The sequence below is a fragment of the Chamaea fasciata genome, unplaced genomic scaffold, assembly GCF_029207755.1.
Source record: "Chamaea fasciata isolate MVZ Bird 193981 ecotype frontalis unplaced genomic scaffold, bChaFas1.0.hap1 SCAF_12, whole genome shotgun sequence".
Lineage (NCBI taxonomy): Eukaryota > Metazoa > Chordata > Aves > Passeriformes > Sylviidae > Chamaea > Chamaea fasciata.
The window spans coordinates 3,785,445-3,857,533 of record NW_027094097.1 but is presented as its reverse complement, the minus strand read 5'-3'; the positions used below and the strand labels follow the sequence as shown (position 1 = coordinate 3,857,533).

Here is a 72,089-nt window from a genome sequence, read left to right as displayed (position 1 = left end):
AACTTCCCTATCAGAAAATCGCATCATTTCCCACAAAAACCTTGCTCTTATTGTTTCTGTGTTTTTCATAATTTATAAAGATTTTCCAGAAAGAGCCAGAGGAAATTTATAGTTTCTTTCATTTTAGGAATTCACTTAATTCAGTACTCCTATTAACAAATTATTTAATTTTTCTTCCTACTTGTACTAATATCATTCTTTCTTCTGGCTTAAAATTTGTTTTTGTCTTCTTTTTCTGATGCCAATGACCCCATGGGAAAACCTAAAAATCCTCAGTGATTATGTTTATGTAGTTCTGTGAAACATTCCCCACACAAAACAACTGAAAAAAAAAATCCCCTGGCTCAACTCCATGAATTCAGGTATCAAAGCATTAAAATTGACTGGTCACTTACGAGAATGTGTTCATTTCAGCCACCCCTTCAGAGTCCACTCCAACAAATAGATTTTGACCACAGTTAAACTGATACACTTCTGAACAACAATATATTTTTTTTCATTTCAAGGTTTAGAAGTGCAAAAAATATATATGAAGGCATTATGAGCATTTTATGTTCAGAAACTAATTACACCAGAGCTAGACTCTGAGTGGGGTTGTATAGTTGCACAAAGGGACCTCTGGAAAGCACTTGGTATCTTTGCACTAACACTCCCACTCCTGCTGCAAGGGAGGCCCAGCTAGTGAGGAGTCTCTTCTGGCCAGGAGACACTTCACAGAAGGAGGGATTTGACGTGAAGCAGTTGAAGGTTTTACAACCAACCCCAGTTCCAAACACAAAGAAAATGCTAAAACTGGGACTTTTAACTTGTGGCAAAGGTCAGTCTGGCCTGTTCACCCTTTTAAATTATTTATTCAGCCACATTACAGAGCATCAGAACAATTCACAATGTGTAACGCATTTAAGAGGCATTTAGAGGCTTTAATTGATGGCTTCAGAGAGGCACACAACTGCTGTTGGCTTTGACTCTGAACTAGGTGACAAACCTGTGGGGTTTTACCCTGTTTCCATCACTATTAGTTCCAAATCTAGTCTGAAGACCCCAGAACTGACACAGGGTTCATCCACAAAGATTCTGCTGAGGGACATGACACAACCTGCCCACATGGATATTGAGTATTATCAATTTAAGTGAAACCCAGTTAAAATTTTTATTTCTTTTTGCTTTTCTTCTGTTAAAGTTAATCAAGAGTGTGTTGAGAGGCAGCACATTCGTCCAGAATGACTGCAGTGAGCCTCCCAACTGAAATGTTATTATTCCCTGGAACCAACAAACATTTCTCCTAATAGTAAATCAAGCAGCAGTAGAAAGAGCAATGCCAGTCTCTTGCATTGATACAGTTATTAAGTACTTGCATCACAGGATATGTTTTGGAAGCATAATAACAGCTGCGTCTGTGATCATGAATCCTATGGAAGGAGAGACCAATCTGTGTCTCAGCAAGACCAGATAGGATTGAGCAGCACCTTAAAGGTCTCATTGTGTAAGCCTCACTGGATCTGCTTTCATCATGTTATTGAAGAGAAGGGATTGCCCAAAGCAAGGATAATCAGGACCTAAAGAGTGACTGCTTAAGCAGAATGACAGATGACTACAGTCACTGTAAAAAAAGAGAACACAGCACTAAGGAAAAGATCATTTAAAATAGGAAAGCAGCAAAAACACCTTCAAATACTTTCTTTTTATGATTACTAGAGAGAATTTTTGCCTAAATATAAGTGTTGAGTAACCTGAAGTTTGTGATTGTGAGGAAGGAGAATCAAAATTTAGTATTATGAGAATAGATCCGTTCCATGAGCTGGACTGGTTCTCTTTTCAGCCTCTTAAAAACATTCTGCAAGGCTTTTATTCAGCCACCTGCCCCCATTTTCATAAAGAATAGTTCACGTCAGCCCACAGCCCCATCATTTCATAATGACACAGAACATGCCTGTGAGCCTTGTTGTCATTTACAGGAGCTCATGATGCTGCAGGAGTATCGAGGGTTTGGAAAGTGCACGAGGAGTAACCCTGAAAGTGCTCATGGAAGCTTTGTTCAGTGTCTCACATAGGTGCTGGAATTGAACAATCTCTGGCAGGTCCATATACATGAATGAGGGCAATTGTGTGAGCTGGTGACATCACATGTGGTAGAATATAGGGAATATAAAGTCAACCTAAGGCCCTCAGCACGGGAACAACAAATAAAGCATGGGAATGAACCTCTGCAATTTCTGCAGCACTTCACTGGCTGCTATGGTCTATCCAGCATAAAAGCTAATCATACTAATCATAACTTTAAGTCCCATTAGACTGCCAGAACTGTAAAAAGTGGTCTTATGATAATTAACAGAGATTTTTAAAGTTACTTTTTTGTGCCAGATCACAAAAATAAATGGTTATTGCAGCACCACACATTTATCTAGCTACTGGCAGAATATCATAAGATGTCAGAAAAGGTGCCAAAAGGTAAACCTCTCTTACAGGCAGAACAAATTCATTTGCTGCCAGTAACATAAATATTTGATTATTGATTTCGATGTTGGCAAACAAAGAAGACAAAAATTTACCTAGGGAAAATACCAGGCTCAAGTTCATTAGCTCACTCCAGAGCCCTCTCCTGCCTGCCCTGTTATCTCTGCAGGGCGCACTCAGACCCTTCAGGGAGGCAATGAGTGGTCAGGCAGTCAAGGTCAGTGTACAGAACTTTGTCTTTGCTGTTCTGTGCTCCTCACTCGTGCCCTGTGCTCCACAGGATGCAGTTCCCCTCAGGGGTGAACCTGCTCTGGCCTGGGCTAATCCAGAGCCCACACAATCTCTTTGGGGCCATACCCGCTGCAGCAGGGGCTCACCCAGCATCCACAGTCCCTTTGGGGTGTGCATGCCCTACCATCGAGCAACTGCTCCTCTACCTCGTTGTTTGTTCCCTCTGTTCCCTCTTCCCTCCGTTCTTCTGTCCAATGTTAAATATGTTCTCACAGAGGTGCCACAAACTCCTCCAAATGGCTTGGCTTTGGCCACTGGTGCGTCTACTGCAAGGTCTGGCACAGGACAGCACCTGAGTTCCTGCCACAGAGACCACCCCTGCAGCCACCTCTGCCACTGGAACTTGTCCTTTACACCTAATACAGATGTTAGCAACTACTGGCCTGCTGCTGACCTGTAAAAACCTAGAGAAAATAAGGACTTATCAGGAGATTTCCTCTTAAGAGAGAGAGAATACGATTGAAAATTCGAAAGGGGATTTTTGAACAAATCAGTTATGAATGCAAATGAAAAACAAAATGAAAAAAACTTGAAGGTCTTTTTCATCAGTTCATGCCACTAATGTCCAAGCCAGGCGGATTTTTTCCTGAACTGTGAATAGTACAGAAAGGTAGTCCTGAGGTTAATTTCATTAGTATAAAAAGGCTAACACTATCTCATTCACCATCTGCCTTGTTCTTTCCTATTTATTAAATCAATGCAGTTGTAATTCCATTTAAAGATGATGTTTTATGTATTTAATGACATCAAGAAGGGTTCCATTCAAAACTCTTTTAATAAAAATGGACTTCTAGAAATCATTTGGGGTGTTTAGTAGACTATTGGACTTCTTCCTTTCCTATTTTCCTCTGCAACTCATGGATCACTAATGATGGCATTTTCAGCAAGCAGCTGTAACATGCTAAATTAGTCTATATCCTTTTGGCAATTTAACAATGAGCATTAACTATTACACTTTAGAACCAAACAATATCATTGATACAAAACTAAGAGTTTTTCAAAGGAAGATAATTAGAAGAAGAGCAAAGAATCTTTGGTGCTGAATTTTTAAATGAAATAGATGCAAAATAAACACGTAAAACATGACAGATGAAGAAGCCAAAAAGACTCACAATTTAGTAAAATATAAAATGGAAACTGTTCATTCCTATTTATCAGTACAACAGGGAAATGTCAAGGAATTTTAATGCTTAATGAGCCCATCAAGCTTAGAATGCACCAATTGTACCATTTTAGCTAATTGGCTACAACATTTTTGTCTCCTCCTCTTCTTTGCCTTCAACACAGCAATGCAAAAACTCTGAACATCTTGCCTGGACTAAATTACACCTTTTTCAGTACATGGGGTAGTTGTAGCTGATTTTTTGGTGAAGGCAGTTCAGACAAGATTTCAGGAAGGTTTTTTTTGTTTTGACATGTCTGACATTTGTTTTGATAGATCACAACATGGTTAATGCAAGTAATGGTGGAACAATAATCAGTTCAGCTCCATTAGGATGTTGCTTCACCTTTTGTACAATCCATCACATTAAACATAAAAGGTTTTGTTAAGCTATCCATATCAGACATACAATATTGATATCAGATACATAGTACAGAAAAAGAAATTACTGGCATTATATCAACAAATATTCTTAGAGATCTGGTAATCTGATAACTCCAAGATAATCTGTTGGGAATTTTAAACCAGTTTTCTAACCTGAAGTTACATGGATTTAAAACAAAAAACAAACAAACAAACAAACAAACAAAAATTACATCCTTTAGAACCCCCCTGTCCTTGTAGAAACCATGCATTGGATTCTCTCTCTGCAAAATCCAATGACAAGAAGCTCTTTTTGGTTCCATCACCTTCCTTTGAATTATCTTCCTTTCAACAGAGATGGCAATGCTGAAGATTATCCATTCGAGGAATATTTCATCTCCTCCCTCTAAATAATGCTGCCCCTTTAAATCCCAGTAATTATGTTTTATTGGTGTAAGACCTCTAAGATCAAAAATACACCAATAAAAAAAAAATCCATGCTGAGTGATTGATACATATTACAATTGTTAAGAGGCAGCTGACACCAGCTGGCTTCATGCTTCATCCAACTTGCCCATTAAACCTGCCCTGCTGCTCTGAACGAGTTCATAGAGCTGGGTCTTGGGCAAAACCTTGGAATGCTGACAAGCCACACAATCATAACTATTCAATATAGTGTGCATAATTGTATCAGCATGCAGACAAAAGATTGTTATTATCACTGAACGACTGAAAGGTACAGAGCTTTACTCAGTGACATTAGCACTTGAATGCTACATAGTAATAGTGTCTTTCAGATCATCCTGATTGGGAAATATTGATCCTTTCATCTCAACAGCTGCTAAGCTTTACTAGGTTACAGATGACAAGTGCTTAAAAAAAATAACATAGAAGTTAGAGAGAAAAAGTGGCAGGAGGGAAACGAAATACAAATATGTGCAGTTGATTAAGTGGCTGGAACTACCAGGTTTGTGTTATGTATTGATTCTCACAATTTTTTTATTTATTTGATTGATGACAGTGGTGTTTCATGTCAACTCAAGCCACAATGATATTTTACAGCCATGTTTGTGAGAGCTGAACTAAATGAGCACAATTGGATCAGAAGTCCCTCAGTCACATTTCTTTGATTTAGTGAAGCAGGAGCCCATCTTTATTGTGCTGTTGCTAAAACCATCAGTAATTAAAGCTGAGTGCTTAAATCTTTGAAGTTCATCAAACAACATGTCCAACATGCTTGTTTACTGCTAGAGATGTGCTGAACCTTTAAGCCAACTAACCCAGCAAAAGCAGTCCTCTGAAGAACTGAACCACAAGAAGTATTTTTCAGAAAAATGCACATTTTCTTTAAAATATTATTCAGCAAATAGCTCCAAAATTGTTTGAAAAATGCAGAAACAGTATGGTTTTTGCTGATGCTTCCCATGCTAATTTTCCATGAAAATGGAAAATTATTACATTCAGAAAGTAACACCAATTAAAAGAAAAATGAGCTCCTGATTAGGAAAAACAAACAAACAAACATAGTATACTTGTTGGGTCATTCCCATTCAGCAACATTTTTGAGGAATTTACTTAATTTTATGAATCTACTTAAAATAAAGCATGGGCTCAAACAATTCACTGAATCAGAATTCAAATATTGCTTTTAAAGGACAGTCCAGTACATTTCAAACTTAGACTTTAATAGCTTCTTTAACAGAGGGGGATGAGCTGTGGCATTTTTCTATTGATAGTTCTAATTACCGTGTTTTACTTTAGAAAGCCATAGAATGACAGAATGGTTAAGGCTAGAAAAGATCTCTAAGATCAGGTCCAACCAAAGGTTGATCTGTTGCTCTTCTCTTCAAAATGTGTAGAAATACATTAATACCCTGAGTTCCCTACCTGAACCAATCTGCGAACCTATCTGCTCCTTAACATGGACTTGAGTTATAAAAATTTCTCCTATGTTTCAAAAAAATGCTTTTTAAAAGTCTCCATAACTCACCTGTACTTGCCACTATAAAGGACTTCTAAATTTAAAATTTTTGCATATGTAAATTAGATAATTTATTTAAATAACCAGTAGTGACACACAGGTGAAAACTATCTTTAGCCAGGCATAAAAAGTCCATGTCTGCAGAAAGAAATAATCCTAGGAACTCACACTAAATTTGTCCTGTGGAGAAGTTCATATTAAAAACCTACTACCAAGAAGTAAAACTAACTTTCATGCTTAATTTTTTCCCTATTCCAACAACAGTAGCTTGTAATGTAAAACTTAAAGCTTGTGGGAAAAAAAGCAAGGTTTGGCTTTTGCCCCTTTCCTGTGCTACAATGAACCTTTAGTTCACTGTCTTTTAGCATTAGTGGTTTTCAAAGGGCAGGAACAGAAAACTGCTCTGTCCTGCTGGGAAGAGTCGCCGCCATCCTCGGAGCTCCCTCCAGGCTGCTCCCTGCCCCCGGTGGGCACGGTCTCTGTGAGTCAGGGTGTAAGATCTGCTCTAGGGACAGCTGAGATCACATCCACAAGGGCATGAACAGCAATTGCCTCCACTTTTCAAAAACATCTAGGAGCCAGTTAAAACTCAGAGTCTTGATTTCCTACTAAATTTTAACTTTTGACTTTTTCCCTGCCTATTTTTTTTTGCTTCTCATGAAAGTACATTTTTTAAGGGTCACATTCATAATTTGTTATATCTCTGCAAAATATCTTTTTTGCAATAAATGTCAGCAATATAATAGCTGAATAATAAGTAATATAAATGTTTTATTTTCATGTGTTTACAAGTGTTAAAATTATTTCAGTTATTTTATTTTTAATCAGCTACTATATTGTCTCGTCACCATGTAGCAGCAAGGACATATATTAGCTGCTATAAATCACATAAAATTAGGAAATTATAAAGCAGGAAAAATAAAATAGTAACAAAAAAATAAATTTCTTAAAATAAATATTGAATTTTCTGAAACTAGCTGGTCCAGCTACTCTCTGTATCAGCAATGTTCATCATGCAGTAAAATCATTTTGTCCATGTCAGGGGCAGCTGTGCTGGAAGAAAAATGTTATTTAAATAAAGTCACTGCTTAAAATATTTAATTGGATTAACATGAAGTCAACTGTCCAAAATAGCTGAGATGTAATTAACTATGTAACTAACAGCTTTAAACAATAAAAACAACCTTTAGTGACCACATTTCTTAACCGCTGCTTTTTCACCACACCCAGTTAGTAAAAGATACAGTTTAATACAAGCTGGTATGCACAAGAGTTTAAAAAAAGGAGCCAGAAAATGAGAATTGTAGTTAACATACAGTAATTGAAGAAACAAAAAGGAGTGCTCTTTTTACCAGCAGCAGATTCTTCTTATAAGTAACAGACTGGAATTTGAATTTTCAGGACACCACACAAAGATCTTGCAGTACAAGGACTCTCCAACAGACCATTCAGATCTGTTAGAAGGGGAGGGTTTAATATTTTGTTTTCATCCTGACGGTCAAAAGCTTTCTTGGTATAAATGACCCCCACCATGTTCATTTTGAGATATATCAAGGTCAACTCTGTAATGGGAAGCATTTTTCTTAGTACAAACTGAAAGTATTCAAGGTGTCTCTAAAACTTTCAAGGTAGTTCTGATGCTAATTCCTATCCCATTCTCTTTACACAGTAAATATATATTTCCATAGATATTTGTTGTCAGACTTATTTCTGCAAAACAACAAAAGGCAGAATTTAATCACCTGTCAGAGATTTAATCCCTAAGATTTCCAAATATTTTGGGGGGATGAGCATGTAAAATGGAATTGAAAGCTGATCTCTCACAAGCATTCAGCAGATAGACCTGCAGGGCTCACTGTTGGTTCTGAAGAATCTCTGGACACCATGGTGGATATGCTGTAACTTTCAGGTATTGCTCAGGAGAGAAATGACCAATCCAGGCACCAATTTACGTGATGTGGATGCAAACTTTGTGCCTTGTTTTCTGTTAGAAAGGACTATGTGGGACTTAGATGTCACTGTGAATGTGTAGCAAGGGTGTAATGAGGTGGGGCCGCTGTGCTGTTGCTGCCTTGCCCCAGCACGGAAATACACAGGGATCTCAGAGGAAAGACTGAAGCAGTAGCCACTGAAGCCAGTAAACCCTGCCTTTAGCTTTCTACTGCCCTGGGCTCTGGCACAGGCTTAGGGGTGTCAATCCAGGACTCTGCTCTGTGCTGCTTCTCTCTGCAGAGGCACACTTAATGTGCTTGCATTTCTCCTGTCTATCTGTAAAACAGTGATACAGCAAAAACTCACAGTCACATTGTGGGGATGAATGTTGTCTTGGTAGATAAATAGGAATGTAGGTAGCCCTGGATGTATGGAAATCACTCTTCATTACTTCAGTGCACCAGCTCATATTAATACAAGATAGCAACCCATGAGGCCTTTTGGTTGTGTACTGCAGTAAAAAAATAAAAAAAATTTTAAAAAATTGAAAACCTTTTTTAAAAGAAAGATGGAACTGAGTGTGAGATACTTAGAAATCTTGTAGAAATTGGATGGCGAATTCCATTACAGGCTTAATCCAATCAAGTAATGATAAGCCATGACACACTGAATGGCTGTGGGATACTCTGGGCTCATACTGCTCTGATCGTTCTCACTTCTTTTTAGCATTTAGGCTTAATCTTAATATTTACCATTCAGGTTCCCCAAATAAGAGAGAATTCATATCATACATATATTTAAGGATGTATAGTAGGAGATAATGCCATTAATCATTTCTTTAAAGCTACCAATCACTTTAACCAGTTAAAGAGAAATTACTTTAAATTTGTTTAAAAACTTTTTTTGTGTGTGTGTTCAAAACTACAATTCAGTAGTTGTAGTGGTTAGCAAAATATACCACTCTGGTTGTTTTATCATACTAATGCCTTATCTGCTGTGTCACACATATTTAATACACTGGGAAAAAACTTGTATATTATCAAATATTCTGCTTTATCTGGTAAAAAGGAGAGAAACAGATTGGAGAGACAGGCTTAGCATGACCAAGAACCACTTGCAGTTCCCAGGCAATGTCAGGCTTTATTGTTATCTCTACCCAGCTGCTTAACCAGTTGCTTTAAGCCACGGGAACCTCTCATTCTCAGAGGCACCATCCCAGCCTTGCTGAGCAGCAGGAGCAGCAAGAGCAGTAAGTTTTTTTGGCAGACGTGGTGGACACAGCCCATCAGCGGGATGTGGGGCATGGAACCTGGACTTCTGCATAAGACAAACATTTCTGGCTCTTCTCCTGCTGTGTGGGTGGGATTCTTCAGTTAACCTGGTTATAGACACAGAACTGGATACCCTATGACCACCTGGGTGTACTTGGGCCTGGCTCCAAACTCAAATCTAGAGAACCGTTCCCACTGGTGCTGGCAGACTTTCGTTTATTCCTTTGCTAAGCATTTATAGGAGGTATCCCCATCCCTCCCTTGGGTTACAAATAAATCACATTTTGTTCTGATGCCAGATAGTGCTGTGCAACGCACAAATAAGATATAGGCTGAATGCTTAACATTTTGAGCCAACCATAGGGAACAATAATCCTGTTCATGCTTCTCAGGTATTTTACCAGCTATGCTGATATAGCACTATTAAAATTCAGGATCATAAAAATCCTAATGCAACCACTAAAATTTTGGCTACATATTTTTAATTTAGATAGTAAGTATCTAATGTATCTAACTTAAACCTACTCTGGCAAATAGTTACAAACCTGAAATGCAGACATAATTATCAGCAAATCACCAGCTAATGATTTGAGTACCTTTATCTACTTCATCTAAACACCTGATGTGTACTTGCCTGCCTTTCATTGTGATGTTTTTCCTCTCTTTTTCCAAGGATTTACAATAAAAATCTGGTGTCAGTATACAGGTTATGTGACACCTACTTATCAGATAGTGCAGTCAGTAATCTGCCATAATGCAGAATGGAAAGAAACTGCCTGAATGCTGATCTGTTTTCCACTCTTAACCACTGCATATAATTTTACTGACAACACAAGACTCCTCCATGTTGTAGAAGTCAGAAGTGTGCACTATCCTTTCCTCAGAAGAGATAAAAATCTAAGTCCTGGGTTTATGTAATATGATTAGTAATGCCAAGTGCATCTCCTGGGCAGTTCCACTGAACTCATCCTAAACTTTAAATATATCTGCATATATGACACAAATACTAAAGTTCCTAATTTCTCTCACAAAAATGTTACATGAAATAAGAGTTTTGGCCATTTAAGCTTTAAAAAGTCCCTGTTTTGGCATTGTTTAACTTAATAAAATAAATAATACTTCTGTATTAATAAACAGATCATGAGCAGTGACTATAAAGCTAAAAACATGTAAAATAAATTCTAGAAAACTCCAACTAAATGATGTATTCAAAGACCAGAAAACCCAAGAAAGATCTACAGCCTGTTATCAAAATCTGTAGGGCCAGCATGAGGTTGAAAACATAATGATCAAAAGTTCATCTCTCCATAATGCAAAGGGATGGTTCTTATCATTCCAGAGACTGCTTAACACTTGAGGACTCTTTTGCAAAGATTGTTCTTTGCATGATCAATCTTCCAAGACCTTCACATTACTTCAAAATCCAGCTATTATTTATATTTGATATTCAATTTTCCACACAAATTTAATGATCCTCATCTTTGGGCTTCTCATTCTAAATGTTTTGGAAACATCAAGCTGCAAAGCTAGAAAGCTGAAAAAAAGACTCCTAAACTTACCAAGTAAATAAGTGTAGGCTTATATCAAACATATTGACAAGTTTGAGAAAATAAAGTGGCCATATTTATTCAAACTGCTTTCCTCTTTTCTATACTCTGTCATACCTACACTTTAAAAAGACCAGCTCACTAAAGCCATCTCTCTAAGTTCCATATAAATGTTTAAAGAACATGAAAAATGCAACAGAAAGTGAACATGGATGATCAAGAGGGCATTTTTCAAAAGTATTTATGATCAACAGAAACAAATTTTATACAGAGAGGGTTTTTTCCCTCATTAGAAAAACTTTCAACCCATTAAACCAGAAGCACAATAGATTTTGTTTCATGTTAGTATGAACTGAATTGTATTGGTTCATTGAAATGACATGAAGTTTTTCTTTTCCCTCAGATCAATGTGTAAATGTGTCAGTGTGTCACAGGAGTCCCCTGGCAGGAGGCAGGTAACAAGGGATGTCTGTATGTAGTGAATTCCAAATGAGAAGTTGTGTGCAACTTCACAATTGCAAAAGCAATTTCCTTTTAAAGACACCATTTGGATCAGGAGCAAGTGCTTTATTGTCCCATTACAGTTATCTTGAGCACGTACAAGTCTTGAGTTGGTAAAGCATGTAGATGGTCCTGCTGGCTATTCTGGAGTTATTCTAACTTAGCCTACAAAAGTACTTAATAAAATCAGGCATTGCTACCAGGGTAAAGATGAAACACTGACTCACCTGCTGTAGGAAATAAAGGCAAAACCACTCAGCACCATGAAGGATCACATCCTGATTGCTGGATATGAAGAAGCAACCAGAAAACCATACATAGTAAAATCCAATTGCTTGAGCATAAATTTTACATTTAGAAATGACACAAATAAAGTAGTTCAGAAATATGCAGTAGATGCACCACAAAATTCTCCTTATCAGCTCATATGTTTCATATTTTGATAGAAATCATTTCATCTTTTTGCACCTTGTTATCTCTTGTGCCCTGTGTCCATTTTGTATAAACACAACAAAAGTAACTTGGCTGAAAGCCAAAGCTTTGGCAGAAGAAAATGGAATGCTAGTGGCCAAATACATTCTGATAGATTTGTTTACTTGACATGTACAGCTCAACTGTCTTGATGATCAATCTTTTCCAGAAATCCCAGCTAACATTAATTTCAGTTAAATTTTTCATGCTAACTCCAGTGTAATGATCAGAGTCTGGTATTTACTCTGAAGAAAATGAGAAAATAATTTTGAATATGTAAGAATTATCAACAATTCTTTATTCTAGAGTAAGTTCTTGTAGATAACTAAAAAATTGATGGTGATCGTGGAAAAAGTAAACTTGCTCAAACCTCCTTCTAATGTACCTCATCTAGTAAATATTAAATAATTTATATTTTTTGTCAGAAGGCTTTATTTATATTGTCTCATTTTAACAGCACCCATAGAGTTCTAGTACCCTAGCGGTGTATGCCAACAAAGTTACAGTGCCAAAAAAAAAAAAAAAAAAGTTATACAAAAAAGTATTAGGCAGAGGAAGCAATTATCAAAATAATCTTTTTCAGGTAAGGAATCTGGATGGCTTGGCTGAAGGCACAATAGTGATGCATATAAATATCTGCGACACAGGAGATTGACTGCCAGAGAGCAGGTGGTAGAAGTTCTTGTTAGTTTTTTAACAGCTGAGAGATTGTTGCTAACTTTTGTCAGTGTTGCAAAATTATTTCATCATTCTCAAGTTTTTGTTTTGCTAGGCAAAATAAAAATACACAGCACAATATGTCCCCCCTCTAACACCTTCACATTAGTAACAAATGAGAACTATGGGATTGATTTTCTGAAATGCACAGGGCATCTTTGAAATGAAACAATGTTTTTAGAGAACTCATACGGATCTAAAGCCTGTGTGGCTGTCAGAAGCTGTTGAATAGGAAACCTAAAGGAGTTCTCTGGGAAGGATGGTAAAAGGTTTGGGAGTGTCACGTGAAATAACCCTGGATTTAATCAATGTTAGTCTGACCAGAAGAGAGCTCTAACAAGTGAGCAGTGGTAACGTTTGCCTGAAACACTCCTGATGAGTCTCTTGACTAACTGAAGCAACTTACATTTTGTCCAACTGGATGTACACAAAAATAGCTTTAAGGGAGATAGGACACAGAGACAAATATTTTTGAGCTAGGATCCTCATCAACAGCCATCCCTGAGAGAAACTAAGATGAACCCTGTCTGCTTTATTTTTATAAATAAAATGAAACACCACATAGGAAAGAGACATAGCATGAGGGCTGAATTGGTGGAGCAGGTTGGGAATGTTTCTGCTTATCATATCACACAATATAATGCAGGGGGAGATAGAAAGTTTACCTATTTGATTCTTTAATGTAAATTAATTTTTTTACTTGTCAAAATTAAATCAAAAACCCGGTGGAAAGGACAGACTATTATTCTTAAAAGTAAACAAACATACCAGACAGCTTTGATTTGAAATGAAAACAAACAGCACTGGAAGGATAAGCTTTCATCATTTTGGAGACTTTGGTATTGTTGCAGATATATTCATGAATTAATCATTGAAAAACTTAAACTCAAAAGATCACACATTTTCCAATGCAAGTAGTCTCTAAAGAGTACTGAAATGGTTATTAAATTATAGTTCTTTAAACTCCTTGCATCAGAAATCTGCTTCACACACAGCTAACTGAAAGAATGGTGTGATGCTAAAGTCCCTGTGATATTACAAAACCAAAGAAAATTGTGAGTAGGCACTAGCAGTATGTCACCATGTATAACAGTACTAAAATCTGTTAACAAAACTACCATACATATAGTAAACAGTGGGAGTTTTGGAATGCCATGCAGCTTTTAAATTATTAGCACTAATTAGCCAAATCAAAAAAAAAAAAAAAAAAAAAAAAAGAGATCAGGAAACACATTAGAAGTGAAGACAAGTCTACCTGTATTGCTGTGTCAAAATTACACTTCCAAACAACCAATTAGTAAAGACAACCTTTCAGCCCAAGAAGCCATATGTAAAGTGGGACGGCTTCATTACAGTGGCTCCCTAATTAAAATGTAAAGGCTGCTGATCATTGCATAATTAAACAACATGTCATGTGGTTTCATCTGGCAATTGCAAACAGCTAGGCCTGAAATCATTAATGACTAAGACATCGTCTAAATGAGTCCAGAGACTGTACAACTACATCCTGTCAGAATGGAGAGCATCCTATGGTCATTATGGAGATAATATCCTCCAAAGGGACTGCTCTGTACAAAATGTTGAAGTTCTTCCTCTCAAAATGACTTTGACTTTTTATATCCAGTTTTCTTACTAATTAGCCCAAAAGAAAAAGGCTAGCAGGGCTAATTAACTTCCAGCTATGATAATCTAAATATGAAACTGCAGAACCAAAGATTTTCCCCGTGGATATTCTAAACGTTTTTCATAAGTTAAAGCTCTGCTATTAAGAAAATATTTTTTAGGTAACCTTATGTATTGACTGAGTTTTCCTTACGTGGCTTCCCACTTTGCAGAATGCCCAAGGAACTAAAGCATTTACAGCAGCAGTTCTTTGTGTTCTGCATACCACAGACCATCCATTCAGCTTTGACTGATGATGCGCAGAGATACTAAAAACAAAACAGTGAATTTGTAGTTCCATGAATTCACTGGAGAATTTTGGGGGCAGGGATTGTTTTGCAAAATAATAATGCCAGTCACAAGAAAATCATCTATTATGAAAACACACACACTCCCCAGTCTACGCTTTGGGAGTTTCAGAGAGTAATGGACAAAGTAACACGAATTCAAGCTCCTTTGAAAAGCTCAAAGAACCAGCAGATGTGCCAAGTCTGTAACAGACGTATCCTATCAGCTTTCACTCTGAGTACAGCTAGTCTGACTTCGGTTTGGAAGAATTCTTTAGGTCATTCCCCAAATCAATAGGGATAGCAGCCACCATTTAGCATGGAGATAAATTCCAGACCAGTGAGGTAAATTTGCACTTAATATTAAACTGTAGAGTATCATTAGATATGATTTGTCTTCTTTCTACCATTCATTTTTATCACTACAATTTACACAGAGTTCTTTCTCTGGTAGGAACAGTCTGAGAGCTGGCTATAGTTCAGTGAAACCCTGGCAGACAAGCCTGTCCCTCCCCTACTCCATGCAACAGTTCTTTCAGTTTTGAATTTATCAATCATGCCACAGCTAATTGTCCTATAAATAGATTTTTAAAAAATAAATATAAAATCATGGTGAACACATGCGTATGTTTCTTTTCTATATAACACAAATAAAACAGAATTTGGTTCTGTATCACATCTTTTTAAGGACAGACTGTCCCAAAGAACTTTTTTAACAAAGTATCTCACTGACAGCACATTGAGTACAGAAAAATGTGGCAGCCAGAATGCTCTCAGCAAAAGCTCAGACGTGTTCATAGGCAGCAGAAGTTCTTTTATTGAGAAGACTTGTTGCCCAGGAAGCCAGAGTCTATTTCTATTCTTTTTTCCACCAGAAAGAAAAGACCTGAGACAAGTTTTTCTCCTACAAGATAAGCATCCTCTTAAATTCTTCACATCAGATGTGTTAACTGGCTTCAGTCAGAAGACACAGTGTTTCACACCACCTAACATAATACCGCAAATGAAAGGCTGAACAAAACTGTGGTGAAAAGGGTACTAAAATATAGGGATTCTGAAGAAATGGAGTAACCTACACTGTTCTGCTAATACCACGATGTCTTCTGGAGTCTGAAAAAATCCCCAATATACAACCCCGCTGATGTTATTAGGGATCATAATTCTCAGTGCAGACTCAGTTTAATTTGCGAGTCAGTAAATTACGAATTTATGCTAATCAATACGTTTACATATATATACATATATTTCTACCATGTGTTACATCATAGCTATGTTACACGAAACACTGGAATGCACAGGCAGAACTGAAATAACGGGATTGACTCTGAGAGTCACACTAGAAATGTTCACTCAAACTCTTGCAATCCTTGAGGAGACAAATATATCCACAAATTTTTGGAAGTGTGAATGTTTTTGTCATGTTTTTATCTTCCCTGTAAATATCAAGTTGCACAAATTTTAAGCCTCAGATATGGGTACTTCCTGCACCTTCCTGTGGAATTAGGATCATGTGCTCATTTTACCACAGAAGTGGTCATTTCCAAGGCCAGCTTTACCCTGTCTACTCATATTCCTCCATCATCCATTCCCAGTCCACCCACAGATCACTCAAATTGCTGCTTTTATTCACCTGAAGTGACTCATTTTTACTGCCTGATCTTGCAACAAGTTGGGTTTTTTTGCAGTCAGAGGCACCTCAACTGCCAGGTTCTTGAATGCAGAGACATTGCTTTTGTAGGATGGGCTGGACATCCTGGAGAATGATTGTGGTTTGACATGTAAAACACTCAACCCTAGTGTTTAATGAAATTGATGTCACTGAGAGCACGAAGGGCCACAAACAGTGCTCTGGGAACTCATAGGAGCCTTCTGCTGCGCCACTACTGTCCAAACCATTTTGGGTTTTTAGCTAGTAAGATGTATCTTCCCTTCAGTGCTCCAGCCAAACTTAATTACTTGGCTTACCCTCGGGCGGCAAACTGAGGCAGCTTCAAAATGAGAGTGGCTTATTTTAACTATATTTTAATTACTGTCTTCTGCACCATAACAGTAATGGTGGTTCTCTTAAAAAAGAGAAATTAATTTCCCTTCACTCAGGTCAGTAATAAGTCCGTTTTGGACTTTCACAGGGAGAAAATCCTGCTGATTTTTTTAAAAATATATAATATGTATATATATATATATATATATATATGCTTTCTTAAAAATTAAGAACATCCATGGAAATCAGGAATCATAGGTCTGTAAAGACAAGATGACCCAGATTTTCAACTACCTTCTGGCTGGTTACATTACAATTACAAAATAAAAAGAGCTATTGATTCTTCTGGTCTGTAGAAATTCAACCTTCTGTGCAGAAGACTACAGTTAAAAGCTGAAAGTGTGCACTGCTCTAATTCCTTCATGTTTTATTTTCAAAGTCATTTTCACATTTATTGAAATTCTTCAATACAGCTATGGACCTTCCTATGACTTTTTTGACTCTAACTGGAGAAACATAAGCATATCCCATACTTTAGCCAAATGGAGCCTGTCAAACTAGAGGTCAAATTCAACCCAGCTATCTCAACAAGTAAAATAATTCCTAAATATCAATTTCAAGATCTTGCAGCTAGAAAGACAAATAAAACAGACCTTCATAATGTCATGAAAGTACAGAAGAAGGATTACAAGAATCTGTGAAGTCCAGAACCCTTTAAACAATGCTGTTTGCTATAAAGCATGACAACATCAGAGACTGTTGAGAGAGTGATTCTGCTGGTCACTCTTCAAACATTCTGAACTAGAGAAGACCAAAACAGATTTTTCTGTGCTTAATTTAATGCTCAGTGTTAAGCAAATAGTAGCTTAACTGAACCTTCAAACTTCCTTTTTAAGGAAGGGAAAATTTTTGTTTGAAAGAGGAAAATATTTTAGTTATTTGTGGCAGGATTTTTAGAGAACTATCTGCCCTCGTTGCACCTCTTGATATTGCTATGCAGCACTAGCACTATGTTTCTATGCCTATTTTAATGCTGTATGCTGGACTTAGGTCACTTAGGTCTGACCTTAAGGAATTACAGGTCAGATACCATTGCCACTCAGAAATTGCTACTCCTAAGTACTATAATTTAATAAAATTTAAAGACAGAAAACTAACTAATCCAAGGTTGAAGATGTCAGCCAAAAAATGGAAGAAGGTAAAGGAAGAAACATTGAAGTGATTATTTTAAAATTCAAAATTGAATCTCCACAGAAATGGTGAAAGTCAGAGGGACAGTATCATTTCACATCCTAAATAATGCTGTCAAATGAAACATTTATCATGTAGGGATATATTGAGAAGACTCCTGTTCTCCACTGGTTAAGTTACTAAGTAGCAACCAGGTAAGATGCTTTGGAAGACTCAAGAAACTGTGAAAATGACCACAAGTAGAGCAAAAGTCACCAGCATATTTTTTTCATATTTTAGCCCTTGCTAAACTTCATTTTCTCCAACCTTGCATACCAACTAATGCAAGGGGGAGTTGAGGCTTGTATATTAACTATCTAAGGATTAACTCATTTTTCATCAGTTACATCCTGAGGAACTCACTTCCTCAGTTACATTTTTCCTCAGTAATTTTTCCTCAGTAATTTTGACCCCTTTTTTTACCTTTTTTTTTTTTTTTAATAACATCTTGGTATTAAAACAAGTACATTAAAGGAGTTGAAAAGAGACAAAAGTCTTCTCATAACATTCAGGTCAAGGTCATTTTATGGAGCTTGCTGATTATATAACTCCATGTATTTTCATATTCTAGGACTACAGTGAAAAAAAAAAAGCCTCAAACCCATAATATCCCACACTTTCTGACAATCAGTGATATGACCCGGAGAATATGATTCAAAGTCCACAGAAATCAATAGCAGCCTTCCTCCAGTTGTAACATTTGTCTTGATGCTCTTCAGTTATTCATCTAATACAAGTGAATCAAAGAACAAAAGACAAACTTTGCAATTTTTATTCAGAAAAGTTCTGCCTGTACCTTCTGCATTTTCAAGCCACCTTCCACCATTTTCACTAAACCTGAAGCTGAAGCATCTTGTCTGCAGCTGATTATTTAATTTTAAAAAAAAAAACATTTAATTTTTGACTGTTCCAAAAAGTCTTGTAGAGGTACATAGAGACTGTCAACTCTTCAAACAGAACCAAGACAAGATTAAACCTAGACATTTTAAATATCATTATTGTAAATGTCCACTGTTGCTAGCTGGATTAGAGTTTCACTGACTACATTTAAACTACAATCCTGACTATGCAGTTAACCTAGATATGAGGAGGTTACCTAAAGTAAATCCATAAATTACTGTGCTTCTAATGATATATTCAGAGGTCTCTGCACAACACTCAGTAAGAAAAAAACTTTCTCTTATGGAAAATAGCTGCTGAACAATGACATCCACTGGTACTGTAGCCTGCTGTACCTCTTATTAGAAACCCCCTATTCTCTCCCACATTCATACCCCTGTAGTATCCTGTGGAGCATCTCCAGTGCATCTAAGAAAGGGTAAAAGCTTTGGGTTAATAATTCATTATGAATAGTCTAAATTTTCATGCAGTGTATATCCAGGTGATAGTATGCTTAATGAAAATCCAAAATGTCAGCTTTAAAAAAAAAGGAAATAAAGAAAAGAAAAGAAAAAAGAAAGTCTTTCTGCCTTTGTTTTAAGTGTGAATCCTGAAATAATTTATTCATGATACCATAATAAACTGTCAGCTATCTTGACAACTAAAAATTAAGTGTACTGTACTCCTTGGAAATTCCCAGAAATATTTTTTTTTTTGTTACAAAAAGAATAGAGAGAAAAGACAACACATTGAAACCCATGGCCAGACTCCACATGCACTGAAACTTCATTCAGATGCCACTGCTTAGGATCTGTAGAGCCCTTAAGTCATAACAACCTATCAGAAAAAAATCACCTGAAGTGATCTCAGCATACCGAAAAATGTTCAACTGTCGTTTTGAAGCAGTAATTCAAGTATTTAAACTCAGGCAAAAAAAGTCTTGATAGAAAATACAAGGGAAAAAAGCATGTTAGTGGAAGAGAAACTGCCTTAATTGGGTAGTTAAGAGTATTTGATAGGATTATAAAAAGGCAAAGCTGTCAGAATGCAATTCTTCTACTGGCCACTGGCCAAAGCAGTGCAGACTTTAGAAGGAAGAATAAACCACCACAATTATACAGCATCTCCCACACAAGATAATTTCTAAACAATCCTCAGCATTTCAGTTCTATTTGAGTGAGAGCAAATTTTCACTCACTTTATAGTTTCCCAGTGAATTTCTTCATCATTTAAGTCTTTGTCTATAAAAGGGAAGATGCCCCAACGAAAAGCCACTGATAGCAGCTGCACCAACAGATACTTCCAGTGTGGACAAGAAAGTATTCTAACTGCACCAGAAATTATGTTTTTTTGAATCATTTCACTCTTGCAAAGTACCTGTACCAGAAGCTGTATTAATTCAGGTTCACCAATGACTCAGCTGCAGCTGGAGCAAATGTCCACCCTAGAAAAGCTCTGGAATGATTAGAGGTAACAGGTCAGCAGCAGCTCCCTGCTGTGAGACTTTAATTCATCTTCAGCTACGAAAGTGCTTCTCTTCTCCACATGAGCCACAACTTTCTCTCTCCCCAAACTTTAGCCCTCGATTTTTAAAGGCTAACCATTCTTCTGACCTAAAAACCCTGCTATAAGTAAGGAGAAGCTCACCAGGAAAGGAAGATAGAATGAAGATCCCAATACTGTTGAGCACTGTTGGGTTTATTTTCAAAAAGAAAAAAATTGCATTACTTGATGTGAACTTTGAAGAGCTGTCAGAACTACCATCCATCCAGTGGAAAGAGATTTCTACTTAGTAAAATGGAGAATCTTATGATACACCTTCATACCTGCTGCCTCTGACAAGTAAGGAAACTTTTTTTTCCCATGCTGGTAGCAAACATTTTTAAGTGTTCTGTCATTACAACCTCTATATCAAACAACACAAAGGAACACACAAGAAGAATTAGGTTGCATATTAAGAGCTCAGAGCTACATTTCACTTGACCTTAGCCTTTAGGTAGTTACTGATAGATTGGAGATATTATATTATATATATACCGTACATTACATATTGCACACATATAGTATTATATTAATATATGCTATGTATTGATATATTATGCATTTAAAATTTATTTATATTATATATGTATGTATGTATTATATATATGTCTCTTCTGCACAGGAGACATTACATGTCATGCAGTTTGCTCATTGTTGTCTCAACTGCTTTCATTTGATCAAATGAAAAAATATTCGAATTAAGAGGCTTCAAACTAAGTTTTTTATAGTACATACTATTTGTTACAACCCATTCTGAGAAAGAACAGAAAAGATGGAAGTCCAGCAATGCAAATGTAGGACTAATACCTTCAGACCAGGATTTCTCTTTCCATTCTCTTCCCTTCTACAACCAATATGACTTTCTCAATCAACGTGGCAAAGATACACAGACAGCAAAGAAGTAGCAACAGTGTTAGAATCATTTCTGTTAGATAAACAGAGAAAATTTCAAGCAGCTGAAATCTTAGACAATGATCCTAGTATTTTAGTTTAGAAAAGACCTCTAAGACCAGTGAGTCAAACCATTAATCCAGCACTGCCAAGTCTGTAACGAAACCATATCCCCAAGTTCCAAGTCTTTTAGATACCTCTGAGGATGGACTCCACCACTTCACTGGGCAGCCTGTTCCAATGCCTGACAAGTCTTTTGGTGAAGAAATCTTTCCTAATATCCAGTCTAAACCTCTCCTGGCATTACTTGAGGCTGATTCCTCTTGCCTCATCTCCTGCCAATTGAGAGAAGAGGCTGAACCCTACCTGGCTCCAGCCTCGTGTAAGGCAGTTGTGGGAAGTGAGAAGGTTCCCCCCTGAGCCTCCTCTTCTCCAGGCTGAGCCCCCTGGCTCCCTCAGCCATTCCTCAGATGACTGACCATTCAGACCCTTCCCCAGCTTTGTTGCCCCTCTCTGGACATGTTCCACCACCTCAGTGTCCTTCCTTCAGTGAGGGATGCAATAATGAACACAGGATTTAAGGTGTGGCCTCACCAGGGGCCAATACAGGGGAAGAATCACTTCCCTGGTCCTGCTGAGCACACTAGTGCTGACACAGGTCAGGTACCCTTGGCCTTCTTGGCCACCTGGGCACACCTGGCTCATGTTCGGCTGATGTCAAGCAGCACCTCCAGGTCCTTTCCTGCCAGGCACTTTCCAGCCACTCTGCCCCAGCCTGGATCCCTGGATGGGGTTATTGTGGCCCAGGTGCAAGACCCAGCACTTGGCCTCACTGGACCTCAGACCACTGGCCTTGGCCCATTGATCCAGCCTGGCCCACTGCAAAGCCTTCCTATGCTCCAGCAGATCAACAGTGCTGCCCAACTTGGTGTCACCTGCAAGGGGTCTGAAGGTGCATTTGGACCCCTTCTCCAGATCATTGATACAGAGATTAAACAGGACTGGCCCCAACACTGCAGTCATTTTTTTTACCCAGAAAACAGGGAACCTATCCAAGCCATGTGCAGCCAGTTTCTCCAGGACAATGCTGTGGGAAATTGTGTTAAATGCTTTGCTTAAGTCCAGGTAGACAAGATCCCCAGCCTTACCCTCATTCACTAAGTGGGTCACCTTGTCACAGAAGGAGATCAAGTCATTCAAGCAGGAATTGCCTTTCATGAGCCCAGGGTGACTGGGCACAATCCCCTGGTGTCCTGCACGGGCCAGGTGATGGCACTCAGTCTGATCTGCTCACAGCAGTCAGAAGAAATATCTGTCTTTGGAAGAGTCCTGGGATTTTGTCCTATTGTTTTATCATAACTGCACATTAAATATTAATAACTGCAAATAGGACAGAGAAAAAGGCCTCTTGACTTTTCCTGAGGTTGGCTGCAAACTGGGAACTATGACATTTCGCAGTACATACCTCTTATCTGTACCACTTCCAGGGGCCGGCTAACACATTTAACTGACATGCAGTATCCTCGCATTTTTTATCCCCCTTTGGAGATTTTCAACTTCCAGACTGGAATTTCCAAACACAAAAATTCTGATAACAACATCAGATATTCCAGATTCTGGGAGGAATAGTTCCTGCACAAAAAGAAATCCTCTTTAACAGCTGATCAACATCCAAAGTGAGTTTATCATCACTAGCTGCAAGTGTGTTTATCACACACTTTTGCTGCAAGTGGAAGTTACCATCCCTTGATGCTCTAACCCTGTAAGGAGGATTAGCAAGTTTAGAATTTGGTATCTATTGCAAATATTTGACGTGGTGTGTTACAGTATGAATAACAGCTTAGTGCAATACATTTTACTTGTTCACCAGTAAGGAGCACACCCTTCAGCTCTCACACAGCTTTTATGTTCTCAAATACAACAGCCCAGTTATTAAAAAATAAATTGCCTTTTTTTTAATGTCGTATGTGTGACATTTGAAAAAAAAAAAGCCCTTCCTTTCTTCTTTCCTTTTTCTATGTCACTAGAATGATTTCTTCCTCCTCAATTCACATTTAAACAGTTTTTACTCAGCTGTGGTGTGTGAAACTAGCATAAATGATGGTGTCTTCAATTCTTACTATTGCATGTTCATTATCTAAAACAATTAAAACTTAAGGGAAATTACAAAGTATATCGGCAAAAGTCATGCTGCAGGAAGATTTTCAAAATTACTCTTCTAAGATTGTAAGGAATCCATCTAATTACCCTGACAATCCATCACTGTCTATTGTGTGTCATGAGATACAGCTGTTACTATTGGATTTGTAAAATTCTGCACATCTCTTACCTGTAACAAACCAGCAGGAGCTGAGCTCATCCACTGAGTGCTCTTTTATTGTGAGCAAGCTCAGCCAAAAGACAACTTACATTAAACAAACTGGAGAAAATTCAAACACCAGCACATATTACAGACACTAGCAGTCTCTTCCGTTGTCAAACATTTAAATTTAGGAGCAGCATTGAAACTACCATCAAACTAACCCTCGGTGCTATGAAGACCAAATAAAGGGATCATGGGCAGTCCTGTCATGCAAATGATGCAATTACACACGTATTTTCTATATAAGCTTTCATGGGAAGAGTGTATAAACAGTTTGAGCTTCCTCATTTAGAAGGTTTAACTTCCTTTTTTCATTCAAAAATATTAAATCCAGACTGAAAAACCTATTTTAGAATCCTACCAAACATCAGTACTCTTCCAAAATAGCATTATGTGACTTTTATTTGTATTCAAGTTTTTCTGCCCTTTAACTTTCACACTCCAGATATACTGAAAAATAGTTTTATATGCTTGTTGCTATGATAAACAGAGGTCCCAATGTCAAAAATATAAAGCCTGAGGTGGGCAAGAGATCCAGTGTTCTGGTGTTACCATGAGCCTGAATCATTCTACATGAATAATCCTAAACCAAATCATTTACGAAATCAGCATATACCTCACACCCCACCCAAAAATATTTGATGAGTCATCACCTTCTCCACATGGACAAAAAGAGGAAGTATTCAAAGTACACAATTAACAGTTAACAATTAACACAATTAATTACTTGCTTGAAGAGTATGGGGAGTAGTGAACTTGCTAAAAATTTCTTCTTCACTTACAAACCGAAAGGAAACTCCAACATTCAATGCACATGAAAAGCAGTGTTTCTCAAAGAAAAAAAGTTAGAAATCTTTCACTTACAATTAAAAAAAATATAAATAACATATAGATTATAAGTCAAGGCAACGGCTATAGAAACAATTTATTTACATCCTCCTAGTTGGTAAATCATCTTTAAATTGCCTTTGAAAAATAAATTTTAAATGTTTTCCTGATCTCATTTACCTTGCAAATAAACATTATGCACATGAATAGCTTGCTTGCTTTGTTTCCGCATTTCATAAAGTTTCTATGCATTTAGACATTCCAGGATTTATGTTGACTGGTTTGAAATCTATGTGAGGGACCAATTACAAAAAAATCAACTACTAAATCAAACAAACAAAAAATGCTTGCACTACTTAAAAAACATAATCAGAGGCTAAAGAACTAAGCTCAGACAATAAGTAAATTAGATTTAGCACGTAAAGATCACTGATATCAAATGCTCACTTGTCTCAATTTATTTTAAGCAGAAGTGAGGGCAGTGGCACTTACGAAGAGTCTAAAAATAATAAATTACATCTTATTGCACAAAGTCAAAGGTTAAACTTATTATTGCTCACCATAGGCCAACCTTTACCCCAGGATTAATGCCATAAACAAAACGAAAATTCCTTTTGCACGCATAATGCACGAGGTTAATGTCTCTGAAGAATTACAAAAGGGAAATGATGCCCCCTACTGCTCCCAGAAAATGTTTCTGTATAAACGCAATATTTTGGTTCAAAGGGAATTATCATGTAAAACCAATGAACATGTATTTTCAAACTAACTAGTAGTCATTGGCATGACATATGCCAGGGACAATTTATTTCTTCTTTGGACTTTAATTAAAATATATGAAGAGCCTTTCCTCATAGAGGAAACTCTCAGGAACACAAACAGCTAGAGAGGATATAAAATCTAAGCTTCTCAGGAGTTAGACATTTTGGTGAAGAAAGTATGAAGATTCAGTTCAATTTTTTTGTCTTCATGCATTTCTGATTTCATCAAACATCAAAAAAATTTTATGTAGCAGTGATATTTTTCAAACAGTAAAGTTGACAGGATGGTGTTTGAAGTCTGGTAGCAATTTGACACAATTCATTAAAAGCTAACAAAGCCCATACCATGCCTTGGAGTTGTGGAAGACCACAGCTCAATTCCTAACCCAGTTTTATGCTTGCGGTATCAAAGACACTGTTGTAATGGATTTCTTGATGGGCAGGTAAAGCAATAAGATTACTGTTTGAAATACTTTTCAGGGAAAGAGCTCAAAAACTGAAGAGCTTTTACAGTGTCTCATCTGTTCTGCTTTTAAGCCACAGTAGACCCAATGACATCAATACTGTCAAGTCTTGGATTTCCACCAGTGTAAGTGAAAAATAACCCCCAAATTCTTAAAGATATTGGACACACTGAATTTCTCTATTTCAAGGTAAACTACGTAAATATTATTGGGTACATTGTTGCCTTTGATATGACTTTCAGCACCTTTGTGACTGTTCTTAAATGTATCTAATCTTAAAACTGCTATCACCTGCCTTTGTTCAAGGCTTGCAGAGTCAAATGGCTGCAGTTCACAAGTTCTTATGCCACAAAAATAACCAAAATCAAATCAGTAAAGAAAGTTAATGAGCTGACATGACCAGGCATGCTCTTTTACTACTAAGTCCTATTTTGTCACAAATCTTACCATGTCTAAGGTTACTTAGACAATACAGCTGTGACCTTGCATTGGTCATTTTCAGCTCAAAGCACAATGAAACACTGATACAAGAGGAACACTTTTACCTGATTCTTATGAGGTTGCCTCTGCAGTAGAGTGTGAGAAGTGAAAAAATTTTCTCATTCATTGTCAGGGCATACAAAATTGGAATTGCAGCAACTGTATATTGGGAAACATTTGGTTAGAACCATTTCTGCTTGTTTTTAATAACTTTACAACTCATCAATAAGAGGAAAAAAATGTTCGTGATGATTTACTGTTTCAAAATGAACTGGACCCAAGACAAGCTCAGTGATGAGGTTTAACAAAATATAAATTCTATTCAAACTTGTAAGATTGTATGTCATAAACATATGTATCATGTTCTCACAAGAGTATATCTTCAAATAAGTTCAGAAATCAGCTTCCATCCCAGATTTTTCTTTTTGTTTTTACTGCTGATGGTTTCTAGCAGGAAGTTTGGCCCTCAGTACTCCCTGAGTAACACTGGTTCAGGTTTGCAGCATGGCTATGCTCTTGAAATAGAAATATCCATGGATGAACTGGACTTGGAAGTAGATTTAAAAAAATGTATAATGTTCTAGGGTCAAAGGAGATAATTTTAAAGCAGTCAAAAGTAGGCATTGGCCAGGGAGGAAATTCAAATAATTGCATCTTATTTCCAAGGCAAAATTGCATTTAACTGTGCTAAAATACAGCTCATATGCCATTGGGGATAGTCCTGACTTATCCTTATTTCTACATGCATGATGGAAGTGTGTTGTTTAAGGATTCAGTAGTCTGGGAAAGGCTGCAGACTGACAGAACAGCAGTGTGAAAGAGTGGACAACATGACTGAGAGAAGTTTGAAAAATTTTATCATTCATATAAACCAAATTACCTTCAACTTATTTTTCTAGATATTGATCTAGGGCTCTCCAATAAAATACTATTACTTGTAGCGGAATGAGCTGAAGTGGGATCATCCTGAAAACATTGTACTGTTTTTCTACCACTGTGAAACTAAGCACGTAAATGGAGGCATCCAATTTCTCTAAATATGCTTTCTAAATGGGAAAGGGTTGAAGCAATTTCCAGGGGCCTCTGTTTAGAAAATGCCCTCCACTGGTATGAACTGTCTTTGCTCTGAGACATGCAATAAAATACACTGGAATCAAATGTAAATGCATCGTTGTGCATTATGTAAAGAAAATCAGCTTAATTTGCTTTTTCCACCACTATTACACAAGCCTAGAGAGCCCAGTTGTTGTAACTAAAATTTTATTGAAATGGTTGGAAATACTGTGATTTACATCAGGTGATTAATAATTCCACTATTTTTAGTAGAATTAAGCCTTATTCTCACAGAAAGGAGGACCAGTTACAGTGTAAGCATCTTCACACACTTTGACTGTGTAGAAATCACTGTATGTACAGAAAGTCTGGCCCAGTTTACTCTCCATACACAAAAGTTTTAGAAAATTGGGAACTCTCATCTGTAATTGAACAAAAAATATTGTTCTAAATAAGAAAATACAAACCAAGTATTACCATACTGTTTCAGACATTAAAATAATACTAAAAATGTTGACCAGATTCTGGAAAACCTTACTGAAGTAAATCAACATTTAGTTTAGTTTTAGTTTTAATTAACATTTAGTCTGCTCAGCAGTCAAATCAAAGTCAACAGGACCATACATTTAGATGAATATTCATTTATCTTGGTCTTAACCTCATAACAGTTAGATTTTGTGCAAGTTATCTGCAAACTGACATAATTCAGACGTAGAAGTCTCTATACCTATTTTCATCCTGCTTCACACAACTATAAAGAGAAAAACAAAAAGCGTATCACCCACAGTAATGTTTACTACCGGCTGCATCTTTTTAAAAGCATTGAAAAGCCATGGTATGCACGATTTCACAGCTCATTGCATCCCTTGTACCTTTCAATTACTTTCAATTTCAGTTCTGAAACTGAACTGAACCTCCCAGAACAGACAGAAATCAGCCGAAAGGTCCTATTCTGTTTGCAGTCGTCTACCTAACAGGTACAGCACATGCAAGGACATTGCTCAGCAATTAACCATACCAGTGCTTTACAGAAAACAAAAATAAATTCCAGTAGTCAGAGTAGTAGCAAAATGTTTGTGAAAATTAAAAGAAAAAACAAATGCTTGGCTGAAAGAGTCATAAAACTTTAATGACACTCAAGAGTCTCATTTTTGATAACCGATTAAAAATTATTTGAAAGAGCTTTATGAAATCCCTAGATTTTAGCAATATTAGCAAGAATACTGTTTCAGTTTTTGTAGTTGCAGAAAATTTGATGAGGTATTCTATTTTAAACTAACTTAGAGTGACACTTGAGCATGGCTCACTTTTTGCAGCATTTCTGCATTGCTCAGAGCCAGCTGCATGGTGCTGACACCCCTTCAGATGCCACTTGTTATTTCTGCAAGTAATTCAGTAGTGCTCAATCCCCTCTCACCATAAAGGTTGTGCTCTTAGGTTATCATTTGTTTTGTCAGTCATCGAAGTGATGCTGAAATGTTTAAATACGCAGTAGTCACATAGTGTGGACCTTTAAAATTACTGGTAATAATATAGCTAAATATTTACATTAGAAAAAAAAGCCCCACAAAACTGTCTCCTGGAACATTTCCCAGGCTAAATAGCAGTCCTTGCCAATACACCTGCAGCTTTTTGTAACTAATCGAGGAACTTGAGCCAACACATTCAAAAAGCCTCAAAAAACCAAATGCAGAGTCCATTAGTTGAAAAAAATACTACCTATTCTCAACAATTGATGCATGTGTAATTGCAATACTTTTGTCTTTTATTCCTTTTATAAAGACTCAGTTATTTACATCAGGTTATTTTGAAAGAAAATTGGAATTAAGAGAAGTAATTATTTCTAACATTAAGGGATAGAATAAGTGTTACGGGTTAACACTAAATCCACTGCAGTAAGTTTCAGTTATAGAAACTACTAATTACAGAATGTATACCTTGGATCATTTTCAAAAAGTTTGCCTCTTGATACTAAACTTGACAATCTACAGGTTAATTAAGATGGCAGCATTGCAACAAATTCTCCAAAAGGAAAACTTTCTTAATCACCTTCTTAGTCAGCAGGGCTTCAAGCACACCTAAATGTCTGTCACATCATAACTGGGCACTTGAACCAGATGGAGAAGTTTGTCTCTGTAAAGTATTTTAAATAATTCCATTTCAAAACATTTTTTTTTGCTTTTTTCCCTGTAGTTCTGTAAACAACAAAAACAACAACAAAATATTTTAGTTTAAAAACAGACCAAAATTTCCTGATGAGAGTTTGGGGTTACCTTAAGTTTTAGGACTATATTACACACAAAACTTGAAGGCTCTAGTCACATTATTTTAATATATTTCCTTCTGAAATATATAGAATTTATTTGAGGTATCACTCTTAGAATATGCTACTATTTGTGTTATGACTGCAAGTTAAATTTTTTGTTATTCATATTCATGCAGGATACTTCCTATACCCTAGTATTTTAAGTCCACATCCTGCAAACAATCAAACAAATATTTAAATTTATGTATGCAAACATCCCACTGAAGACCATAATACTGAGGATCAGAGCACCATCTGTAAAGTGCATTCACAGACTCCATAGCTCATTTACCCAGCACGGGTCTGAAAGACAGTCTGGAAATTTGGTTTCTTTGTTGTTTAAACCTGTACAGCTCCTGTTTCAAGTATGCAGCCCAAGCCCAAACTACTCAGGAAGGCCCAGTTTCATAAAATCGTTCACACAACCAATTTTCAATTGCAGAAATTCTAATAAAGGTGAACAAGTTGCACCAGGCAGCTGAAGGAAGCTATTGTGAAACACAAAAAACCACCCCACACCTATTTACACATTACCATTACAGTATTTCCCCAGCAGTAATGCAAATAATGAACTTAGCATCAGCTCACATTCAGGAAAATCTCTAATACATCCCACAGGTGTGCCAAGCAGAAAAGCAAGACCAGGCATTGGGTGTGTCAAATTCCTTTGATTGCTACCAGCAAAACATTGCACTTTTCCCTCTCTAAAATGAACTTACAAGATAGAACCAAAGATCCAGGAAAGTGAAATTTCCCCTTGGAAATTTTACTCCAAACTAAATTCCTCCCATAGTAGGAAAACAAAACCATTCTTCCCCAACAAATCCAGTTTGTAAGCAACCTACTGTAAGATGTCAGAATGTTTCCAGTGTTCTCAACCTAGCTCACATATGGGGTTTGTACACCTGCATTTGTGTTTATGGCAAGAGGCTTGAAATTTCTCCTAAGTATGAGGAAGATTAACTTGAGGCTGCAGTTCCAAAACAAAACAAAAAGGTAAAAATACAATATTTTTTCTAGTCCACACCACAACAATGCAGGGAGAAAGTTCCAACTTGTTTTAATAATTGTCCCATGTATACAATCATTAGTAAATCTTTTCAATAGCATCCTTTTTTCCACTTCCAAATGGCTTTCGTTTGCCTTGAATGTTACAATGTTAGGTACTACTTAGTCTCAGCAGGCTGGGTCACAGAACCACAACTGCTCACACTCACATTGACCTCCCTAAGAGCAGCCTCAGACCACTATAATGCATTTGAATACAGATTAATCAAGAATATACCTAGAATTATACACATACAATAAATTCATCAGTGAAACCATGTTTTGTAACATGCAGCAAGGCAAAACAGGCAAGAAAATGCCCACAGCACTAAGCATTATCCACATCGTTTAGAAGTCAGCAAGCCTTCTTTGATATGAGATATTCCAAAAGGCTGTGTTGATATGGTAGAAATCAATTTTCTTTCAGCTTTTGAATGATATTTTGTGTCCCAAAATGCCGGTAATTTCATTTTTATTATAAAGGATTATTATCTCCTTGCTTACAATGTAGTTTGTAAGCAATAATAGCTCAAAGCAACATTGGCTGCAGTGTCTGCATTTTAACAGTGGAGGGCACCAATCACCTCAGAAATTGCCTCCCTAAATCCGAGCTTACATTCTGATGTGCGAATCTTGTAGCTTAATTCAACGGGAAAGCAAAATGCAAACGTCTAAACAACAAAAAGAGGGGGGGAAATTGTCTTCAGGAAAGTACTTCAGGGAAGCATCTTTCTTAAATATGACGCTCCCTGTCAAAAACCCTGTCCTGTGCAGAATGAGTTTGTGTGTAAATGCAACCTGTGTACACAGATGTATTTTTTTTTCCATTTTACCACTGTCACAGACAAAAATTTTATTTGGCTCAAAGAATGACTTCGAATTCAGACTGGAAAGTGTATATAGCAATAGGTGAATGTAAGCTTTTAGCGAGATTTTCCTATGGGCTGAGAACTCCAAGCTGTCATTTGGCTAAAAAGCTCTAATAGGGATACAAGTGGCTTTATAAAAACGGTATTTCATATTTCTGTATTCAGCTTTTCCTGGTTTAACATACAAGTAGATCAAAACAAAATATGTACATTTAAATGCACAAAATTAAAATATTTGTCCTCTCTTTGGATGCTGCATTTAGTGAACAGCTGCTGAAATCGAACCGCACAGTGATGCTAAAGAGATGGCCAAAACAAGCTGGAATGAAATAGTTCCAAGGGGAACTTGGAGGATACTAACCTGTGTCTGGGATGGTACAAAAGGAGACATTTACTCCTTTGTACAACTGCTGCTCCGTATTGTCAGCTCCAGGCACCCAAAAGTCAACAGCAGTGCCAGAGACACTTTTTAAGACCTAATCATATCCTTCACGTCTCTTTAACAGTTTGGGGCTGAGGGGGGACGCTAAGTAAAAATGTGCCCTCTATATTTTCCGACCTATCAGAGCTAAAGATCTGGGTATGGGAGCTACACTTCTGTCCCCCGCCATCAGAAGAGATAAAGCTTGCATTTATTTTTAGATGAAATCCAGGTAGAAAATAGCAGAGCTGTTTGTGGCAAGAGTGTTACACCAAGGTTTCCCCACCAGGCCGGCGGGAGCTTTCGGCTGTGACCTCCGGGCGGGGAGCGGCCCCTCCGGGGCTGTGCGATAAGGGCGATAAGGGCTGCGGGGACGGCCCGCATTCTGTCCCGACACAGAGAGGGACAGAGGAGCCGAGGGGCGGGGAACGACCGGGAGGTGGGCACAGACTGACCGGGGCGGGGACACAACGGGCGGGGCGGGGCGGGGAGGCCGCGCCCGGAGGGCTCCGGGCCGTTCCGGGCTCCTCAGCGCCAGGGACGGGAAACCCGCGGGCCATGCGGATCCTGGGCAGTGCCGCTGCTGGAGCGGGTCCTGCGGAGGGTGACAAAGCTGCTCAACTGACTGGAGCATCTGTCCTACGAGGAAAGGCTGAGGGAGCTGGGCTTGTTCAGCCTCGGGAAGAGACGACTGAGAGGGGACCACATGAATGTGTATAAATAACTAAAGGAGGATGGACCAGGCTCCGCTCGGTGGTGAAACCGATGCATAGGAAGTTCCACCTGAATATGAGGAAGAATTTCTTTCCTGTGCAGTGACTGCGCACGGGAACAGATCGCCCGGAGAGGGTGTGCAGTGTGGAGAGCCTGCAGGCCCGCCTGGGCGCCATGCTGTGCCGAGCGCCCCGGCCCCGCTCGCGCCGCGGCGGCACGGCCGGCCCGCGCTGGCCCCGCCCTGCCGCCCTCAGGGGCGGGGCGGCCCCGCCCACGCGGCCGTGCGGAGGGGCGTGGCTACGCCGAGCTGGGGGCGGGGCGAGGCCGCCGGTGCTACCCATGGCGGCGCGGCTGCGGGCGGACGCCGCCCGGCGCCGTCGCGGTCTGATGACGCGGGCGATCGGTGCGGCGTTTCCCGGTGTCGCTGTTCCCGGTGCGATGGGATCGCGCTCCCCGCGTTGATGGCGACCCGCCGGACACCGCACGGCTCCGCGCCGGGGCCCAGGGTGGATGAGTTCACCGTCCCCGCCGAGCAGAGCCGCCTCCTGGAGCGCAGCCGGGGCCGCATCGAGGGCTTGTTCGAGGTGCGGCTGGCCGTGCTGGGCGCGCAGGGGGACTGGCGGCCCGCGCTGCAGCCGCCCCGCGGCAGCGCCAGGATCTGGGTGCAGCTGGAGGGCGGCACCAAGGCCGTGAGCAGCGCCAAGGTACGGGCCCGGGCGGGGCGCTGGGGCCGCGGGGTGTGCGCGCCGAGGCCCCGCCGGACCGGCACGGCCGGGGCCGCGGCTTGGAGGAAGAAAGGGTGGGGAAAAGCCGAGTGCCCCGGGAGGAAACAGACGCGGCGCTGCTTTGGCAGGTGGGTGTGTGCCCGGTGCCAGGGAGTCTCCGGCCGTGTTGACATAAGCGTGGGGAATAAAGCGGAGCAACTCAGCTGGCAAGTGCAAAGTTCATGGGCGCCGTGTTATGAAATAGCGCAGCCCGCAGCTGAGGGGTAGCGCCGGTGGGAGGATGGGCCGGGATTTGCTTTGAAGCGACGTTAAAACGTTTCGCTTTCCTTCTTCCTCCTGAAGTCGAGAAATTCCTCGGAGTTGTTTGGGCGTTGCCATGTTTTGCCTTACTGACTTCTCGTCTTCTGTGGCATTTAGTAGCTCGTTAGCAAAGCTGTCACTAAAGCTTAACGCAGCAAATATTTCCTCCTGTAAAAGTTATCACACCTCAACAGCAGATAGTTCTCTTTTTGACCCAGCTCAAACGCGTTAAGAGAACCGTCCATGCAGGTTGTGTCTCAGAGGGGGCAAGAGTTGCTGTGAAGTGTCTTCTCACATGTTAAATGTCTTGCACAACTAACCTTTGGAGGGGAGTTTCTCAGCAGTAATGCTGAAATTGATATTACTCATAACGAACCAGGCGAGTACAGCTGTTTCAATCATGTGATGAGAATTTTGGTGTGAGCAGTAGCTAGGCTGAAGGTCCCTTTCAGCCCCAAATCTCGATATATGGGCGTTGGTTGGCGTGTTTGTTTAAATACGTGGATGTTAGTGGGGATCCGGAGCATGTGTTTTGAGATAGATTTCGGACTTGGCAGCCTGCTTTCAAAAACTTGATTCCTTAACTGTGTCATGCACGTGTTCCTCAACATGTACTGCACTTCTTTACTATGAGTTGTAAGGAGAATGCTGTGAATATATAGGGGTTTGAATTATTTGACTCTGAAATGTACTCTAAACCAATTTGCCTGGGCTCAGAGAATCCAGAAACTGTTACAGGTACCTGTTCTTCTCCAGGCATCTGCAGTGCAACTTTCCTTTTTTCCAAGAAATTAAAGCACAAGAAATAAATAGCGCAAGATTTCAGTTTTCTAATTGCTGCTTTTCCTAACAAGATTTAAAAAAAAAAAGTTTTCTACTCTTAATACTTTAAAGGGCATGAGAAACTTGATTTCTCTTCTAGGTAGAGGAGTTTTCAGACACAGTCTGGAGGAATTATTGACCAGAAAGTACAAAGTATTGTTCGTCTTCTGTTGAGAGGTTTGGTGATAGCAATGTGTTTTACTTCATCGTGTATACATATACATATAATGTATACATTCTCCACTGCTGCTTAGCTTTAAAAAAAAGTTCCTGGATACAGAGCATCCTTTTCACCAGTTATGTTATCCTGTTGCTCTGCAAAAGCAGTCTGGGGTGGAGAGTTAACCCTGTGGGTTTTTGCTCCTGAACCAGCCTGCCTTGATACCCGTGATGATGTAACTTGAGGTGCCAGGAAATGGTGTTATAACTTCATTACCTTGTGTTGATTCTCAGTTCCATTCCAAATAATTAATGTTCGAGAGTAAATATACAGTATAAAACGTGGTATACTTGGGATTCTGCAAATACAATGGCTGCAGCTTAGGAGCTGCTTTCACTTCTAAAGAGTTTTTAGCACAGAAAGAGGTAGTTTGGGAAAAATAATGCCATCTGAAAGAAGAAATAGTTTACTGTATTGACAGAGTTTTGCACTCTAGACGCATTTAAAACAAGGTAGTATAGTGAATTTACCTGTAGTAGATTACAGGTGGCAGAAGTAGCTCTGGGGTTTAATTTTTAATTTTTTTTAAGTCTTTGAAAAACCTGAATTTCAGGAACACGGAAGCTTCTGGAGCCTGGAGTTTTCTCAGTCAGTAACAAAAATACAGGATGGCTGCTGGTGTGATAAGCCTTAGGAAATGTACTTTGAAACTTTTTAGAAGTTAAGGTTTATGGACTAAGTAGAACTGTAGTGAAAGGCATTTGTTCATGAAGAGCTCTCTTTGACCAAAGAATGGGGATGGGAAACTAAATCTCTTCTGACAGTCTTTTAAACTGTTTGATCTACAAATTAAGTTATTTTTTACTATCAGGTATAAATAAGAGAATATAAATAGAGCCTTCTTTGAGATCTATTTAAAAATAATTTTGGATATTGGTGTTTTATCTCTGTTGTCCTGTCTACTGACAGTGTTTACTTTCTCACATCACTTATGCTAAATTTGCTTTATTTTCTAATGTTTCTGCCCATTACCGACCTAATAAAAACCAACTGGATATATAAGGTTTTCACCACTATTCACTCTGCTCTCTCTCTGTCTCCTCTTAGGAGTACATCAAGGGACTGTGTGAGCCTGAGCTAGAAGAAAAGGAGTACTACCCAAAGGACATGCACTGCATCTTCGTTGGTGCACAGAGCCTGTTTCTCAACAGTCTCATTCAGGATACCTGTGCTGATGTAACAGTGCTGGAAATGGGATTGCTTAGTATTAAGGGGGGTGCAGAAGCTGTTGTTATGGCCCAAAGTCATGTGCAGCAGTTTGTGAAGCTTTTTGAGAATAATGAAAGCTTATTAAATGACAATGAATCAGAGATTAAGAAGCAGTTCAGACAATTTGTGGAAGCACATGCTGATAAGTATACGATGGATTTACTGATTTTGCCTAGTGCACTAAAAAGAGAACTCCTAGCTCTCACCCAAACTGATGTTTCTGAAGGGGAGACTACTATCATAGATCTCACAGGCTCTGAAAGCCCACAGCAGCTTGGACAAAACAGCACCTCCAAAGTCATTGCTGCAAACAGAGATGGAAGGGCAGATGGGGAGGAAGCAAGAAGCAATGCTGGCACACCTGTAACTGAGCTGACAAAGCAAATGGACACTGTGTTTTCTGATGCTTCTGAAACAAGGTTTGTTCCCATAAAGGGCCCTCTGTTAGAGGCAGTGGCCTTTAAAGAGAGGCAGTCATGTAAAAGAAGGTCTTCTGGTGAGGAAGAGAGGCTCCCTAAAAAGCATTTCTCTTTGGAAAATGATCAGCAAGAGAAATCTGCTTTACACAAGAATCCTTCGGACCCTGATGCAGTTATTGATCTGGTTTTGGATAGCTGCAATGAATCAGATAGTCCTACTTACTGCCTTAAAGAAGGTGATGCTCTCACTGAGGAAATGGAATATAAGATTCTTGTGAACTTTTTCAGAACAATGGGATATTCCCAAACTATTGTAGAAAAGGTTATTGGTATCCTAGGACAATCTGTGGAACCATTAATATTGCTAGAAGAAATTGAAAAGGAAAATTTGAAGTTTAAAAAAGAACATGAACAGTCGTCTCAAAAACCTAGAACTGTCAATCTTCCTTTAGGAAACAATGTCAATAATTCACAAAGGCTAGAAGACAAAGGCATTTCTAGGAATAAAAGTCCGCTTAAATCCAGTCCTATTTCAAAGGAGACAAAAAACGAATATCACAAAGTAAGAGGTGCTCCAGACACACAGGTTGGTGCAGAAGATAAAATGGATAAATTGGTGTGCAAATCATCTTCCCCTCCCAGCAAAAATTCAGTTCTGTGCTGTAAAGTGAGAGATGTTTATGGCCCTGGTAAGAATCACAACTCAAGGTCGAGCAATACAGAAACTGATGGTGGGGTAGCTTTCAGCACTGTGCAAGCTGGAGCTCTAAAAGATGTTGGCTTTGTAGCCAGAGGGGGCTCAGACATGCAGCATATCTCAAGTAAGAGTAAAAGTGCATTTCAACAAAAATCTGCAGGGCCCTCAACTGTACAGAACAGCCACCCTGGTTCTGGGGAGCAGCTGGGACACTGCAGCTCTTCTCAAGCGAGGCCTCTCCACCAGCACCTTTCCCAAAACTCACATTGTGACAATCCTGCCCCGGACCGGTTACTGTCTTCACAAAAACACCCTGCAAATCCAGACAGAGACACAGTGGGCCCGCATCCAGACCATTCAGTTACTGGAGTTCAAAGATTTTTGGACTCTCTGAAGAAGCCATACAAACTGGAGTTGGTAAATGAACCTGGAAAACCATATTTGAAACACATCATTATTGATGGAAGCAATGTTGCGATTTCGTAAGTATCGTTCTTTTCAGCTATCCCTTTATTAACAGGTCAGTGAACTTTCAGATGGAATGGGGGCTAAGAGGTTGCAGTGGCATGTGTTAAGGTTTTGCTAGCCAGGTTTTTGGTGTGCATGTACACACGGTTGTGCCATTTTAGAGTAATGTGATTTGAATTACTAGTGTTCAGCTAATTCTAACACTTCAGAAGTAATCTCAGGGCAAGCTTTGCTCTGTTGCAATCAGTGTTATGCATGAAGTTTAATTTGCTTTGCCAGTGCCTAACAATGAGGTTAAATTATTGTCAACTCAAGTGGTTTGGGGGATTTTTTTTGTGCTCTTAACGTCTTGTTTAAAAGTGGAGGTTCTCATCTAGTAGCGACATATTTCTCCTGTGACAGCATTGCATATTAGTGCTTGTATCCTGTTATTTTTTTGCAGATGTATATTTACCAACCATAAATGTGCATTACTGAGGTTCCAATATTTCCTTCATGCGCCCCAGTGGATCGCCCTGCACACACCCCACTTTGGAGTGGGGTATAGTAGCTGGGTGCAATTGACATACAGTCCCCAAAAAGGTTAAATAACACCTGGTGCCTTCTGCCCAACCAAATGAAAACTGGTTATGCGACATAAAGGGCAGAGCTGCCTCAAAACAGCAGAACCATTGAGATATTCCAATGTCCTACTAAATAATCAATGCTTGAGGGCCTGTTGGTTTGATCATGTAGGTATTCTGCAGCTTCCCTCTGGCTAAATAAAGCCTCATTAGTTTCTTGCATTTCATAAAGTGAAGAGGTGTTTGCAAAATTGCTTTGAATTGTTCTCAGTTTTACTTGTCAATACCTTGAGAACTGCTTCCATACCTACTGCTGGTTCTGGGTTCTTTTGGCCCCCTTTTTTGATGGGGGTGTGGGTATTAATGCATCACTCACATGCTTAGACTAATGCTATATGGGTTTCTGAATCGTTGCTTGCCTGTCGTAAGTCTAGAAAACTGCAGAAGTTGTAGAATTTTTTCTTTTGACATGTGCAGCACGTTGATCTGTTCTTATCACATTGTCTCAGGGTGCTTGTGGAATGAGAGAACACCCGGAGTTTACCCTAGCTGCTAACAAGTATTTTTTTAAAATTACCTGGTTTTGAATGCTGAAAACAGGCCTTTTGAGGGCAGACTGCAGTATCCAGTTGTTGGGTAATTTAAATTTTATTACAATGTGGAAGAAACTCAGAATGAAAGAATAATTGAATGAAATTATATCTTCCTAGAATAGTTTGTGAATAATACGTACTTGTGGTGGTGCATCCAATCAGAAACATCAGGTGCCCAAACAGGTTGGGAAACAAAGGGTATGCAATTAGCCTTTGTAGCCTTGGTGAACTATTTACCTGAAGCATAGCCCAAGTGGAGGGGCACCATTGTTCCTACCCTTCGGGGAAGAAAGCCCAGGAGTTACTGAGTTGGGTTGTGGCTGGGAGGAAACTTACTGCTGGCCAAAGCCAGTCATCCTGTGGTCCTGACTGAGGCCCTTTGAGCTCTCCTGGGGCTCAGCAGCTGTGCCAGCACCTTCCTCCAGTGGGACACTGCTCAGAGCTCCCAAATCCTCACCTCTGTGGTACTCAGAGGACTGTTCCTGGCCACAAAGCTCCCACACAACTCTCCACGCTTCCTGAGGTGTGACCCTGGCCTGTTGGGAAATGCCAAAGGACTTTGTGTGAGCATTTCACTGTCGCTGAGTGGAATTTTTTGAGGAGTACCTTTAGGCACAGAGAATTAGGTGTTCACATCGTGTACCTGTGTGGATTGGTCATGGTATGAATGTTACTGCCTCAGATCTGCAGTTAAATTGTTGTTGTTATAACTACAGCGAGCCTTATGCAATTGCTTTGTAAGTGTTGAAGTGCTGGATGATTAAATGCTGCTAAAACCCTTTTGCACCCTTATCTTTGCATCCGTATGCTTTGCACCCTCACCCCCTTCTGCATTCCTGGCTTCTGTGTAAATCAAACTGATACTAATTTGATCTTTGTATGCCTTGATCTGTGCAGTAAATAATGAACGTACTCTTCACAAGTTCACAAGCGTGAATGTTGCCACCCATATTTTCACAAATTCATATCCAACCCTGCCTTTGGCAATACCTTTGACAGTGTTTAAGTAGCCAAACCACTCATTTGCGACAGTATTTACTTTAGTTACAAACCAAAGGGAAAATGTTACGTGTCCCAGAAGGCAATCTGCTCTTCGCTGCTTTGTGCTGCTTATGATTTTTGTTTAATTTGGGAAATACCTTTGTGGGGTCTTCACAGGATTTTAAAGAACTGGGATAGGGAAAACCAGCATTTGCAATGGCATTTGGAGAACAGATGCAGTCTTTGAGATGGATATCTTAAAAAGACCATCTAGCTGTGGTGATTTGCTGTCCCTTCAGGTGTTTATCTAACTCAGTTAAAGCATTTCACAATTAATTTAGTTTAGCAGTGACGTATTTTTCTCATGTTATTATAGCTTACATTAATTCTACATGTTACTTGATAAAGTTGCTTCCACTTGCATGCATTTTTTAAGTTGTAGCAAAGCAGGATTTTGTGATCATTCGGGACAAATCAGGAGCCGCTTTTCTAAGCTTCAAAACACTTAAAAAACAGTATGCTGTGTAGTTCACCCAGCTTGGAGCTCTGAAACAGGAGGATGAACAAGCAGAGAAGCTATCCATTTTGACATGAATATTGAGATCTCCGCATTTCTTGAAGTCCAGTTGAGAATCATTAATTGATTGAAAATATGTAACAAGAGTTTTCCAATTTAATGAATAGGATGCCTAACTTAAATTAGTGGGATGATGACTGCATTTAAAGTTTATGTCCCAGAAGCCTTTTCTGTCTTTTTGCATTAAGAATTCCTCTCCAGATTCAGAGAATCTTAATAGATATAAATGTTGGTAAACATATTTTTAATGAATTTACAAAACTAGAAAAGGCTAAATGAAGGCTACTAAAGGCTGAGTTTCACTGTAAAATATTTCCATGGAAATCTTTTAAAGGCCATTATGTTGGGAGATTTCTTGGTAGGTTAAAGTAGGGTTTAAAGATTCTGTTCAGAACTAACAGGGCTTACTATTAGGGTTTATAAAACACTTGCCTATTATTTGGGAGACTGGTTTAAAAAAGGAATACCACTTGCTCACTTATTGTTAAAAGTACTTTGTAGTGATTTGACATCTAATCCAAAACATAGATTGTACACTATTTTGCAAGAAATGCTTTGGCTGTTCATGCCATCAGTGCTCAACCAGCGTGTCTTTTCTAGGGAATCATATCTTTATTTTGTCTAAGTGTAGCCTCTATGCAAATACTGGAGTCTGGTTAGACAGTTAACTTTGCCATGTGTTAAATAGGCAAATAGGGTCTTTGAGATGTTTTCAGTTGGGAAGGGCCTCACAAGGTTATCAATTCAAATCATCTTGTCCCCTCATTTTAGGCAGTTTTTCTGGAAAGCCACTTAAGAGAGTTGTAAAAACAGATGACGAACATCTTATACTTTAAAATAGAAAAAGAAATTAATGCCAAAATACGATGTTTTGAAATATTTCTTCAAAGAAATTTCATTATTTTGCTTCAGAACAATTGTTCAGACTGTTGAAATGAATGGAGAGGATGTCCTAATAATTATCAGAGAGCTGTTTAGCTGTAATCACTGGTAATCAGTTGAACCAAAGGTGTTCTGTTTTTTAGTAGGACTGTGTTTGGAACTTCTACAATATTGGATTATTGTAGTTTTAAACTGTACTCTGTAATGTTCAGAACTATCACTATGGGCCTCTTTTTTTAAAGCTAAACCCACTTCTGATTACTCCATTGTTGTTGTGTCCCGGAAACTGAAAGGAGACTGAGCAACAAAGTTGCAAAGTGATATATCTGTTCTCTTCTTTTGCTGAACAGTTCTTTCCATTTAGAACCACCTTCCTGTCTTTTTTTTCTTGAGGCTCTCTGTGGGACTTTCAGCTTCACTCTGCAAGGTGTTTGTTCCATTTGCTTTGTTTTCCTGGTAGTAAAACCCTAGTGAATTTAGTCTTCCTTCTTTTTGTTTCACCCTCAGGCACGGTCTAAGGAAATTCTTCTCCTGTCGAGGAATTGCAATAGCTGTTGACTACTTTTGGAGACGTGGCCACAGAAATATTACTGTGTTCGTTCCACAGTGGAGAACAAGACGTGACCCTTCTATTACAGGTGAGGAGCGTTTCCTAATGTTTCCTTAATGAAACCAGACTGAAACGATTACTTTGGGTACTTCTGTGAAGAATAAATGGAGAAGGAATGTTTCATCAAATGTTGCACAGCAATCTGGCTGCTCAGCATGAGTAGTTGGGTTTCCATACACAGTGAGAGAGACCCTGAAATGCTGTTTAGGCTAACAGGTGTGCCATCAGATGAGGCCTTTTCGGGTTGTTTTTTGTTTGCTCTTTAATTTCTAGTTTTGACCTCTTCTTCCCCATTTTTCTAGTATGAGCAGTTCTTCAGCTATCAATGTAATTTCTATAGCTTAATTGGTATGGAAATAGCCCATCTTCTCTCTGCTAATTATATCTCAGACTAATTGTCAAATCATGTTTTAACAGAGCAGAATTTCTTAACACAGCTTGAGGATGTTGGAATATTGTCTTTAACCCCTGCAAGGATGGTTTTAGGAGCAAGAATTGCTGCTCACGATGACAGGTACAGAATATACATAGTTTTAAAGTCTTTTTAAACATCTGACTAATGGTTGTAAAAGTTTAATATTTCATGAGCAGTTCTATTAGCTAGTTCTGCAACCTCTCTAGACAGAGCTATGCATCCAATTTAAGACTGAGTTCTGCTTCTGTTACATTTTATCACTGTTGTAGGGAACACTACTATGTATTCAGAAAGTCATGGAGAACTATGAATTTTCATGGTAATTAAAAAAAAAAAAAAAAAAAGGCATTCTGAAGAAATTAATTTTCCAGTAATGTTTTTATACTTTTCTGGTCATCATCTGTCCCTGAATTACCTTTTATGCTTGGGGCATAGATCAGCTACTGATCAGATACTATTTAGCCCCATTTTCTTCTTGATGCCATGTTGGCACACAGACCTTGCTGTGTTTGGAGCAGTGTATTTGTAATCATGTGTAAGCCAGTGAACTTCCAAGTTACTTTGACTATCAAAGATCAGCTTCAAAATGTGGGGATCATCTGTCAGTGAACGAGACACAGTAGACTTTGGGAGTCTGTGTTGTGGGAGTTTCCTAATGCTTCGCTAATGTTTTATATACACCCAGCCATTTATATGAAATGCTCTGGGAGTGCAGCTGAGATTACTGTGGAAATAAGTGTTATAATAACATACTTGCACTTTTGTTAAAAGCATGCACTTTGCTTTAAAAGGACACCATCCATTGTCTTGTGGCTAAAATAGTTTCAAATGGCAACAAATGTATTTTCAGAGACATTATGAAAGAAAGCAAACATGTTTTTTTTCTTAATATATCAGTAGTTATGTTTTGTCATAATTTATTTAACAGAAGGATTTTTAAGAAGTGTTGACAGAGCAAACAACTAACATGCAGAGCACTGACTTGCAGAACACAGACACTAATGCTAAGCGAAAAAGTGTATGGAAATGAGTTTGTAGTGGATTGTATAATAAATACTGTACTGTTCCATAGAGCAAGCCATTTACCTCTGGAGATATTTAGATCATGGGATTTGGGGGCTTTTGTTTGTGTGGGTTTGTTTGTTTGTTTGGGTTTTTTAATGGAGGAAAAAAGCCTCCCATGAAGACTCTGCTGCACTAAATACACGCATGCTAACCAAACCTTGTTGTAAGTTTAAGGTGGGTAACAACAGAGTGATTTCCTGGTAAATAAGGTGCTTGTTTTCGTGCAAATAGATTACTTTTGGATGATGAAATGTTTTGTTTTCTAGATCTTTGGCTTGTTTTCAGCAAAACAAACTATCCTAGTGATGTTTGAAATTAATTTTACAGGTTTTTATTACATCTTGCTGCTAAAACTGGAGGTGTTATTGTGACTAATGATAACTTCAGAGAATTTGTGACAGAATCATTTGCCTGGAGAGAAATTATTCAAAAAAGGTAATTATTAAATTTCTGTGAAATCTTAAAAGGATGTCTGTCCTTGCAGTTGTAGGCACTCTACCTACATGTGGGATTTTGCTATCTTTAATTAATGTGTCATGCGATTCTGGTAGATCCAAATAAAGTACTGTGTGATTCACTGTGGTGATTCATGGCCTTGCAGTCATGTGTTGAGTAGTCTAGTGTCCCTGTTATTCATATATTCTGTCATGTATGTGTGCTAATTGCTCACATAAGCGGGAGCTTGGTGTAACAGCACAGGTGTCACTTCTGGAGGCTGGTGTTGCATCTTGTTCGAGCAGTCCACTTTCACAGCCTCTCTTGTCTGAAAGCTTTTTTGTTTCAGGCAGACATGGTAGCTGATGAGGATGTACAGTGTCACTTTCAATTGTTCAGAATCAATTGCTCTCTACTCAAGTGGGACAGATTGGCACAGCTGAAGGAAATGAACACTTGTAGCATATCCATGTAGCCATTTCCCTGCAACTGTTGTTAGATGAGCTCACTTAATTGTCAAATATCCCTGCTTCATCTTGTGGCCTTTGTTTCTGCTTGTTTCTTCTTGTTTCTTTGGTAGTTTGTTGGGTTTCCCTGTTTGGGATTTTTTCTCCCCCCGTTTCAATTAAATCAGGTTGTTTTACTGCTAAGGCATGATCTGTTAGTGAAATTTCCCACTAATCCCTCCCTGACATCTTCTGAGGCTACATCTGTTACAGTGGCTGGAGTCAGTGTAGCTCTAATGAAATAAGTGACTAAAACCTTGCCCTGGATTCTCACAGTATAGCTGAGACCATGGAGCTGATGCTGGCTAATCATGTAGGCATTTACGTCATTTCTTGAGTGAATTCTACCCAAGTCAGGTTCTGCTCTCCCACAGAACTTTAGCAAGAATCCTTGGCATGGCATCTCGAGTCTGTGGTTTTTTAAGAGCATATGTTAACATCTGCTATTAATTTTACTTCCAGGGAAATTCCACTGTACCAAATCTTCTCCTTGCAGACAAATTTCAGTTGAACTGGTTTTTTTTTTTCAATGCAGATTTCTACCTGTCCCAAAGTGATTCCAGAAAAAAAGCTTTGTGTCTTAACAGTAAACATTTAATGCTATATTTTATAGTTGTGTGGCTTTCTGCTAACCACAAGCATTTCAGCTACATGACTGAATATCCTTGCAAGGAAGGGGAGTTAGAACAGCCAAAAAATCTCTAATCACCTAGAAAATTCCACCGAGGTCTTGTTGCAAATTTTCTGTCATAAAACAATTGCTGGGGGGAAAAAATAAAAATGAAAATAAAAATAAAAAAAGCAAAGTTTCGTGTTCTGCAGTGTAAAAGGGAGAGTTCACAGCTCCCATGGAGTTATTTTGACAGGGTTTACTATTTAATCCTCAGGGACTCCTGATGTGGTGTCTACTCTAAGGAAATTCATCCTGTGCTACAAAGGTGAAGGACAACAGGGGTGTGAAACCTTGTTATTTAAAAGAACTCTCTTGCAGGTTGCTCCAGTACACTTTTGCTGGTGACATATTTATGGTTCCTGATGATCCTTTGGGAAGAAATGGACCCAGATTAGATGACTTCCTTCGAAGTGAAGGCTGTTCTAGGTATAAACACTGTTTTCACTTCTGTTTGACACAGTTATTTCGCTTTTGAAATAAACTGTTCTCCTGGTTCACTCACACACCTGTAAAGCACAGTTAAGTCAAGCAGGAACACTGCAGCATGTAGCAGTTTAACAAACAAATAAAAAAACCCAACATTTTTCCTGTTACTTCAGTTGGTTCAGAAACCACTGGTGACATTTGCCTCTAATCAAGATCCCTCTGAGAACCAAGATAAGTATGACAAAAGCTTCTTCTAGGGTTTGACTGTGGTGGCTTTCATGCACGGGTGTGTTAACAGCACCTAGAGGTGTCAGTGATGTGGGTATGTGTTGTTAATTACACTGATGTTATCTAAGACACCCTGGTTGGTCACTTCTTCATAGTGGGACGATAGGTGCTACAAACACTCTGCACTCAGGTTTTTTTGTCACAGGGGAGACACTTCACCTCATGGTCGAGGGCACCTTACTGTTGTCAAAACAATTTTGGAGGTGTTGTTATTCTATCTGTTTGTATTTGGGTAATAATTTTAAATATTCATGAACATATGTTGTTCATTTAAGATTAATGTACTTTTTAACTGTGCACTTATACAAAGTATGAATTTGCTTTGCATGAACTGCCAGGATTTGAGAATTAGCTTGCTTTTTTGCACAAGATAATATGCTGTTCTTTCACTGGTTTAGGAACTAGAAATGCTAATAATTCTGAGGAGTTTTGAGAGGGCTTTTGAAAACAAGTGAGGTACCTTAAAAATTGACAATAGAAAAGGCAAGTTATGCTTAAGGATTAATACAAAGACTAAGCAAGAATCTCATCTGTTTTTGAGGAAACATTTGAGGAAAGTGGAACATTTTTATACCATAGATTACAGGCTGATTTGAAGTGTGTTGACATTAAAAAAGCAAGTGCAGTGCTAGAACTCCAGAAGGAAATGCTAAGTATTCAGGGTCTTGTACAAAACCTTTGAGATGTTACTTGGAACACCGTGCTTTACCTGCCTGTGTCTGAGAGAAATAAAATGAAAACAGAGTGTTTTGAGGTAGGCGAGTGTGATGATTGTAGAAATGGAGAGAGTCTTTTGAGAAGACCACAGAAGAGCTTGGTTCCTTATCTGTAAACATGGAACTGGAACTAGGCTTTGGTGTTTGGTTTGGAGTTGGGTTTTTTTGCAGGGGCAGGAAGAACAGAGAAAAGCTGTGCAAAAAGTTAATTTTGTTCCTTCCCTGTGACTTTTCTACATGACTTAAATGATGCAGAAAGCATAAATGGCGCCAGGAACAAGATCAGAAACTGGAGGGATCTTCAGCCATTAGAAAACCTTTCCATGCTGAGTAAGGGGAAGTGTCATAACCCAAATGCTTTTAAAATAGGGTTCTGTAATTTAGATACTGTTTCCCTTGGTGGTATAAACCAGACTGTGACACAGGTTGCGCTTCATATTTCTCTGGTATCTGCTGGCATCTGAAGCTGGCTGAACTTTAAATTTTGTAGTGCTAGCAGTGTATAGAGTAGCAAAACTTTTTAAAGTCTGAAATGATATCTCCATAATCAAGGAAGAGTATTCAAGTCCTGAGACTGCTAAAACAACTTAATTGCCCTGTTAAGGATACTGTACAAGGGAAACAAGGCCCTGATCGAAATATGAGCACGGCTCAGTCAAGAGGAAAAGTACACAAGGAATATCCTCGTGAAGCAGTCTTGGAAGCCCCTTTGGTCTGTCATCATGTTCCACGTCAGTGTACCTGTGTTCAATGTACCCTTTTATCTATACTGTTATAAAACAGTCTTTGACTGTTGCTGTAATCTGCCACGTAAAGGACTCACAGTATATTGAGGCTATCTCTGGGTGATATTAATGTTAGTTGTGCCAGATTCATATTGAGAACTGTTGTACCTCGTGTTTTGTTTCACTTTGAAAGAATGTTTGTCATTTGATTCCAGTCAGTAAGTGGCTGAGCAGCAGGGAAGTTTAAGTTACACACATTTCTCTTTTCTCTCTCATGTACAGAGAGAGCTACAGTTAGCATCTCCTTTAGCTTTTAATTAATTCAGTTTTTTATTTTGTTCCAGAGATTCTTGGTCAACACAGAAGGCTTTACAGAGCAGTGGAAAATATTCTTCTGAGACTCCTTTCTTCCTCCCCGAAGTGAGCAGCAGCAGCCGACAGCCTGGAGGCAGAGTGCACGACGATCGTTCATCCCCGTGGCTTCCACGGGAACAAAACACAGAGCCTTGTCCAGCAATCCCACCACAGAGATCTGCCTCAGAAACAGTCCAGCTAAGAGAAGCCCTGATCAAAATTTTTCCTGACTACGATCAAAGGCAGAAGATTGATCAAATACTATTTGATCATCCATTCATGAGAGATCTTAATGCACTGTCTGCCATGGTGCTTGACTGAATGCTTACACAGCTTTTATATCACAACTGCTCTGACTAACAATTATCAATGTGAAGAAAAATGTCACTCTTTTATGTTACTTTGTGAATATTAAAAATCTAATTTTATTTGTATAAACAAAGGTATTTTTGTGTATGTTCTGTTCCTAATAGATGCCAGGTTTTGGTAAATTAAAAACTGCTGCTACTACAGATTTGTAGTAATATTTTCTATGAAAAAAAAAAAATCTTCTGCTTCGATTGAATTGTTTATTAAAGCAGTACTCCCTTTTGAGCAGTGTGGTAGTACTTTTTACAGAACCTTTTTCCCGGAAGGCAGAATTCCTGTCAGTTGGAGACCCGCGTGTGGGAGCGGCTGCCAGCAGGTGGCGGCCGTGGGCCCGTGGGGATTCCCGGGAAGGGTGTGAAAATCCAAGAAAATCCATTTGCTCTTTCAGGCTGGAACTGCAGTGCGAGGTAGTTGGGAGAGAAAGTATAAATTCACAGCTCTCATCGGGATTTGAATGCTTTAAAATATCTGAAGCCTACGCTGGTTTTTAAATTGGAAATTATCATAACCATCAGTATTCTTGCAGAATAGTTTTAATATCTGTAATGGTTGCACTGACACCTGTTTGTCTTTGTCTTGCCTGTTCTAAGTGTGAATGGTGTGGTGGTAACAGAATGTGATGCTGTCCGTATAGAAATGGCTTTTTTGTGCAGAGCTACAGCTGCAGTCAGCTCCACCCCTTTAGCTCCATTCTAGGATCTATCCCAAAAGTAAGGGGAAAAAAGGAAAATAATTTATGAAAGCTGGCTAACAGGATCACTTTGAAGAGCAGAGCAAAGTTAAGATTGTCTGTATCTCTGCACACACTGAAGTCTGTTACTCCTTCCTTTTAACCAGTCTCTGGTGCCAAGTGTTTGCATGAGTAAAATCAAACTGGACTGTAAAGAAAACGTGGGCTCCAGAGGCCACCTTGAACTTCTGAGGTACTGAGCCTTACCCTGAAGCGTTAGTGGCTTTCTCTCCAGTTTCACGGACTCTGAAATCATTCTATGCTTATATGCAAAAGAGACGAAATATACTTGAGGAGCAGGGGCTTTTGAAAGGCTGTCGTTTTTGCATGGCACTTTCATGTTTTGTGAAGTCAGAAACAGAAGGCAGTCTGTCTTGTTCTTCCCTTAACATAAACAACCTGAAAGAGAATTGCAACAGGAACAAAAAAGTTTTAGGAAGAGTAGTTATAGCTTCTCAAAAATACAGGTGATGATGAAGAAAGGCCTTTTATGTTTCTATATCCAAACAGACAAATCTTAATTATTCTTTATTCTGTGTAAGTGAGTGGGATATTTGCTATTCAGGTGGGCAGAGTCCTGGCCAGCACATTTGTTGAGAAGTAGTTCTTGCCTATGAAATGTTACATAATCTCCAAGTTCTAACCCCATAAAAACTTAGTCAGGTTCCTAAAGCCTGTTACCACTGACTGCAGTTGGTATCATTTTAATAAATTGTAAGAGAATAAATCACCAGCTCCCTCGCACTGCCTGGGGGGTCTGTGTACATGTGTGAACATGCTCCTTGAAGAACTCTTGTTCTCATTAGGTATATCTCTGGTTGCATATGTTGTTTTCACGTTTTAGGTACTGGTGTGGGGATATAAATATATTGTAATCTTTATTTCATAGAGTCATGGCATAAGCTGAGTTGGAAGGAACCCACAAGGATCATCCAGTCCAACTCCTGGCTCTGCACAGGACACTCCAACACTCCCACCCTGTGCCTGAGAGCATTGTCCAAACACTCCTTGAGTTCTGTCAGGCTTGGGGCTGTGCCCACCTCCCAGGCGAGGCTGTTTAGTGCCCAGCCACCCTCTGGGTGAAGAACTTTTTCCTGATCTAACCTAAATAACCCCAACTCAGCTTCAAGCCTCAAGTCCTGTCATGAAAGCAAACAGATTGGTGTTCTTTCTTCTTTCTCTAATTCTTTCTCCAAAGTCTGCTTCTGAAGCACGGCTTGTGCTATTCAACCTTTGGTGGCTGCAAAAACACGACTAGAAGCAGTGTTTTGAGTGGAAAATAACAGGGACTTTCCCTTACGTGTGAGTGATTCAGCATTTCCCTCTCCTTCCCTTTAAAGGGGTAAAGTCCTGAGACTGATTCCTGGTGCGATGCCAAGTGCAGGGTTTCTGTGACAAATGCAACAGTTTACTGTTAAAAGGAGTGTTTTCTCTTACATTTTAAGAGCATGTCATGTAAACAATTTTATTGCAGTTGTAAACAAGCAAAGCTCAGATGAGTCCCAGTAGTGGGTGCTAGTGCTGCTGTTTTCCTTCCTGTTTCAGTGCCATATTAGGGTAGCTCGTGTTTCGGAAGAGCATTTCTGAACCAGAGAGAGAGAGTGCCTGTGAAAGTTCCATGACAAACAGTGACTCAGTGCCTTTCTAATACTGGCAGAGTTTCCTTCTGTTTTGCAAGCTTGCAGCCTGTGTTTGATATGAATGCCTTTCTTGCTAGAATTTTGTGTAGTTGCATTAAATGATATTTTTAGATCTGGGCCTAGCTTATGTTCTGGATGGCTCTTTTATTGGAAAGGTTGTAGCTCTGCTATAATTCATGTATAAGACCTGTTATTTTTATAAATACAGTTTAGAATAATAATGACTTTGCAGATTCCGAGACCTAATCTGCTGTCTGGTATTTGGAGGAATCTGGTTATATAAGTAGGTGTTTCTCTGATGTGTTCAGTTTCTCTTTTTCATCACAGAATGGAAACCCAAGTGCCTTACAACAGTGCTCAGACTATTCCTAGCCTTCCTGACCGCTACTGTTTGTGCTCAATTTTGTACATAAATCTACCAGGTCTGTATATGTTGGTATGTAACTGTGCACACAGAGGTTATACTGCAGTGCTCAGACAGATGGTGTGGATGATGACTTTTTAAAAACATGGATTTTAGATTTACGCGTTTTTTACCTGTGTATTGTATGCATTTATGTTGAGAATGTGGTTCCACTATACTGTTCAAACTCTGCTGAGCTGTGTATGACAATCCCAAGTTTTTGCTGTCTGCCTTGTGACTTTCTAAGTTCTGTCAGATTGCATTATATAATTTTTAATGGCTAATTTAAAGGAAGGATTTTTAAAGAAGAAACTGGGTTTGAATGCATTGGGTCCCCTTTTCAGTCTCCACCTGAGTATTTTTAACTGTTTCAGGAATGATATTTTAAGTGTACATAAGAGAACTAAAATATTACATCTTTTTAATTAAACAGAAACAACAGTCCAAAGACATCAGAATTCTGCTGAAATACATCAATTAGGTTTTATTTTATTATAAATTTTCACTAAGTATAGGAATAATTGTGATTCAAATCCAAAGTCAAGTATAATTTTTCTCCCTGGCTGTTGAATGAGCCTGCTATATTCAAAGTATTGAAGCACAGTACTAAAGACTGTTAATTTTAAGATAAAACTTTGCTGAGCAAAATATTAAGAGTCTGTTCATCAAAAATACAAGGCTGCCTTGAATGTTTTTTTTTTTTTTTGCGGAAACACACACACATGTTGTTAGTAAGAACGATGAAGGTGAATCCAAAGCGGGCACTTGGTTTGGTTCGGTTTGGTTTGGTTAGGTTTGGCTTGGTCAGATTTGGTTTGGTCAGGTTTGGTTAGGTTCGGTTCGTTTTGGTCAGGTTAGGTTCGGTTAGATTCGGTTTGGTCAGGTTAGGTTCGGTTAGATTCGGTTTGGTCAGGTTAGGTTCGGTTCGGTTTGGTCAAGTTTGGTTCGTTTTGGTCAGGTTAGGTTCGGTTCGGTTTGGTCAGGTTTGGTTCGTTTTGGTCAGGTTGGTTTGGTTCGGTTTGGTCAGGTTAGGTTCGGTTCGGTTTGGTCAGGTTTGGTTCGTTTTGGTCAGGTTGGTTCGGTTCGGTTTGGTCAGGTTAGGTTCGGTTCGGTTTGGTCAGGTTTGGTTCGTTTTGGTCAGGTTGGTTTGGTTCGGTTCGGTTTGGTCAGGTTTGGTTCGTTTTGGTCAGGTTTTGTTCGGTTCGGTTCGGTTTGGTCAGGTTTGGTGCGTTTTGGTCAGGTTTTGTTCGGTTCGGTTCGGTTTGGTCAGGTTTGGTTCGTTTTGGTCAGGTTTTGTTCGGTTCGGTTCGGTTTGGTCAGGTTTGGTTCGTTTTGGTCAGGTTTTGTTCGGTTCGGTTCGGTTTGGTCAGGTTTGGTTCGTTTTGGTCAGGTTGGTTTGGTTCGTTTTGGTCAGGTTAGGTTCGGTTCGGTTTGGTCAGGTTTGGTTCGTTTTGGTCAGGTTGGTTTGGTTCGGTTTGGTCAGGTTAGGTTCGGTTCGGTTTGGTCAGGTTAGGTTCGGTTCGGTTTGGTCAGGTTTGGTTCGTTTTGGTCAGGTTGGTTAGGTTCGGTTTGGTCAGGTTTGGTTCGTTTTGGTCAGGTTTTGTTCGGTTCGGTTCGGTTTGGTCAGGTTTGGTGCGTTTTGGTCAGGTCAGGTTCGGTTCGGTTCGGTTTGGTCAGGTTTGGTTCGGTTTGGTCAGGTTGGTTCGGTTCGGTTCGGTTTGGTCAGGTTTGGTGCGTTTTGGTCAGGTCAGGTTCGGTTCGGTTCGGTTTGGTCAGGCTCGGTTCGGTGTCCTGGGGCGGGCCCCGCGCTGTCCCCGCGGTGACAGGAGGTGGCGCCGCCGGCCCGCGCCGCCCGCGCCAGGGACACGGCCCGGAGGGAGTGACCCAGCCCGAGGGCGCGGCCGCGCTCGCCTTCAGTGGCCGGGGTGCTTTATTGCTGTCCTGACAGCTCCGCGCTAGGCTCGGCTTGCTTCTCGGCTCAGGGACCGTCCTCTGCTTCGCTGATAGTCTGTGTTTGATAGGCACACCAAATGGGTGGGAATTGTTTACCTTTGATATGAGTTCCTTGAATTCAGAACTGCGGCCAGAAGAGTGTGTTTGAACAATTCTGATTGATTGGCAGGAGTTTAAAAAAAAAAAAAAAAAAAAAAAAAGGAGAGAGATAAATTCCGAGATTCAGAAGCAGAGCATTAAAAATCAGAGGAGGGATCGCAGAGCCTCCCGTAAGAGCGGGAGGGCAGAGCTGGCTGCCGGGCGCCCGTGAGGGGCAAAGCGCGATCCAGAGGCAGGACTCGCCCTTCCCTTGCCCTGGGATCGCACTGAAACCACTGGCACGGTGACTGCTGAACCCAAACATACCCAGCTCAGCCCCGTGTTTTGCAGAGAAGGAGACTGGGAGTGTCTAAAAGGCAGAGCGTGAACGTCCGGGAGTGTTTTCTGTGAGGAGAAGCAGGAGGTACATTGCGGTTTATAAATACTTTGTGTGGGAGATCTTCACAGCAGAGGCCTTAGAATTAAAAGAGGCACATCAGAGTCTTTTGCCAGATCTACTGGCAGGACACCAAGAATATGGAGAAGGGCATTCTTGACGTTCTGAAGTGAAGGGGCATTAATATAGGAATAGCTGGCATTCATTGGGAATAAATTAATGTTTTCTGTCACAGTTGTAGCCATCCAAGGATTCTCTACATTAGGAAAACAGAACTTTCCATATTTTAACTTTTTAACCGAATTTTTCTTCTCTTGGCCTATGTGCCTATCAGCCCCTCACGCCTAATCTAAAGAGAAATTTCCTGGGCTGAATATAACTTATTGTGAAACATATAACATCAGCACACAGCTTCCCAATGTCCAAACTTGTTTCACTTCCAGACTTGAGCCAGAAACAGACTTTTGAGTAAATGAATAAGAAGATAGCACTAGAAATGAAACAGCTTAAGACAATGCTGGGGTGATCACGAAATTAATTTGCCGAGTCTCTATCAACTCAGCGTGTGAACATGATTATTTTTGTATAAAACCATTCAATGCATTAATTTTGACTAAAAAATGATTTAGGGCTCTGATTCATAAGCAGTAGATGTTCTAGTGGCCTAAAATGGCATTGGGGGTGATGGCAGGAGGTTCACTGCAGCTGCCCTTGCTGGATGCTCTGTGCTGGTTTCTCTGTTGTCACAGCTGGCACAGTGGTTTAAACTCTTGTGGGTCATGAGTCTGAGCCCTCAGTTCTCTGCTGTCAACAAAAATGCAGAGAAGATAAAGATATAGTAGCTAGATTGTTATCCTTTGTTTTACAGCATCCATCAAAGCCCTACTTTGTAAATGGAAATCAAATTAAGCTTTCCAATATTACAGCAGCTATGAGTCTTCCAAATGATGATGGATTGAAATAATTCATGCAAAAGCCCAGGATATCTCATCTATCCCATCTGGTGGATTTAGTCTCAGGGCCTTTCAGGGACATTATTCAAATGTTTCTGGTAGGAGGTGAATGTAATTGCTGCTTGAGGAGCTATTTGGAAAGGGAGGTTATGATTTCTTTTAATATAATATTTAATTATATACAAATAATAAAGCAGCTTAAATAAGTTTGTGATGCTTCTGTAAAAATATTATAACCCTTTCTTTCTTTCCTCGCTAATGGGCTATTGCTTGTCTTTTATTTGTTTCATAATGCACCAATGGTGAGTGAGGCATAGTGAAAAAGATTTAATGGGAGTCTGCCTTAAATTGAAGTATCTGCCCAGTGTTTAGGCAGTGCTGCAGGGCCAGAGACAGAAATAGTCTGGGGTTTTTTTCCCCCACCTAAGGTATATGTGACACCTTCTTGTTACTAGGACTGCCGTTCAGCTGTGGAGGTTATGGATTGAATACTAGTGCTGCATGCACGTATTCTCTTCCTCCTATGAAACAAGGGGTAGGTGTACTTTGAAAATGTTTGCTTAGCTTGATATCTCCTAATGCTGTAAACATACAGAAACACAGGCAAGATGAATGCAGCTAAATTAAAGAAGGCAGGCTGGTGGGCAAGGAGGAGCCTTGTTTGGTATCAAACAAACAGAGGCTCTGTGCTGTTGTGACACAATAAAGTCAATAGTCCTACACCCTGCTGTGGAAGTGGTTTTTTTTTTTTTTTCAAGTGTGAAAAATCAAAGTTATGACCACTGGTTTCCAGTTTCCTGCTGGGTGAAACAAGCACAAAATCTGTCCGTTAGAATCTTGTTTCAGACTATCTCATGGTTAGTGAATGCAGGAGGGCTGATCAGATATCAATGTGCAGAAGGGTGGGGAACATGATCAGCAACATTCAGAGCCTCTGAAACACACTGGGTGGGTGTACGGAACAAGCTCTATACCATGAGTAAAAATCTGACAGTCTATTTAAAACTGTGTTTATATTTCAGAAAAGACTCTGTGAATTATAACAACTATTAAAGTACCACAGACAGTGCTACTGTCTCACTCTGCAGACTGTAATTGTGGAAAGAGCTGCGTATTGAGTCATGTCCTACTGTAAAGTACAAGTTCATCAGGCATTAGATTTTACACTTTCTAACATTTGATCTGAATTTTGAGAGTTCTGAGAGTTCTGTATTCTGCTAAGTGGTTTGACATTCTAGGCTACTGAACAGTCTTGGAAATGGGTGCACATTTTTTGTTATGTGTGTCTTGGAAGAAATAGGGTATATGTGTATCTATATGTGTATGTGTCTGTCTGTGTGTGTGTAGGGCACACACTGTGGTGGCTGCAGCCTTCTCTGTGTTCCCTTTCAACCAGGTTGTTCCCTGGAGCTCTCAGCAAACACCATATTGAAGACATCTGTGGTACCCCACTCCCCCTGGACTCCCAAAACAAGGCTCTGCGGACAAGGTAATTTAGCTCCCAGGTGAACAGAACATATACTGGGATGATGGGTAACTGATATTATGGGAACACCTGACAGACCCATCTGAATTAAGGCTCTTCTATGCCATATGATGTGCAAATCCACAGTAAAAGAGTCGTGTTTTGGGGTTTGTTCTTGTTTTACCAGGGCAGGTTTAGTTTGAGAAGGTACTCAGAGCTCATGGCACTCAGGGGCCTAAAGATACAGAAGGGAACTCTGTGGCATTTTCAGAAATGCAGAGATACATAAATACTTCTGAAGGGCCACAGTACTTGAGGTAGTGTGGCTTTACCACCTAAGCACTTAGTTTCTGAAAAGCCCATATTTTGTCTTCATAGAGCATCACTAAAATGTGATACCCCAGAAAGGAAATCAGAAGTAGATTTGCAGAGGGAAGTAAATGTATTTTAGGTCTCATGCCATTAGCACCATCTGGAGCAGTGTGTCCTATGCCACAGGAAATGCACAACTGCAGCCATGTGGCTGTGCAGAATTTCCATGTAAACTGCCCCAAAAGTGACAGTTTGTTGCCAGATCCATGGAACTCTGAGAGGAGGGAAAACGTGCAGCTGCAGTTCTGATCATTGCTTCCTTGAAGATGCAAAGGGTCTTAGGAGAGAGGCTCAAAGCTGGAGGTGTAAACATGAAGCAGCTGCATGGGAATGAGCAGCTGGAATTTTGCAATATGCGGGAAAGGCTGCACTGGTTTCATTACAACTGTTGGTGCAGGCAGAAATTGTGTTTAGAGGGTCTGTCCTGTGTTTGGTGCTTAAACAAATGAGCACCTAAGAAAGTTGCGAGTCCTGAGATACTGAGCATCAGGACCAGTAGTTGTGACTTGCTGGCATTAAAGGCAGTGAGTTCAGGATCTTGTTGCAGAGACCAACCTTGAAACACTTTCATAGGAACTTCAGTGTGCATCAAAGTGTCTGGTTTTGTCCAAACCTGGCACAGGACATTACTTTCCTAAAGCAGAAAGAGCATTTCCATCTGAAGCACGCCAGAGCCGTTCTGTATGGCTTTGGCACATTAAATGTATTGATGCTTTGATCTCACGTTAATGTGAAGTCAGAATCCTCTTGGCCTGAAAGGGAGCTTGTCAAGAAACTCTATCTCCCTCTCCCTTGTGAGTTTTTCTTTCGCTGGTGGTTTCCAGGCTCGTAGTTCATCCTCTGCCATAGCTGGTGCACCTGCTGTTCAATACAGAAGTTAACATAAATGTTTATCTTGCTTACTTGAAGCATTGGTACACAAGCAGGTTTTTTGGTGGGGTTTTTGTCCTTTTTTTTTTTTTTTTTTTTTTTCTGGTTTTGTTTGTTTGGGTTTTTTTAATATATCATAGAATGGTTAGGGTTGGAAGGGCCACAAAGATCATCCACTTCCAGCCCCCTGCCGTGGGTGGGAACTCCTTCCATTAGAATAAGCTGTTGTGGGTTTAAAATACAAAACCAGCAAGCAACAGAATGCTTGCATAAAAGTGAGGGAACAGCCATGGTGATTCGGTGTGACTGACAATGCTGTTAATCTGCCTGGCCTGGCAGTTGGGAGGTAAGCTTCTTACAAGTGTTTGTCTCCTTAGGAATTCCCCTCTGCTTAACCAGTGATAAAGAGATGATGGTCCATTTAACCACAAAGGCTTCTCTAGCAGCTGCCTCTGTATTTATTAGCACAGATTCTGTAACACGAGAATAATTTATAGTACAATGCCATATCTGATTACCAGAAGTGTTTTGTGATATTTTCTGTTTCTTGTGAATTGTTTAATATGAGGCAGCCATGCAGAAATGCTTGGGTGTGTGAAGTTAGTGAGGCATTTAATTAAGTTGCAAGAGCCAATGCACTCACAAATGGAATATTGAACATACCACTTATTTCATTCATGGAACAAAATTGCTTGTGAATCTGAAGATGAAAATACTTGCAGACAGGCATGTTTCTCTGAATTCTAGAGGCATCATAACAGCTTGGGTTTAATTTATAAATGTTCTAATGTGGGGGTTTGTGTTTTAATTAGTTTAATAAAGCAAATCCTTGAAGCAAAACCACTCCTGATTTTGCTTCACCTGGACCAAAAATAATATAAATTGCTTCCTTTCTCTTTGCAATGAAAATATGTTACACTTAAAAAAAAAAATTTGTGTGAGCTTACTTTTTGGGTGGGCATGTCTTATTTTTTTGGTAGTGGGTACATTTTGGAGGGGATAGGTTTGGGGTTTTTTTTAGGGGATGGTGGTTTTTGTTATCATAGGGGTGGTTTCTTTGAGAGAGAAGGGGACTCTTAGTTATTCCTGTTGCCTACGGAAGTGCCATGTGTGAGGTTTGAGTTCACATAAACTGGGTTAATCTGGGACTGTCATAAAGGGCATATGGTCTTGCAAGGAGCATATGGTCTGGAAGAAGTCATTCCTTTTGGGCCCCAGAACCTTCCCAGCTGGTCTGTCCATGGGGTAAACTGAACTGTTCACTGGGGAAAACTGCACATTACCTGGGGAGGCAGTATCAGATTTCATTATTTGAGCCAGGATGCTCAGCTCCCATTGTAATCTATTTATTTGGACTGTTTTCCCTCAAAAAATAGCTCAGGAATTAAAGAAGAATCTTGGCACAAAGACCATCTTTGGAAATAATCCATATGACAGTGAATTGCTATTTAGGAAGCTTATAGCCTTATGAATTTCATTAAAAATGTCTAATAAATACTCTAAAATTATACTTGAAAATCACAGACCATCTTTCCACTTGCACAGATGTTATTCAGCTGACCTTAACAGGATTACATGCTTGTTTGGTTTTTCAAAGTTTGGAGAAAACTGTCTCCGTGGCTGAACTTTTTCCACTAAATGTATTATTGAAGAGGCTGATGATGCTTGCTGTGATTGTGTACATTAGTTCTGTTTGGCCCATTGTTTGCCTACTCAACGGCAAACATAAGGTTTTGAATTGGAAAATAGAATAGAATTTCATTTGTAGACTCAAGGCAGCCACCTAAAGATCCATGGTTTTTCAGTGCTTGTAAAGTTCTAAGCACAAAAAAAACCCCACTTGGATATATTTTGTCCCCATCTGCAATAACTTGCGCCTCTTAACTCCAAATGCTTGTGCAGAGTCCTTGAATAGTGATGTGTCTATGTAAACAAAATGCAGCGTGGCTTTAGAGATCCTTCTGTATTGGTAGATTTTATAGCTGTGTATATGCAAATTAGGATTCAAGATTCCCTATAAACACAGTATCTGTGAAAATCTACTGTTCTTGAAGCAAAAATAAGGCTCCAAGCTTGTGTGGCAGACCCCAAGATAATTTTCCAGAACACCCTTTTGATAAGAGGTATACAAGAAAAGGAATTGCTCATGTGTAGATATGAGAATTTTGATATGAAAATTCTTGTTTCCATGAATATCACAGTGTCATGTCTAAATGCTCCTCTTTTCCAAGCAGCAAAGTCAGCACTTAGTATGCTTATTCCTCCTTTTGAAAAAAAAAAAAAATTAAAAAAAAAAATTAGTATGGAGCTTTTTAATTTTCTTTGGCTTCATTAGTACTCTTGTGCCTTACTTGCTCTGCAGTGAATGCTTTTGTGAATTCTCATGTTTAATAAAAGATCTTAAATTTCTTTCATTGTCCCTGCTGTTATATTTGGTTATAAACTACTGCAAGATTGGGCCCAATTTTTCTTCGTAGGGCAATATAATTCCAGATCAGTTTGAGTCAGAAAGGACCTCAGGACATTACCTAGTCCAGGCTCTTACTGAAAGCAGAGTCAGCTACAAGATCAGCATGCTCAGAGCCTTACCCTGCTGGGTCTTTAAAACCTCCAAGAACTGAGATGAGGCCCCTTGTTCCTCTGCCTAGCTGTGCTCACGACCCAAAGATTTCTGTCTTCAAACCAATCTGCCTCTCTCTTGATTTAATTTGTCTTTTATCTTTCATCATTGAACCACACATTGCTGTGAGGAGCCTGCTCCTGTCTTCTTGATCAGCTCCCTGTGTGTGCTGGGGAACTGCTGCCCAGTCTCCCCAAGGGTCTTGCTGCTCCCAACTGTGTCAGGGCTCTTTGCTCTGGCTTTAACAAGTGCCAGGTCCAGGGAGGACAATCCCTTCCTTGGACCTGCCGCCTGTTCCTGCCAGCACAGCTCGGGATGCTGGGGCCATCCTTCTGTCCTAAGTTTTGTGCTGTCCTAAGTCCCTCTGGATGCGTTCAAGTCTCTTAACTGATTTCACCCCGTTTAGACACACCAACCAAGCTGCAAACTTGCCAGGTGGAGTCAAGCTGAAATTTTTTAAGCTAAGCTTATAAAAAATTTGAAAATACTGAAAAGCATTCTCATTATGATTTTAGTCTATGGAAGCGTATGTTTGGATATGATTGTGGAAATGCTTTCTGAAACTCTTTAAGGAAGTTAAAGTTAGCGGAGCAAAACTTGGGTAGAGAAGTGTGACGTGTTTCTGTGTGCAGGAACAATTAAACCACAGCGGGTTTTGGTAGGATCATCTTTGCATGTTGTTTTTCTGTGTGAACATTAGTTGGTACAAAGAGATGCGGACGCAAAACATCTCTCATATATTTTGTGGGAAGGAAATAATCTTCCTCTGCGGCACTTCAGTTTCGCCTGGCATTTTCAGAACAGCCAGGACGTGTAAAACAGGGAGATCACACACGTAGAAAACCTGCATGTCAGTGTAAGAGCCTCAACATTCCAGTCTTTTGGCAACAGAGAGTCCTGCCAAGGAAAACTAGCTAGATACCTTAGCAGAACAAGTCAACAGGAAATAGCCCATGAAAAGGTTTCCAGCAGAAAGCCATTGGGGTTTCTTAGCACAGTGAGTATAAATTTCACAGATTATATGCTTGTTTAGTCATCAAGGTAAATCTGGGGAAGACAAGATCTTTTAACACTAACACAATTAGCAAATGGTATGGAATTAATCAGTGTTCCATGTATTACCATTTTGCTTTTAACTCCAACTTTTTTAGATGTTCTTTGCCTGTCGAAGTGCACTACATTTGTTAATTAACTCCATCTGCTGAAAGTCTGGTCTGGCAGTTTAATAATATAACGAGTTGCTTTATTAAAAAATTGTGCTTGAATGTGCTACTGTTGGTCAAAACAAAGAGAATTTAAGGCGAATATATCGGAAATATCCTTATTGTACAGGTGATGTCAACATATCTTAACCTATTTTACCTATAGTTCTCCACATTTGAGATTTATAGGAAATGGTATGCCATGCATTTCACTATGCAAAACATTAAATTAACAGAATAATCTTGATCACACTAGCCTTTCTATGTAGATCACGTTAAGAAATTTAAATAAACCCACTGAAAGCATCAACGGGCTTGAATTTTGCAGCTTTGAAACTGCAAGTGAAAGACAAACTGCAAATAACTAAATTCAGAACTTCTTGGTGAATTCTGTTTGAACCTGGTAGAGATACTGGTGTTCATTTATTAGACCTTTTTCAATATGTATTCTTTACCACTAAATGCAGATTTTCTCGGCAAAGTCATGGACATACTGTTACATTTTTAATGAATATGGGGAAGGAAAGGATGCTGTATTTATATTCATTTGGGTCCATCTGTTGTAAGTTGCTTTAGGGTGTATATTGATACTGTGTATAGAAGTACTATCATTTCACATATATCCTGAGGCAATATAATGCTTTGATATAACAACTTAATTGTTGTTATTGAATCCCAACCAAATTTCTGACTTGTTTTAACTCTGGCTTCTTCATTACGTGTACTTAATTGCAAATCAGTAATACATTTTTAAATACTTAATGTTTGCTATTCAAGGAATCTCCGTGCCTGCTCCTGCAGAAGCCACGAGCATTCTGCCATGTTCATAATTAGTCTCATGCTGTTGTGTAGTTAATAAAGAGAATTATATTGCACTTTCACAGAGTTTATAGGCAAGCATCCAGTCGATTGTATAGCCTGACGTGTAGATGACAGGAAATTGTAGTTCACCTGATAATCTGGGTGGTTGTCCTAGGGTTCAGTTTTTGCATCCTGGGAGATTAAATGCTGCAGATAAAGAATTAGGAGAGAGGATGCCATGATGACCCATCTAATGAGGAGTAAGTGGCTAGGTGAGGGATCCTTCTGCCACCCATGCTGACAAAAATGTTTATCAAAAAGAGTGGAATCCCACTGATAAGAAATACTGACTTTTTCTTGCATCCATTTCTGTTTTTCAGCAGATCTGAAAAGCACTTTTTCTAATGTGTAAATACTTATGCTTAGAAATTGTTACCTATCAATATTTTCTTTGACAAAACTGAGGTTTGTTAACCTTCTTCCTGCTGTGTCACTGTTGTGCTACAAGCTTTCCAGAATATTTTTACAGTTGAAGAGAAGCTGTCTTCCCAAACATTTGCAGATGTTGGGTGTTGTGTCTACTTGATATTCTTGTTTACAAATATGCAAAAATCCATTGTCAAGAACTGCTGAAGTAACACGGTTATTAATGTGGGTATTGCAGACCCTTTGTGTTGCAAGGCTGCGCAAAGAGCTGAACTGTGTTAGTTGCAATGACCCTCAGGTCTTCCTGTGACTTGCTGCTTTTCAGGACGCCTTCCGTCTTAACCATCCGTTTTTGTGTCCTTCCTTCTTCCTTCCTACATGTCTTGTAATGCAGTCAGTGTTATGAATATTCAATATGACCATCAAACCACGTGTTTAACATCATTATTGGGACTTGCCATCCTATGAAGTTATTGACAGTGAAGATTTTGCACAATTCTTTAGGTTGCCTACGTGAGTATGAGCGGCACAATCCAAGAATGGTAACCTGCAAGTGTTGGGAGTTATGTTTAAAATCTATTGTCAGCCAGCAGGTCCTTCTATTAGTGTTTGATAGTATTGTCCCTATTCCAAAGAGAATACATTATGTGCATACATCTCACATATATGTCATATATATTTGTGTATATAATAAATGAAATGCTCTTGTGTGCACAGGATAAAATACAGTTGCCTTAACCATTGGTATTATCCCCTGTGAATTACACAAACTTATTTGTTGTGGTCTAATCTTTAGAACTGAATGGAAAATTGACACTTTCAGGGTGTGAAGATTAGCAAAATGAGTAGTAGGTGGTGACAAGCACAAAATGTTCTCACACAAATTCTACCTGCTACCTGTTCTTAGGAGTTTATGACTATGATTAATCTACCTAATTCAAATTGCTCCCTTATCACTGCCAGAGTTTATTAAAAACATACTTAAGCCTAAAAACACTGTATTTGCAATAATTTATTAATATCTTTTTAATAATAAATAACTAAACCTTGGGGAGTTGACCTGGACTGTAACCATTAAGCAAATCCTGTCTGCTAGTAGATGCAGCTGCAACTTCTTTTGCTTCACTGAAAGTGCCTGGATGGAAAATAAACTCAGCCTCAAGTAGCTGAGCTTGTGGAGATAATTAGGTTGAAAGCCATATCGGAGATTCAAATCAGATCCACAGGTTCCTTATGTCTGACGTAGCCTGACTGTGCTGCATCTGTGCACACCTGCCCTAATGTCTTTTTGTTTCCCAGGAATACAACCCTTTTTATCAAAAACATGAGCAATTTATGTTACACTAGGACAATCTCTGGTGACTTCCCTAAAGTCCTGCAGAGAATACATCTGGGTATCCTTTGCTTCAGAAGATGTGTGTCTCTTCTTAAAAGTATAATCCACAGCATTAGCCACCACAATGGATTGTAAATATGCAATTTATCCAGACCACTCTAGCTCATTGAAAATTCTGACTATAAATATATTTCTGGTAACTGAATATTCAGATATATACCTAATGGAATTTTCAGAAGTGCCCAACTGGCTCTGGCCCATCGATGTCAAAGGAAAACAAGTGCTTTTGAAGCACTACCCTTCTGCCAGAAGTTTTTCTTATTAATTGGAAACAGCTCAGGTTATATATTATGAGCATATTTCAGTTTGGTTTCCCAAAGCGTCTCCATAATGTTCAGGCAATATTTATTTGGCTTGACAGAGTTAAAAGGGATTGCACAACCTGGGTAATGTAGTGTTTTAACGGATGCTTAGCTTAGGGTGTGTTGTTTGGCACAGGTTCAAACAGGCACTAATTAGAAAACAATGTGAGGGCCAAGGTGATGGCTGAAAAGGCCTTACTTTGCTAAGCTCCATCGTGCATTACTTGATTTTGTCAGCGTTTAAAAGAGACTTTTAGAACACTATGGGAACACATACGGTCAAAATAGTCTTTCAGGGGGAATTTTAGCATCTCAAAACAAAGCAACTGGATTTTAAGCAGCTGGGAAGAAATTAGAGTAGTCAGCTTAATAAAATTTCAAACTAAAGGGCCCATGTGCCCAAGGTAAGATCATGATGCTCTGACTAATGATTATTAATTTAATAGGAAAATTAATTGTGAACCAGAACTGGTTTGCATTGTAGACACTCAGAAATGACAATTCTTGCAGTCGGCTTGTGCCTTGTGTATCACGTGTAATATTGCTTCTTTTAATTCATCATGAATCTCGTCATTTTTATCTTTGCATTTGGTTATCTAGTTGTTTATAACAAAGTCCACACTGAGCTATGATCAGGATAATTGAAGGAATCTTAAAGATATCTAGGACAGGTTGTTCAATCATTTTTGTTGTGCGATCTGATTGAAGGGAGGAAGGGGGATTTGTGCTGACTCTGAACTTCATTGATTTTAATGTTATAAGTCTAAGGAATCCTACAAACCAAAAACGTAAAGGCCTTTTTTGTTTGTTTGTTTTTTCCTGTTAGTGCACAGGTCTTTGATTGCTGGGTTCTGTATTACAAACTGCAACTTTGCTTTGCTTTTTGCAGTTAATTACTTCCAGAGAGTTGGAAGTAATTGGGTAGAGTCTTTTAGATGGTGGCTGATTTCCTCACGTTAAATGTGACACATAATGTTGTGAGAATGGTGAGTAAATGTTTCTTTTGTATTACTGCAGCTGCTTTCTTCAGACATGGGTATGATTTTTGCTTTAGTCTTTTCGTAAAGGAATTGTAGCTCAGGGCTTTTTTTGAGGTGTTTCAGCTCTGCTGAACGATTTGCAGGAAAATTATTGATGAAACTGTATTTCTTAATAGCCTCAGCCTGAGGTCTGAGTGAAAACTCCAGTCATCCCTTCCAAGCTGAATGATACTGAAAGGACAAACGAAGAACAAATAAGGAACAGGGGGAAGTGCTCAGAAACTACAAAATTCATATGTGTCCTTTGCGTGGTTTTGGCTGTGGAAAACATAACCCCCTGACCAGACTTGCCCAATGGGCTTTCAAGACTTAAGACTTTGGATCTTTCTTTCTCCTTTTGCCTTTTACTGTGAGAAAAAGCAACAGTGCAGCACCCTGCAGGTTAAATCAGTGCACAGATGAGAACAATACATGTGCAGAAGGCTCTGGGAATGCAGCACTGACAAATGAGGAAGAAAACATTAATACTCAAGACAAAGCAGGTTTACGTGGGAAATGGAAGTCGTGCTGGTTTTGCAGCGCCATTACTCTGTGTAAACCTGGCAAAAGTTTGGCATGCCCTGTGACAGGACTGAGCTGCAATCTAGAGAGAATAAAATAGTGAAACGTAGTAGGTGAATGTGTAAGGTGTGTCTTGATCTCTAGGGGAGCATGACACTTTTTCATGTCTGTGTAGACCAGCCCTAAGTTTTTCTAGTGGCTTCAGTAGTTAAGAGAGAGATCAGTAGGTTTTGTCCCACATTTGAGGAATTTAAATATTGGTTGAAATATTTGTTTTTCTTTAGTGCATTCCATTGCAGAGCATCTTGTTTTGCTTTTGCCTCTCCCACTTCCTTTCAGAATTGTACCAGCAGCCTACAGGCTTGTTCAGCATTTCAAAGGGGCAATGTGATTCCCAGATCAGAATGGTGTCAACAGGAGACAGTCTGCCCAGTGTCAGGTTTTTTGTAAGTTGTGTCTTTGTTTACGCTGTGAAATGAGAAGGGGGGGAAAATTAAATTGTGCACAATTGGCTCCAGTAAATGCCAAGAGACAGTAAATGCCTTGTTTATTGCCTGTGGAAGGCTGGTAACTTGCTGAATTTCCATCGAGGCTCCTCCATAAAGATCTCCCTTGGAGCTGGTTATGCAATTGATGGGGCAGGGTTTTGGCTTCTGGAGCAGCAGGCTTGCATAACATGGCTCACAATCCAGCACTCCCTTCCCAGCCTGAAAGGACCTTTTTCATGAGACATTTTCTACAACAAAAAACTGCTTCCACATTTCCACACTGTTACTGAAATAATGGTACCCTGGCTCTTAAAAAAAAAAAAAAAAAAATTCTACAAGAGATGTTTTTTTAATTTGTATATAGGTGCTTTTTAAAAAAATGATGAATCATTTATAAGTTCCTTTTTTTCATACCATGAAGGCTACTTTGTATGTTATTAGCACAATTCTTGTTGATGCAACACCAAAGAAATTAAATTATGCCAACTAAGCACTTCTTGGAGGCCTTAACACAAACAGGCTGGTTCCTGAAAGCTTCATTTTTCTCACATGACCTATACTTGAAATCATAGGTGACCAAACCTGCAACTGGAAGGTTTTGTCTGTGTAGTTGTGAGAGGGAGGCCTGCATGGCATGACATTAATGCCACAAAGATGCTGTCTGTGGAGATGGCTGCAGTGGTTACTTAAGGACAATGGGAACTGGGATGTCTTGTTCTTTATTGTAGCCTAGGGGCACGCATTCTTCTTGCTCTAACAAGAAACTTCCATCTATTATTCTTCTCCTTCCTTCATAACATACTCTGCCCATCTCCAGATGCTTGATTGCTGTGCGCATGTTTCTGTCCTCACAGAAATGTATGGATCTCCCTGTCAGGCTGGTGAGAATTCCAGGGCAGCTGATGGGTGGTATTTGTGTGTTGCAACCTACATCCTCCCCTGCTTCCTGGCCTGTCTGGGCAACTTTGTCAGTATGAGGACCCCTGCAGCACAAACTGACATAAATATTTCTATTACTACTTTCTCTTGCAGTTTCTAGGACAAAAACCAGAAATGTAGGGGGAAAATGTGTAAATGAAGTCTTAGGGAATTGGAAGTGGCTAATCTAATATTCTTTCCCTCTTGTCACTGAACTGCCCCACTGAATCCTCATGCCCAGCAGGAAATACGTTCTCAGCTCAGTTCTTTGGGAGCTCATCAGTTATGAACTGGTGACTTGGAAAGAGCTGAAGTTACATATGCATCTCACATCATTGTCAGCTGTAATTGCAGATGATTGGTCTTTCTGAAAATAACTTTGGGGATGAAGATGTGGTACTGCTATTTCAGACAACAGCAATCAGAATGACTTATGTGACATCACATGAAATCTGTTATTAAGATGTCTGTAGCAGTCATTACTTGCTTTCCTTCCATGAAAGCAGATAGGAAAGATGAAACTAAGAAAGGTGTTTATTTAAATATTCCTAGTTTAAGTTTTTGGACAAAATTACTAAGAGTTCTAAATCTGGTTGATGAAGTCCTTATTCACCAGAGGAGCAGTATGGACAGCAGAACTGAAAGCTTTATAACTGTTGCACAACTATGAGTTGTCATATGTTTATGGATTTTTAACCCACTGTCCTCAGGAACTGGACTCTGCCAGCAATATTAGCAGGGAAAGGTTTTTACTGGAAAGCGTTCACCACAGGAAAATTGTTTCTCAACTCTCCATTGTTCCTCTGCTGTTTCATTAAACAAATGAATTTCCTTCCCCAATACCTGGATTGCCCCCAATGAGGTGGTAATCAGAGGGGCTGCTGGTATTGTCTAGTGGATTCTCTGACACCCAAGGAGATGATTCAATCAAGGAGATTAAATCAATCACAGTACCAGAATATTTTAATTTACATCTCTTGGTTTCAGTTTGGATGTGAGTGGCAGGAAAACTATCTTTCGGAATCCGCTTCTTTCAACTCCCTAAAGGGCCGACAAAAATAACACTAAACCTCCAGCAGGAATTGTTCAGATTTATATTTTGAAAATCAGTTTAGTTGTAGCAAAATAAAGTCTGAGATGTGGCATGGGCAAATTAAAGTAAATTCTCAGATTATTTTGGATTTTATTATTGAAATGCATTTGTAATATCAGCTGCATGTAAATCAGGACATATGTTTAGAGGTTATTCATAACAGTTCAATCTTTTATGAGGAAATGCACATTTATAATTCGGGGCTACCTAAAAGGCAAAATATGAGTCCCTGCACACAATCTGGCTGCTTTCCACTAAGCAGCCCTAGAGTTTCATCTGTGAGAAACTGGAACCAATCAAACATTCTGTTTATGCAATCTATGTTATTTAATGAGCTACTGACTCTGGAGTTATTTGATCTTTGACAGTTTAGGGGTGGGGATGGGAGGTAAAGTTGCATTCTCACTGGCAAAATCCACATTAGTTTCAGAGTTTTTAACTGAGAGAAATGTGGGGTCAAGACTGTTGTATAGCAACACATTCAGTAAATTCTGTATGGTTGCTAGTCCAGTTCTTACAGTAAAAGCAAGTAAAGTTGTATTAATTCCATTTTAAATTCAGCCTTTCAGGTTCTGAAAGAGTCTGGAAAGGCTAATCATGAAACAAAACCCTGTATCTGAAATTATGAGATGTCAAGTAAGTTGCCGTGGACAAGCCTTACTGAACAAGAGAACTTTCAGTTTTACTCCTTTAAAAGCCTTCAGCTCTGTTTGTCTGGCTCATTCAGCACAAAATGAAAAAAAAATTCCACTCATCTCTCCTTGAAAGTGTTCCATTGAGCTCAGGAGCAAGGCCAGAGGGGAACAGAATGTGTGCAGCTCTAGACTTACAGCTGTGACTTAGTCTTACAGTTGTGAATTAAACTAGAAACATGTTATTGATATTACAATATCTGTGTGCTATACCAGCTTTTTTTTTATGGACACCAATATTACTGACTGCAAAACGGAATTTTTTTTTTTCCTTACCTATGGGGTAAAACTCTTTCTGTAGACTCATTAAATATATCCGTAAGAGCAATATTAGTCTAGAACAGCTACAGCCATACAGCGAGCTTACATCGTGCCCCTGAGTGTTCAGCTTCCCAGCTGTCAGCATGCTCTGTCTGCAGATCTGTGTTAGTGCAGCCCCCTGAGCATACACACCTCCTCCTTTGCTACCTAAGATGTATTACTGCTGTATAAATCAGTCAAAAGTATAAACTGTGTTCATTAAAGAACCACTCTACATTTGTCATGGTATGTAGCGGATGCTTTGAATGAAGGTTATATGAAACAAGCAAAATTCGTCTTATCAGGTTATCTCGTAATGTAGCAATCTGGGAGAATTCATTGCAAGCAGAAAAGCAACATAATGGGGAAAGTTTTCTGTTTATTGGAAAAAAATCAAATTAGCAACTTCAGAAATAGCCCTGAGTCAGACAGCTAGCTCTATTATTATGTTACTTAGAAGCTAATGTATTATGAACAAGTGCCAAATATTTCTGTGTAATGCAGAAGAGATTAAATGGAAGCTTCTATTTTTGAGATCCGCTTTGTAGCATTCATGTAATCAACAGAAAGTCCTAGATAACAAGTAGTACACAGATAGCCCTGCTAATTATGAATAATTATGTAAATGGTTATAATCTCAGAATAGTACTTATCTGAGGGATTAATACATACCAATCAACAGAAAAGTTTTGAAAGTGAGTTTACCAAAAGTCAGTTATAAGTTTATTTTTAAATGGTGATGTGGGAGCATAACTCAGCTATGTAGGGTTTTTTTAAGTCACATTCCTAGCCCGAGGAAGGAGAAAACTCCCTGAGAGGGCTGGTCTGCACAACTACATCAGGTTTTGAATCTGCTCAGCTAACTTGCACAGTACTTGGTTGTCAGAGAAGACAAAAGTTGTGAGTTTCTGAATACGCTTCTGTGCAATTCTTGGCCAGCTCAATCTGGTTTCTATACTTTCTGTATTACTTCTTTGCTGGAAAGGTCAGTGTGTAGGGTTGCAGAGCTGGACACGGGAAGAGTAGTTTCTCCGGTTAATACATCGCAGTGGCAGCTCCAAAACGACTGGTCATGCAAATATTCTCATTTCTGAGACAAATGCCAGAAGTGATTTCAAAGATCTCTCTGTTCTAGGAAAGTTCAGATCTAGTTGACACTGTGCACAGCATTGTCAGTACAGGGGTTTAAACTGATCTGCTTTATTTTGAAACAGGATTTAGGATGCAGTTCCTACTGCTTAGAAATGTTTAGGACTCAACAGAAGTGCCTAGAGTAAGTTGTACAGGAATGGGCTTATTTAAAGGAACAAGTAGATGGCCTAGTTTTGAGTGAGAAAAGGCTGCAGCAAGTGTTGACTCACTCAAAACTGACCTCCTGTCTTTCCTGCGCTTGTGGAGCCAGGGCAGGGAAGACATCAGGGAATTGACGCTTTTAGCACGGATCTACAGGCTCTGAACATATCTGTGCTCTCTGAACAGTTATTCATTACTTAACTTTGAGTGTGTAAAAACGTTGCTGGATCTGCAGGCGATGGTTTAAGCTTTTGCGGGCAGCAGCAGTCAGTACCTTTCACAGTTCCCAGCGCCCATGGAGGGCCCCGAAGCCCTCTCCGGGCACAGTGTGGCACTTCAGCCACACATGGCTCTCTCTGTGGATCACCATCCCGCCCTGCAACGCTCCCTAATGAAAACCAGAACGGGCTGCGGCCACCGGAGGAAGCAATAATTAAGGCCCTGGGAGGAGGAAGGATACGCTTCACAGCTTCCCAGCAGAGCAGCAAGCGTGGTAGCATATTGCTGATTTGAAGAGAACCCCGAAGGCAATTACTGCTGCCTCATTAAAAGGATTAAAAACACCTTCTCTTAAGACTTAGAACCTTTTCTATGTTGGCTCTGCAGGCTGTCTGAAAGTGGTTGAACAAGAAATCAAGTAGTGTTTTGGTTTAGCTTTTGTTAGAGGACTATTTAAAAAGGTCCTACTTCTAAATCAGAAAAAACCTGTCTTTTCAATAGGCACTGTTGTTAATTCTGACGTAAAATGTACAGAGACACCTTGTTCCTATTGGCTTTCAAATGTTTGCATGCTATCAACAAAAAAACCCAAAAAACAAACAACTTGTTTTTGTTGTTCAATTAGGGAGCCTCTGAAAGAATATTTTGCAAGGTGTATTAAATCTACTGGGAATTTTTCCCTCTTATGCTACCAAACAAGTTATTCTTCATGGGTTAAATTCTAAAATTCACTTTTGCTTGGGCAAATTCAGTTTTGGTTTTAATGATGAAGTTGTTTCAGTTTAGCCCCACGTTTTGAAATTCAAAATACAACATATTAAATGATGTGGTAGTAGCAAATACAAGATGATAATTATGCTATTGCTAAACATTTTGATAGATAAAAGTTCTGGAGTTTTTCCTTCTACCACACAGTCTTGGTGTTAGGCATTAGTTTTCCCTCAATATGCATTTACACCATTTCCTCATTTGAGTAATCACTATCTCGTTTGAATGAAGCTTTAAAATTGCATCATTCTGTCTCTATGAAATTCTGTAAAAGCCAATATTCATTTGAATTTGACTCTCAGATTCTTAGCAGATGGTTGGATAAAGTTTATATTTATAAACAGTCTGTTCATGAGTAGGAAATCCTCACGTGATCTCTGTGGGGATGAGATTTTGGGGTGTTTCAGGAGTGCACCAGCATTTATCCACAGCAGCCTAATGGGAGTTAAATAGTGTGTGATAGGGACAGACCATGCCTTAAAAGAGCCCGTGAGCTAAGACAAAATTAACACTGAGAAGTGGTAACAGGCAGAAGAGGAGGTTCTGAGGAAAGTCTGAGGTCTTTCCTCACTAAAAATGATGCACGGAAACCTTTTCTATCCATTTCAAGTGCTTAGTTTAGGGAAATAGGGTGTTATTTATTGGCCCAAGTTGAGGGGGATTTTTGCTTCCTCTCTGAATGGAGGGGATGTAGAGTGCACGTTTTTCTTGAGCTATTCTCACGCTGCTTGAGCCTCTCTTTCTGTTCATAAGGCTTTATATAAAGGACGACGAATAAAGATGCACCTTCTGAAAATAATGCTTTTTTCTGCACCTGCTTCTCCTTTGGAGCCCAGGGAGCAGCTCCATCTCCTGTGTCTCCCGGCTAGGCCCTACGCCCATCCCAGCACATCTGCAGAGGGTGTGCTGGTCCTTTCTGTACACTGATGGTATCTGACGTGGGCTGGCTCACGGGAATCCTCCAGGGAATTCCCAGGGGTGACATGCTCCCTTAGCTGCCCAGTTATCTCAACACGGTGACTGAGCAGCTTATCAGCTCCTTATCACTGCTGTCACCGAGCAGCCACTGCCTGCCAGGCCGAGGAGGACCATCTGGGAGAACCCTGCAGATGTCTTCCAGTGATTTGATTAGAGACCTGTAGGGACCCTGAAGCAATGTTCTTTGTTCAGGAGCGAAGCGCTCTCTGTGTGGGGGTATTTGCATCTGAACTTGTTTCCTCTTCTTTTTAACACACTTTGTTATTTTAAATTCAAACTGGCTGTGACATTGATTCCTCCCTGGTGGCAGCTCTGCTTTTTACCAACAGGAAGTTTGCCTCTTGTGTGGTTGTTATTCACCAGCATGATTTCCTTCTCAAGAGGACTCTACACACTAAACATATTCTCTAGATGTGTCTTCTGTCATCAGTCCTGCGCTTGAATTGTTCTTTATCGTGTCTTATATAACTGATGGGGCTTTTCAGATCGTTTCTGAGCCAAGTTCAGAACTCCATATATTGTGGGAGCCACGCTTAGTGAAATATGGCTTTCTCCAGTGGTAATGCTTGGCTAAATAGTGTTGCTGTTACACGGATTAAATTTACATAACATCTTGTCTTCCAAGGTTTTTTCATTCATTTGGTGACAAGGCACAGTAGTTAATAGATCAAACCACAGCTACACTGA

The 72,089-nt window shown here is 39.5% G+C and overlaps 2 protein-coding genes across 5 annotated transcripts; both read left to right on the top strand.

Annotated features, from left to right (window-relative positions):
• The first annotated feature begins 32,831 nt into the window (after window positions 1–32,831).
• N4BP1 (NEDD4 binding protein 1) lies at window positions 32,832–47,647 on the top strand. Of its 4 annotated transcripts, none has more exons than XM_066194400.1 (8): window positions 32,832–33,170; window positions 35,581–37,340; window positions 41,430–41,560; window positions 41,950–42,046; window positions 43,340–43,447; window positions 44,945–45,052; window positions 45,226–45,284; window positions 47,127–47,210. In XM_066194400.1, exons 1-7 carry the CDS (start codon window positions 32,928–32,930, stop codon window positions 45,245–45,247), a joined length of 2,469 nt encoding a protein of 822 aa, XP_066050497.1. In that variant the 5' UTR covers window positions 32,832–32,927; the 3' UTR covers window positions 45,248–45,284; window positions 47,127–47,210. The 4 variants fall into 4 exon arrangements, with proteins under 4 accessions (XP_066050497.1, XP_066050496.1, XP_066050494.1 ...); XM_066194399.1 differs by having other exon boundaries at window positions 45,226–45,287; window positions 47,126–47,210; XM_066194397.1 differs by lacking the exon at window positions 45,226–45,284 and having other exon boundaries at window positions 32,835–33,170; window positions 47,126–47,647.
• A 3,370-nt stretch (window positions 47,648–51,017) lies between these two features.
• On the top strand, window positions 51,018–53,313 carry LOC136296056 (uncharacterized PPE family protein PPE12-like). The gene is made up of 3 exons (XM_066194874.1): window positions 51,018–51,023; window positions 51,191–51,745; window positions 51,791–53,313. Exons 1-3 carry the CDS (start codon window positions 51,018–51,020, stop codon window positions 52,220–52,222), a joined length of 993 nt encoding a protein of 330 aa, XP_066050971.1. The 3' UTR covers window positions 52,223–53,313.
• The last annotated feature ends 18,776 nt before the right edge of the window (window positions 53,314–72,089 follow it).

Excerpts from the sequence above, each read along its gene's own strand:
- N4BP1 (XM_066194397.1), top strand. The coding sequence starts at position 32,928 with ATGGCGACCCGCCGGACACCGCACGGCTCCGCGCCGGGGCCCAGGGTG. Across the intron at positions 37,341-41,429 it reads GGAAGCAATGTTGCGATTTC|GCACGGTCTAAGGAAATTCT; the intron begins GTAAGTATCGTT and ends TTTCACCCTCAG. Across the intron at positions 43,448-44,944 it reads AGAGAAATTATTCAAAAAAG|GTTGCTCCAGTACACTTTTG; the intron begins GTAATTATTAAA and ends ACTCTCTTGCAG.
- LOC136296056 (XM_066194874.1), top strand. Across the intron at positions 51,746-51,790 it reads GTTTTGGTCAGGTTGGTTTG|GTTCGGTTCGGTTTGGTCAG; the intron begins GTTCGGTTTGGT and ends TGGTCAGGTTAG.